Genomic DNA, 60,948 nt, shown 5'->3' with positions numbered 1-60,948 from the left:
CCCATTTAATGAATGCATCCCACAACAGGGCCATAAAATCAGTCATTGACTTCTCGGGCTGTGGGCGGATATTCTGGAATTTTTTCCGGAAATAGTCCAGTCCTAACTTGAACCTTGCAGCCACGGCCTGTTTAAAGGCATCATAGTCATCAGCTGCATCCGAGGGCAGGCTGTTCAGGACCACCGCCATGTCGCCGTCTACCAGAAGAGCCATGTGCATCATGAACTTTTCCTCGGGCACCTTCCGCTGTCAGGCTTGCCTTTCGAAGATGCTGAGGAACACGTCAGGATCGTCTCCGACTCGGTAGCGAGAGAAGGCTGGGGAGTCCGGTTTGGGCTGCAGACGGAGTACCTCTAGTTCGTGCTCGCGCTTGAGCCTTGCCTCTTGGGCCTCCGCCTCGCGCTGTGCTGTCTTCTCCGCCAGCTCCATCCTTTTCACCTCCAGCTCCATCCTTTTCAACTCCAGCTCATACTTGTGCTTGCTCTCTCGCTCCCGCTCTTCAGCTTCTAGCCGCATCTGGTACCTCCAGTGCTCCTCCGTAGGGGGTGATCCCTCGGTGGGCTGTGGAGGTGGCGTCCGGCGCTGTGAGTCTGGGGGGGACTCAGGAGTTGGCGTGCGTGAAGGCTGCTCTGTGGCTCTAGGAATTTAATCAGCTCTTCCTTCTTTAGCCCTTTCTTCACATGAAGGCCTTTCTCTTTCGCCCGTTCTTTTAGTTCGGGCACGGTCATTTGTTCGTACTGCTCTGCCATCCTGGCTATCTACACTATCCAGTTGACCCGATGCCAAATTAGAAATTGTTTGCTCAAGGAATTTCAGTGACTCTATTACTCTTCCCAAATTATGCCTGTAAAACAGCAGGGTAACCGGATCCCACCGCTACCACCACGTGTGGCAGGCCAGTAGGGGGCGCTCCTGCGTTGAGCCGCCCACCTCCCTGCGCCCGACCCCCTGCCAGGCTCCGAATGCCTCCCTGGGGCGCCTTATGCTCGGCCGACCCCTCTCCCAGAGCACACTCACTAGTCTGGGGGTAACGTGCCGCCACCACCCCGAGAAGGGACTGTCTCGGCCCTGTGTCCTCGGGGAAACACAGGCCTAATGTCCGACGGGTACTCGACCCGGTACAGGCACTTGGGGCACTTCCCCAAGTCCGGGGGCAAAAAAGAAAGTCTCCCTTAGTGCGCAGACCTAAGGGGTCTCTTAGGCATAATTTAGACCCACCCCTCAATAAGTCTCCCATGCGAGTCAAAAAGGAGAACTTTATTGGTTACAGGGGTAGGGGAAACTAGGGTACAAGATTGAGCAATATCTTAGAAATCCTAGAGAGCAGTGTGGCGGAGGTAGCCTTCTGATCACGCATCTGTGTTACTGCCAGCTAGATATCTAATCCGATTGAGTAGCTCACTCACACGCATCTTCCAGAGGCCGGTGCAATTCCCCTCTGAAAGCAGGCGGTTTCTAGCTCATGAGTTTGGGGGAGAAAGCCAATTTTAGATGGTCGTGCTCCTCTGTGTCCCCCGCATGGCTGCTGCTTCACCTCATGCCCTAAGAGAGAGCCCGCCTCCTTCCCCCCCTAACTTACATAGCCCCCGTGACCTCACTCACCCGGTCCAGTGGCGGTCAGCCCCAGTTGGCTGTCAGCCAACCAATCTGAAATACATCACCTGTTACGGGGCAGATCCCAGCCCCCCAGGTAGATGCCCCCCACCCGGGTCATTGATGCCAGTCCCGCGGGCAGAGGGAGCAGGTCCCCCCCACCAGGACTGCAGCCAACTCAGGTTCCCTACGGAGACAGCCCGAGGGTGGGGTCCCCTGTGTGCAAGGCCCACCCTCATCAAATGGTTGCAGCCCAGGGATTTTAGTCACAGTGTCACAGGGCAGAGATTTCTGGGGAGAAACCAAGGTGGCATTTTGCCACACAGCTCATGCCCTGAAATGAAAGGGTTTCTATCCTTTCCAGCATTTCTTTTGACTTCAGTTCTTGGGGCTGCTATTCTGCATGGTCTCATTTCCCATTGAGACATCCAATCCCTCTTTTGGGAGCCTGGCTTGGTTCTTGCTCTCGGCGGTATCCAAGGACAATCAGGTCCATGGCTCATTTGCACATGGTGTGGAAAAACGGGAGGCAGGGCCAGGTGGTACCTTTAAGACTAACCCATTCAGAGAGCCGTGGGCTTCCCTCTGCCACAAACTACTCCCTCCAATGCTAGGAATGGGCTGGTGGAAAGAAATGTAGAAGGGAAAGGGACAGAGGTAGGGGAGAGAGCAAAGAGAGCTCATACATGGCTGGATGAGAGGAACAAGGCAGCTCACCTTGGACACCGTTGGGAAGGACGCCAAACTAAACCGCTAGCCCAGGGGATGTAATAAGAGTCCACGGCCCCTGCTGAGACCAAGGTTAACACCATCCTGTCTGTGGATGGTTTTTTCTTCTGCAATTTCATAAGCCCTTTGGTTGCTAAAATTTGTCCTTCACTCTTGAGGCCAGTGATGAAAAGCCCAGGGAGGCTGGACAGGCTTTTATTTCTGGGATTGATGTTGAATTGGTGTCCATTCATTCTTTTATGCAGCTGCTGCCTTGTCAGGCAAAGATTTTCCTTTGCTCCAGGGGCTGGAGGAGTGGAGGTGGCTCCTGCGACCCACTTGCCAGCTCCTCTCCCTTCCCCAGCCAGTTCTGGAGCAAGCTCTGCTAGTCTGCGGGCAGCTCCAAACAGAAAGTTTGCCTCCCAGGCTGGTTGAGGCTTCAGCCTGGCACTTGCTCCTAGTCTCCATCCAGCCTGAGAGTCACCCCCGTTGTCAGCCCTGAGTCTGGTGCACGGCAGCAGACATGGGTGGCTGGCGTGTGCTCAGCCCCTTCCTCCCCAGGACCAGCACAGCAGCCTCCCGCATCCCAAAGGAGTAGATGGGTCACCGGTGACTCTCCCCTTTAGCTTCATTACCAGTGAATAAAATCCGCTGCCCATTGCCTACGGCCTTCGTTCCCCTTCTCTCTTCACCAGCCCTTAGAGCAGTGCATGACACTACTGCGGTTCAGTACGCTGCTGTGACTTTGCCCTCTTCCCAGGAAATGGGTTTCCAAGCAAGCACATGCTGTGTGTAGTTTCAGGTTTACACAATCTGGGCCCTCTGAGCTGTATTTTATCCAGGAAACAATTTCCCCCAGCAGATGAAATCGTAGGGCAGTGCCTTCTTTATTATCCAGCTCCCTAGGCAGTCCTCTATCTGGGAATTAATAGTGATGGTGCAATTTAGACCGGGGAGCTAGCCTGCCCACCTGATACAGATGGATTAACTGAGTTATCAGTCCAGCCGCATACTAGCAGCGTGGCTTTAATTGAATTTAGTGCTGGTGGATGGGAAAGTTTGCAAGCTGAGTGCCTCCTCCTCCATCCAGCCAGCACTTAGCATTAGCTGTGCTGCAGGGTCACACAAGACCTCCAAGGACCAACCTCTGATTCCCCATGAGCATCCTCTCCCACTCTGAAAGGCCCCAAGGTGGGTTTTCCCATCTGCTGACAAATGGCCCTGCACAGATGACCACAAGAGCACAAGCAGGGAAGGTCCCAGCCCAGCGCAGAGGCAGGAGACACGCCAAGGAGTGAACAGCATTAGCCATAGCTCCCTGCCTTGACCCGCTGCGCTCACGGGAAATTTGTGAGTACGTTCCCATGCATCGTTTCAAGCTTCATTGGAATAAGTGTTCCCTATAATAGGCTTTTACGGCTCCATTTCGGTGCGTTGTAAATGAACGCGGCTAAGTAAAATGCTCCAGAGTTTTGCGTAAATAACTAATTACCACCAGAGAAAGAATAGTAAATCCAAAGATGCTTACGCTCCGCTCAGGCGGGGCAGAGGAGCTCGCTGCTGTCGGGGGGCCTCTGGTGGCATTAGCCCGCACAGAATCAGACCTGATGTGGGGAAAATGGAGTCCATCAGGCACAGCCCCAAAACCTATGGAGCCTCCCCAGTTTTACTGACTCTAGCCCAAATCAGTGTATTTGACATGGGGCTTTTTCTGAGCAGAACACAACATAGACCTTGTATAGGATCCTTTAAAAGGGTGAGGTTGGTACATGTGAATGTGCATGTGTGAGACGGGGTGCATGTACCGAAGCTTTCCATCAGCTTAATAGATGCATTTACTTTGTCCCCCGCCAGGCTCTAGGGATTCCCCGATATGATGCTGTCCTTGAGAAACAGCTTGGCTAATGGTTAATATGGGAGCACCTGGGTTTTCTGCACTGGTCTCTGCCCTCGAGCGTCTGTGACCTCAAGCAAGTCGCAGAGTTCCCCAGTATGTAAAATGTCCATATTTGTCCTTCTGGGGGACCCTTCTGGTTAATAAAGTGTGGAGCATTCTTACTGTTTGCTTCCCATGGATGCAGAGGACTGTGGGATATAGGAGGCTATAACACCTTGCTTTCTCTAGCTGTCTAGGCCAGGCTCGGCGGGGCCTGAGTGCGAGTTTATAGGGCCTGGAAGCCTGATGGTGTGTAGAAATGCCAGCACTGACATGGTATCCATGTGGCAGAGGGGGCTTAGTCTGGCAATACTCCGGGCATATTTGATGAGACTGAATCGAAGAAGGGTGAGGCGTTGTGGGGTGCTTTATGAAGGGCAGGGTGGATCTAAGGGCAATAGGAAGAAGACCAGGCTGCACATCGAGGTGGCTTTCGTGAGATGAACTCGAACAGCTCTTCTGCATGCACGGCAGCTCCCTGCCTCTGCCGGAGACGAGCCACAAGTTCATGCAGGAGTTTATCGCGTTGCACCAATTTCACATGTAGACACTCCTAGCGTAATATATAGCTTCACACTTGGAGAGCTCGTCCTAACATCCAACCTCACTCTTCCTTGCTGCGCTTCCAGCCCATCCCTTTGTTCTGTCCCCACCGGGAAGAATTGATTGCCATCCGCTTCATCATCATCACAATTTTTGCCTTTGCAAGCTGCTATCGAATCACCCCTCGGGTTTCTCTTCCTCCTGCTAACTAATCCCTGTTCTTGCAACTTTTCTGGCGTGGCAGGGCTCCCGCCCGAGTTAAGGACAGCTCCGGGTGAAGAGCAGCAGGATGCAGGGCTGTTCCCCTCGGGGCGCCCATGCACCGCTCTGTCCTCTGCCAGCCCTTTTGTCCTGCTGTCCCAAGAGCGGTGGGACTTCTCCTGTACGCGGTGCATGTCTGGGCTGATAAGATGATATATTTCAGCCCCGGTCACTAAATGATTCTGCCTAGGAAACAGACTTGAAAATGTGTTTCAGGGTGTGCCAGATAGTCTCGTGCTAATTTCTCCATCCAAACCTCCCATGCGGTGTGCAATACGATATCACTAACCCAAAAGCCAGGGGGAAAAAAATGAAGCCCCTATCTGTTTTCAAGCAATTTAGTCTCCTTTTGTCTTTTTTACATCCAGCAGCTAAGTAAATTACAGGGATTAAAATATAAAAGACCTTTCATTTCCTTTTTTTACTGTAATTTCTCAGCTCTGTGCAACACAGTTAAGAAGAAGGGAAATCAGAAGAAAAAGGATTAAAATACAAATACAGCTTGAAGGATGTTAAGAGAGCAAGGAGATGTAAATAGGCATGGGTGGCTTTTGGCATCAAACCATGTTAACTAGCAGATGCAATTTTACTTTAAAAAAACAAAGCCTGAAGGGGAATGTTTTCACTGCTGATTAATTGACTGTAGTTATGGCGCACTGGTCAGTCTGTGCGATCACGTTGGCTTTCTTTATTTCCATTTCCTTCACTCTTCATTGGTGGTAGCGCCAGTAGGAGCCAAATCCTACACCCTGGCACAGTCTGACACAGAGTCTCAAGACAGAGGGAGAGAGTGAGAAAGGTGGGGAGAGGCGGCACAGGAGGCACAGAGAGGTCCAGGGACTTGATTGATTGTGGTTACACGGGCAGCCAGTGGCAGAGCTGAGGATTAAACCAGGATGCTTGGGTCCTGGTCCCCACTTAGCAATAAGTCTTAATTCCTGGTATCGTTGAGGTCTTAACCTGGACCCTTCCAGCTCCTGCAGGGCTCCGTACCTGGCCAGGCCAGTCCTATTCATCCTGTTACGGTGCATGAGAAGATATAATTTAGGTCTGCCTTATGCATGAGCAAAATTCAAGTGCAGGCTTTGCTTCCACCTCCTTTGTTAGCCTTTTCACCACCCTGTCACAACCCAGTGCACACACGCAACCGCAGTCTTAGAGGCCCACAGAGCAGAGCTAATACCCAGCTCACAAGCCCAGGCCAGGCGGGGCTGCTGGACAGGTTGTGCTGTAAGCGCTGCTCCCCTTATGAATTATTCAGTCTCTTGCTCAGCCCCATCAGAGCATATTTAGCACCTCGGTCATTCCAGCTTCTCTGCGCCAAGGTGCATATTTTCCATATTGAAAATGAGCCTTTTGGACAATTCACGAGTCTCTCACAACAGTGCTTTGGAAGTACTACAAGGTTATATTTCCTATTAGGGGCCCATTAAAGGGTCTCCTTCTTGACAGAACAAGGAGCAATGGGCTCCAGCTGCAGCAAGGGAAGTTGAGGCTGGATATTAGGAAAAACTTTCTCACGAGGAGGGTGGTGAAGCACTGGGACAGGCTCCCCAGAGAGGGGGTGCAGTCTCCATCCTTGGAGGTGTTGAAGACCCGGGTAGACAAAGTCTTGGCTGGGATGACATAGTTGGGGCTGGTCCAGCTTGGAGCAGGGGGTTGGACTGGATGTGACTTCCTGAGGTCCCCTCCGACCCTCATTGTCTATGAGTCTTTGATTAAAGAAGCCGGCATTCAGCTAGATCTATGTTTGCTGAAAGCTGATGTCCGCTGGACTGAAGCACAATGTATAAAGAAACCCAAACAAACCAAAGGAGAGGTCCACAGTACAAATGACTGACCTTAATGGATTGCTTGGCTTGACCTCTGAATCCTGCACGGTCAGCTCACTTCATCCCTGCTTTCTGCCAGTGTTTAACCCACTGATGTGGGGCACCAAACAGAGAGGCTGCATGGAGGCCACTGAGAAGCATGAGCTGCCTGGGTAGGATTTAAGTCCTATTCGGTCCTACAGACCCTTTCAAGGAGGTGACGATGCTCCTTCATGTTGGTTTCTCCATCTGCTTTGCAAGCCCCTCAGTGGGGGATGTGCTGGCATCTCTGACCTGCAGTCCCTTCCCCTCTCACAACAGTGCCTGCACCCCTAGCAGAGCTCTGACTGGACTCTGCCTAGTCTAGCAATGGTGCAGGGAGATCAGATAAGATGGGCATGACCAACCTTTTCAGTGCAGCTTTTCAGGTGTTCAGATCTGTCCAGAGGGGCCAAGAAGATCCCCTTTGACTTTGGAGCTAGACTCTTGCAGCTTTGCAACATGAGGGTGTTATGGTCAAGCAGACATCACCCTCCATTGAAAGCAAGCCCCTGCTTTGCCTGGCCAGCCGATAGCTCTGTCCAAAGTGTAGAGGAGCTGACCGGATTGATGTCAGGTCAGGTCCACCCTAGAAGCTCTTTACCTAGATAGCTACCCCTGCACACTGCTGGGCAAGCATGCTGATGGTGGATGGGCATGTCTACATGTGCATTTAAGTGTACCTGAATTTAATGCACATTATCTTAATGTGCCTTAAGCAGGTTTAAAAGTTAGTCCCAAGTCAGTTGATATACACAGCGTTAATGTGTGTCTACATGTTCATTAATGTGCTAACTAGTCATGCCTAAATTCACCATTTTAACGTGCATTAAGGGTGTGTATGTGTAGATGCATGCCTTTAATGTGCATTAACTTAGGCTAATGTGCATTAAAGCATCATGTGTAGATGCGCCCAATGTGTCTTTTACAGGGAGGCTGTGTTATCAGGAGCAGAGCTCATCCCAGTCAAACAGTCCACACAAGCCACATTGTCAGGAAAAGTATGTTTATACAAGGGGTTTTGATCAGCCCACTAAGTCCAAGATTACATCTCATTGCACTCCTCCCTGGTATAGCTAAAGGTCTGTGGCATAGCCCTAGCCTGAACTGCAGCGGCCATCAGACCCTGAACTGAGGGGCTACCAAACAGCAAAGGCAGGAGAGAAAGTGGTGGCTGGTAAGTGCAAACACATCCCAGTGCTGAGATGTGACACACACACTTTCTCCTGGCATGAGGCTGACAGCAGCCTACAACAGGCAGAGGCCAAGAAATGAGAAACCACAAAGCACCCAGGGAAACTGCGGCAGAACAAAAGCAGTCATGGAAATGCATGAAAATACACGGGTTAAATCAAAGCGAGAGCCTCGTAGTCATCTTTCGACCCCTCTGCCAGAAGGGCTGGGATAAATGGGAGCCAGGCTGCAGCTCTTCTCAAGCAGGCAAGGAATTAACAGGATGAAACTGGATTCATGTATTATTCAAGCAAACTCATAGCAGTGCAACAGCTCCGCTATCTCCTCCGCCTGCCTCGTGCTCTTTCAGCTCCCAGGCCTCTCTCGTGGTCTTGAATATGCATTGCCTGTGCTCATGCATGTTCTCTCCAGTTGGCAAGACCTACCACACATTATGAGTGGAACAAGGGAGAAGAAGAAACCTGGTTAGCCATCTGCAACATGGGTGGACAGATAAATGATGGGGACATCTGGAAGGAAGAATCGACATGTAACTAAGACATGTCTCTGGAGGTTATTGCAGGACAGATCCCTGCTGCTCATCAGCTGCTTGGATTTGAAGGTGTTCAGAGCAGAATGGAAACTCCCAAGGCCGCCTTATGTAGTGTTAGTTTGAGGACAGGCCAGAATTAACCTGACTGGTTTTCTGTGCTCTCCCTTAATTAGATATAACAGGTTTACAAAGTGAGGTGAGCACTTTGAATAACCGAACCACGGAAAAGTAGGGCTCAGAGTGACCTTTGGAGGTCATTTAGTCTATCCCCTTGCTCAAGGTAGGCTCATCCCTCTGCAAGCCATCCTATACAAGTCCTTGTTTTAACTTATTCCTAAAATGACACAGTCAACCCTGTGGTAGTTATGTGTACTAAGACCACAATGTGAGGCTATGAGAAACATCCATGGGAGTGAGGGAGAAAGGGGTAGGAAATAACACCACAATGTCTAGCATGAAATAAAGGACAGAACAAGCTTCTGCTTAATATCAGCTAAATGGCAGAGAGAATAAATGTCTCCCTTATTTACATGCATTAAATATGTTGGTATGGATGGAAAAACACCCATTCCCCCCACCAAGCAGCTGCACGCAGCTGCACACTCCAGCTGTGACCCTGTCCAGATGTTGATTCTTCAACTCTCCCATGAAATACGAACTTTCATTTCTACCCAGGAGAACTATTACAATCTTTTCTCCAATGCCTGATGAAGGGTGTCAGTGCCCCAAATCTTGCAATTAAAGAATTTTTTGTTGTTGTTGCTTTAGAGGCCCCTTGTCTGCCTGCGAGTCTTGCTTCTACCTGGCTTGAGTTCACGTGCGGTCCCTCAAAAGTCACCCTTCCGCATGTCCTCAGGTCACAGCTCTTCCTCCCCTCATAAAGACCACACAATTTCAGCCAGGGGATAATGGACGGTCCCAAATTGCCGCATGTTTCTGTTGTCCCTTTTGCCAGGTAAGTGGTCCATTTGTCACTTAGCAACGGCATATGGTGACTGGGAAATAACAGGTTGTTAGTATGATGGAAGTGAGCAAATGCTGAGCAGAAAGTCTTGCTCAAACAGCAAACTGCTGTGCCTCCAAGGCGGCTTCCAGCATTAAAGTGAAGACATGGACACCATTAATTAAGGAGGAAGGAGAAACAAAACTTGTTCTTCAGCAAAAGCGTGAGGACTGGAAGGCTGGTTTGACACAAGTTCTTCTGCAGGGAATGAGAAGAGTCCATAGCAATGGTCAGGATGGAGAAAACACTTAGAGACCCAAGAGATTAGATGCCCGCTCCGGCAGAATACCAGGGCCAAGGGCCCTGGGCCTAAAGCACGGCACACGGGAGTCGTGGAGGATGGGGCATGTGGCTGGAAATCTCACCGTGTGATTTCCAGTTCCATGTTTCAGGACTCCCCAAACGTGACGATGGTCCGTGAGCCATCATTTGAGAGCTGCGTCTCTGGCCAGGAAATTTGGGGTGGGATTCACATTCTTCTAGGGTCTGGCCAGAAGTTTCATAAACCAGTTTGACCCAAATCCGTGAAGTCTGATACTCCATTCAACCAGGTTTATCTTTCAGCCGTTTTGAAACTGGTTCATGTGCACTGAACTTCTGTTTGGTTACAAGTTTAAACCAGTTTCTGATTACTTGCACCAGTTTATGTGCAACTTCTATCCCCAGCCCTAGAGAAAGGAGCATGAATGATCCATCAGTACTGGGTCAGCTGCCTATGATTGCAGGGTGGTAAGAGTGGGTCCAGTCCAGCTCCTCCTGTCTCCTTCCTGAGAGGGTAAAAGAAGCCCCTTTCTCTCTTACTTTTCAACAAGCAAGCTCACTTCACCCATGAAACATTGCATGGATGATGCATTGGCCAACTCTTAATTGAAGCAATTTGGTGTGTTCTGCACTGGAGTTCTTGATAGAAGTATCTTACTGAAGCGCAGGGAGGACATTTCAGGGGAAATAATTGCAAAAGGAAGAAATCTGAAATTAGTTCTGTGAAGGATGATCCCTTTGAAGGCTGAAATGGTAGAAGTAACGAGGTTTTCCTGTCAATGTTGCAGACACATTTTTATGCGGTTAGATTTTTATTTTTTTTAAAGAAAAAGCTGAGGAATGGGCCTGACAATTCACGATGTCCCCGAGGTTCAGCAGAAGGATTTGAATAACGTCGTTAGCTTATTTCTCTGTGTTTAGGAGAGGATGTTGTTCAAAGCACTTCTCTACATGGGTCTCAGAGCAGCCGTGTATGCGTAGCATACCTACCCCAAACGGCCCCATTCTGATGTGCTGTGGGGGCAGAGCTAAACCTCTAATTAGATAGGCCTCAAATCATCTCCAGAAACAAGCCCTGAGCTTTGAAAAAGTCATAGACTCATAGAAAATTAGGGTTGGAAGGGACCTCAGGAAATCATGTAGTCCACTGGAAGCTTTAATAGTGCCCACAACTGCATTGGTTACATACACTAACACTGTCTACACTGCGCAGCTCTTTGAGATGAAATCAAATCAGAGAAGTTCACTTTGGTTATCCCTCCGCTTTGTCAGTCATTGGCACAAGCCTGGGCAGCTCAGCCTAATGTTTAACTTGAAATTACAGGGCAACTTATTCACAACAACACCCTTCGTGTTAGAGCTGGAAGAACCAAAATTAATGGTGCATTTCAGCCCCAGGTTGTAAGCCTCGGTGACAATCTAGTAATGGATGTAGAACAAACCAGTATCGGCTGTTTTGATGCAAACAAAGCAAATGTGCAAAGAATTTTCCATCCGTGCTTTAGCTCTCCCAATTATATGCATCTGCCCTAGGTGCCTAAGCTACATTTATCAAAGCCATGTGAACCTTTGGTTCCCAGGCTTCTTCTGCTCAATTTTGTTTGAGCAAAAGCCATGCTTGTGCCATTTGAGCACAGATATTCTTTACCCATTTAGCACGAACACCTGAGACTGCAAATAGCAGAAGGGGAGTCTCAAACTCAGGGCGCTTACTGTCCCATCATGCTCTCATGGCTGGACCTTGTGTTTCATCAGGGTTTACATGCTAATGTGGGCAGACCAGCAGCCCCATCAAGGCAGGGGCTAGATCCTGTTGTACCAAAAGGGATAGCACCTGGGAGAGTCTGGATCCCCTTAGGCAGATAATGGCACTGAGCCTGGGTCTCCTACTGTGATCTAAGCTGGAGGTTATTGTGTAAAAGAAGGGTAGTGCCAGCACCAACCCAATAGCATTGGACAAGCAAGCAGTGAGCCCACCCCGATTTTTAAACCTCAGTGGGAGGTCCTCACCTTCGGGAGTGTATTTGGGGCCAAGAACCCAGAGATGTTTTCCCACCGCCCTGAGTCACAGAGCCAAGCTCTTGAGAGAGGACAGCTAGACCAACACATCTGTTGCATATCGGGTCCGGCCAGCTCCCTGCTTACTGCAGGGGCTTGCTCTTTTGAGATGCTCTCCCCATGCATGGTACAGGGAGCCTATTTGCCTAGCTCAGCACCTAAATTGTAGCGGCCTAATTCTCTCTCTCCCGAAAGCACTAATGACAGGATCCCAAACCCTTCCAATCCATTGGGTGTTTTTCCGTCGGCAGTAGCAATCTCCAGATCTGGCCTTGATGGATGCTTCCCATCTTCCTCTAGCTGTTGTAATGCAGCAGATATCATCCAGGCGGTAAACTCATAGTCCTGCTGAGCTCACAGGCAGTAACTTAACCTGTATATTTAAAGCTTGCAATTGAAAAATTTTTGTTTGCAAAAATCTAGTCAGTCTAATAAAAGATATTGCCTCTACCACAAGGCCTGATTGCTTTTTCCTCTAGACCAGTATGGTGACAACCTGCATAAATAACACATGAAAGATACTGAATTTTAGCTGATTTTTAAAAATGAAGTCTTCATAATTTTACAAGCAACTTTGAGCACCCGACACCTGAGATCCTGCTCCTGCCTTTGTTCAAAGTAATTTGCATCTTCGCAACAGAGACACCTCACCAGATAAGAAATTCCTGCCCAGAGGAGCATCCCACCTATTTACTCCTCTGTGAAATATGAACCACCATCACCAGAAGGAAATATGAAGACATCCTGCTCACCAACAAACAACTTGGAGGTAAACAGACTATTCCAACTTTTCTCTGAGCCGAGTCTGCGTATCAAATGAACTTTTCCAAACAGGTGATGTTACCACCTTCAACTCTCCCATGAAATATGAACTTTCATTTCTACCCAGGAGAACTGTTACAATCCTTTCTCTGATGCCTGATGAAGGGTGTCAGTGCCTGAACGCTTGCAATTAAAGCACTTTTTTTGTTTCGCAAAAATCTAGTCGGTCTAATAAAAGATATCACCTCTACCACGAGTCCATGTAAAGATCAAGCATTCGAGGCCCGTCATCAACAAAGGACGAATGTGAAGTCAGTAGCAAACCCCTGGGAGTTTGTAGGAGGGCTTCTGAGGACATGGTCTTCTCCAGCCTGCGGACGCCTAATTGCGGTAGGTGCCGGCAAATGGACGGCACTGGGACTCGCCGAAGGAGCCTTTGAACGGCTCTCAGAGCATCTGAACACTTGTACAGTGCTGTCCTTACACTAATCAGCATTTAGCTCCTGGCAGCAGAGTGTGTTCGAGCAAACCGGCGTTCATTCCCCAACCGTTGTTCTGCGTCACGAGGAGCCCCTGGATAATATATGCCGCAGCCTGGGGGCTCGTTTCTAGAGAAGTTTAAAAGGTCCAATCCACCCACCAGGGAATAAAACAGGGCTGCAAACAAGCCCCTACACGAGCCCCAAGCAACGACAATGTGGGAACCCAGAGCTTCGCGTTTCACCTTGCTAATCTCAGAAATCGGCGGCCTGTGCTGGACGGTGTTCCAGGTAACCAGCCCTTGTCTTGAGCTCAGACTTGGTTTTGATGGTTCTGTCGGGAAGGGGACTTCTTCGATAAGCAGAGTCCTTTAAAATGTTTACCTTTTTTAGAAGCTCACCAAGTTGTTGGGATTTTATATGTTTAGCTCTGCCTAATACATGAGTAATGTTTCTTCTTGTACACTAGCCTATATTGCTGTTGAGGTTTGCTGAAAGGTTTTCTCTGGCTGAACTGGGTAGATAGACAGATAGATATTGATACTGATATATCGATAGACATTGATACAGAGGGACATTGGTATAGATAGATAAATATTGATATAGGTAGATATTGATATATCGATAGACATTGATACAGATGGTCATTGATATAGATAGATATTGATATAGATGGACATTAATATAGATAGACATTGATATAGATATTGATATATAGTGATATAGATAGATATTAATATAGATAGGTATTGATATTGGTACAGATAGATAGCTAGACAGACAGATAGATCGATAGATAGATAGTTTTTACATACAGACATTACTAACTAGCTAGCTAGGTAATTCATTCAGAAGGCACCGATCACCGTGTTATCCAGGCAAGGACTGGCATCACTAGAGTATTGCTAACAAAGTGTGATAGCAGTAAACACTTAAGGAATGTGAAATATAGGCTAATGGCCTCCATTCATCCATTAAAAAAAAATACTCAGAGCCACGTTTAATCCTGGCAATAAACTGCCTGTTGTTTGACCTGCTATCCTAGCAATCAGCAGAAGTGAGGAAAACAATGAAAATATTCTGCACCCGGGTGTATGTGAGGCATAGCAAACGAGTGCTGTTTACACAAGAATAAGTCTGGAAAAAGTTCATTGTGAAGTCCGACCTCTCCCTCTGTTCCAAGCTTCTTTTTAAACCATCCGTGAAATTTCATAGATAATGCTTTATCCGTGGGATTCATTCTACCTAAGGACTTGTGTGAGCGCTGGAGATGGAGCCTACCCCTATTGAAATAAATGACAAAGCAATCAGGATTGGGCCCAGGATAGAGATTTTCAGGATGATTTTTTGCTGCTTAAAGTGCTGCTGGCATTGTACAACAAAGCCCTTAAAAATGATCCCTGTTAATTAGAAATACAACACTGGTTCTGTCCACACAAATATTTGTTTCTTATACAAAAGGGATTTTAATTTGCCTTGGAGGAGGACAGAAATCTATAGGTATGTCAGATGCATACAAAATGAACTATAAAGTGCATTAATTATTTGCAAATTGTAAGATAATAGTTTTATCTGAGAAACACATTTCTTCCACGTTTTATTTGCCCTCTGCCATTACGTTATTGCATTTCTCTATCGGGTTTAATGTTTTCTGTAGCGGAGCTGGGGAAGCGTCAAAACATTTCCATTGAGATTCACTTGAGAGTTTAAATGGATGTGATTCAGTTTGTGCTTGTGAGACACTTTGCTCATTTTCCACAATTAAGCTTGGAAATGGAGATAGCAGGCAAAATGTGTGCTGGAACAATTTTTTTTTTAAAGCAAATAATGGAAAATATTCTATAAACACGTTCCAGATTCATCACTGCAAATATTCATGCTGGCACCTGACTCGAAGAGTAAACACTGCTGGGGTCATGCAAAAAACTTTGTGTGCCATCTCCAGGTGTAGCAAAAACACCTCAAATTATGAATAGCAAACAGTCACAATTAGCTGCTTGTTCGGTGGGCTGCAGACCAAGAATTATTCCCAGAAATTATTCAGCAACCATTTATTTAATAACAAAATAATTCTGCTCTCCTAAACACGTCCATTAGACTCGTTTGTGTCTGGGATTTCAACCTATCACTCGTTACCGAGCCTCTTCACAGTAATTCCTACTCCAGATATTCACTGGAAACCAAAGGACCTCATAAAACACCCTGGGAAATTCGCCACTGACTTGTATCAGTTGGATCGAGCCATAACAGAATAAAATCACGGGCTCTGTCCTACATCCTCTACAGGTGCAATTAGCGTTCGGTCAAGAACGTGATTTCAATGGGAAAGTCTACAGTCCCAGGATTGGACCCTCTCCGTGTTCATACATGCCTCTCTCCCTTCAAATAGAAAAAAGGCTTATATTGCTATGATGCTTGCCCTGATTGGGACCGTGTGTGTGTGTGTTTCAGCTGGCAGACTCCGACCCTATATGTGAACTCGATGAAACGTAAGTAGCTGCTCTCTTCCACGCTTTAGGGGTGTAGGTTGTACCGTGTTGGTCCAAGGACACAGGCAGACAAGGTTCTTTGGGTAAATCCAATATCTTTCATTAGACCAAGAAAACAGGTGGAAAAATAGTTCTTTGCAAGGGTGCACGCCCAAAAGTTTGCAAAGAACTATTTTGCCAACTATTTAGTTAGTCTAATAAAAAGATATCACATCTACCCAAAGGACCGTGTCTGCCCAGGAGCTGCTCTCCACCGTCTTCCCGAGTTGTGCACTAGGAAGCCCTAGCTGCTTTAACTAAGCAAACCATAGATATGAATGCAAAGAGGGTAGTAAGGGGTAGCAAAGGCTCTTTGGTTTTTTCATGCCATAGATATTAATGCAAAGAAGGTGGTAAGGAGTAGCAAAGGCTCTTTGAATTTCTCTTTAACAGGAGACAGAGGGAAGCACAGAGGAGGCCTGCTGTCAGGTTCATTTATAATTTTGCTGTTTCACACATGTTGCAAGAATAACTTTGAGTTTCACAGAGTGGGCAATGGTCGTGGTGTATGCGTAAGGTGTCTAGTTAGATGCCTGATGGACCTGTCCGTGGCTGACGAGGCCCATTTGAGAACGGCGCGGCTTGGAACAAGTGTCACAGATCCTGGGGGGTTGAGTTGGCGTCCAACTTTCTAGCACTCCACTTTCTTCTCTCTCGCTTTGCTTCCATCCTCTGGTTCAAAGCCATGTCGTGCCGACCTGCACCCAGCGCCAGATGTTCCCTCCAGACCGGACAGGATTTAATTTCTGCACCCTCCTCCCAGCTTTCTACATTTCATAGTTTCATAGTTTCTAGGGTCGGAAGGGACCTGAGTAGATCATCTAGTCCGACACCTGCCATGGCAGGAAAGAGTACCGGGGTCAAACATTGAAGTTGAACAACTTCCTATCATAAAATCATAGAATCAAAGGACCGGCAGGGACCTGTAAGATCACCAAGTCCTGTTCCCTGCCATGGGCAGGAGGTCAAACGAGCTCAACGAGGCGCTTGCCCAGCCTCCTCTTGAATGCTGCTAGGGATGTTGTCTGCACCACCTCTGATGGGACCACGTTCCAGATTCGAGTTACCCATATGGAAAAGAAGTTTTTCCTTACGTCCAGCCGAAACTTTTCCTCGACTAACTTGTGCCCATTGTACCTCGTCCTTCCACGGCATGCTTTTCCGAAAAGTTGCATTTATCTTCACCTGTTTGGGACTGAATTTTGTGGGGTCCTAGATCCCGGTGTTCTCTCTTGACATATTTGTAGGCGGCCATCAAGTCGCCCCTCCGCCTTCCCTCCTCACAGGGCCTGCCCCCAGGCCCTTGATCATGCAGGCGGCCCTTCTCTGCACCATGTTGAACTTGTCCACATCCTTCTTGAAGTGTACTGCCCAGACCTAGACATAGTACTCCAGCTCTGGGGGAGCAGAAGGGTTTGGGGAAGACCTTGTTTCCCCTCGCACCCCCCCCCCGCATAACAAGAAATAACGACCACAAGTTGTTGGAGAGGAGGTTTAGATTAGACATCCGCAAGAACGACTTCACGGTCAGGGCGGCTAGGATCTGGACCCAACTTCCAAGGGAAGTGGTGCTGGCTTCAACCCTGGGGGGCTTTAAGAGGAGGCTGGATGCCTACCTAGGTGGGATCATCTGAGCCCAGTTTTTCTCCCGCCCAGGCGGGGGGTCGGGCTTGCAGATCTACAAGGTCCCTTCGACCCCACTTCTGTGATTCTGTGACTCCTGAGATCCACGACTCGGAACAGCCTTGCCAGGGGCCCCGCTACCAGCTCAGCCAGCTCTTTCAGCACTCTTGGATGCAGGTCGTCTGGCCCAGCTGACTTGTAAACGTTCATATGATCTAAGAGTATCTACACCTGTGTGAGACTGATTTTTATGGGGTCGGCTGTCATTGCCGTACTCTCAGCGCCTCTGGACAGGTGATGCGTTCTCACCTGGCTTCGGGAATGCTGATGTGAAGCGAGCATTAAGGAGCGCTGCCTTTTCACGGGGTCAGCTGTGGGCTTCAATAGGGGTGCCACTGTGGCGCTTGATTTCTTTCTTGCTCCCTATGTACCTGTAGAAATATTTTTTGTTGTCTTTCATTTCAGTCAGCGGCTTGATTTTCATGCATGCCTTGGCTTCCCTTGTCTCAAATCTGCAGACCCTGGCTGCAGGAGTGTACTCTTCTCTGGATGCTGAACTGTTTTTCCTTTGCATGTACACTTCTTTTTGAGAAGTTCCCTAATGTCCCTGTTGAGCCAGGCGGGTCTCTTGGCTCCTTTCCCTCATTTTGAGCACATGGGGATGGCTGCTTTTTGAGCCTCCCCATCATGAGCTCCCGAATCGTCCATCGCTGGTTGCAAAGGGCCTTTCCAACCAGACTCCTGAGTTTTCCAAAGTCTGCCTGTCTGAAGCGGATGGCGAATCTATTCAAATTGTAATCACTGTCACCCAGAGCACCTCCAATCTTCAAAAGCACTGGCTGGAAAACCACATCCCATAAAAACCCTGCTCCAGGTGAGGCTTGAACTCACAACCTCAGCATGGCTCACCCAAGTACTGCTGTATAAGTACTGTGCGCTAACCGATTGCGCCACTGGAGCAAGAGAGAGGGCTTTTCCTTGACTGGGAGTCGAACCCAGCTCCAGCAGCAAGCGTGCTGAATCCCAACCACTAGACTACCGGGGACCTGCGAACTTTTTTTGCACGCATTGGGGTACCCCCATAGAGGCCGACCCCTCTTTCTAGAGCCATCTCGAATCTCCCCCTACAAAATACTCTCAGGGATATGGTCTCCTCCCTTTCTCTTAGCCTGTCCCATCCATCCCAACCTCCCTTTCTTGATGGTTGTTTCAAAGTGTGTCAGTCCTGTGGTCTCCAGCACCTCCATTCGGTATCCTGTCTTCCCACTTTATGTTCAGGATCTTACCCAGACGTGTCATATGGTAGCTGATCGGTCTCCTGATGCCTACCTAGCATATGCAGTCCACATTTCTGAGCCATAGAGCAGGGATGGCAAGCACACAAGTCTCATAGGTGACATATCTATGTATAATTAAAGGGAAACAGCGCTGTACCACTTGCATCTAGTCACAAGAAAAGTTAGGTTACTAATTTAACACCTTCAAGAGCAAATTGCTTGCTTACCTTGCTGGGATCCTGTAACCCCAGCTGACTTCCTGCCCCTGGGCAGGGGGCTGGACTCGACGATCTCCCGAGGTCCCTTCCAGCCCTGATGTCTATGAAATCTATGAAATAGCAATTGCTTAATGGGATGACTCCATCCGCCACTGAAGTTAGGACCACGCTTCCGTTGCCTTCACACATCATAGGACTGGACTCCATAAAATCCCCTCATGTTGACTCTTTAATATTTTTTCTTAACACTCAGGTGTGTGGGTCACCACGAGGAAAACCTCAGCACCTGGTATGTGTGGTAAGTACAGACTCCTCTCTGAAGAAAGAGCTGGCAAAACAGCTTATGCTGAGACAGCGCAAGAGACAGGAATGAATGGAGAGAGAGCATTTCTCTTAGTATTTCCCCCCAATTTTCCCCGCTTGGAGCCCATGATTTTGTGTTCTGTCCTTAACGACAAATGGGAATCATTTCTTTTCCCCCCTCACTAGTTGCAGACAGTCAAGCTGATAGATGAACACTTTTCAGGGCAAAAAACTAATGTCAAACTTTTCAGGATTTCTTCCCCTCCACCTCCACAAGACCCAGAGCCTGGCCCCTGGCAGGCTGTTGTTTTCAGAGGGCTGAGATCTCCCCATGCAACCTAAAATGCAGAAAAATGGGAAAAAAGAAAGTTCTTGGAAAAAACGGAGCAGCCCTGGTCTTCCCAGAGCTAGCGGGGGCCAGGACCCAGTTAATGCAAAAGGCGGGTGAGTCTGACTCTTCCTTGGTGCTGCTTTGTGTCTCCAGCTTAAGGGGCAGATGACGGAGTTGTTATAGCAGTCAGGGCAGGATACAAATCACACACCCTACATCCACTTAGCCTCTCAGGAGGCAGAATAGAGACATCCCCCGCTCCTCCATATCTTCTGCACCAGGTTCCTGCTGCTGTGTGTCCTGGCCCTGATCCTGTCCTGCGGGATCCTCCTCTGCCTGCAGTGCTGGCTCGAGCAGCGGAGCCAGCCGCCTTCCCAGCGCACCCTGGCTGTGTTTGCCCTCAGTGATGCCGACACTTTTTGTGGTTGGTTTCCATCTCTGTCATTTCGGTGCCCCTTATTGTGAATACTTTATGACCCACTTGGCCCTTGGTGGGATCAAAGCCATCGCTGGGGCGCTGTCATGGGGTCAGTAGATCAAGCGATGCTATGTTCAAATCCCTTTGTGTCTCATCTGCCCCCAAGAAGCATCCAAACCCATGCAGGGTTGGGGGATGAGGATGTGATATGGCCCCTGGAGAATCTCTCCTTTAACCTCAGTGGGTCACATCGACGGCTGGCTGGGAGCTCCTCAAAGGACAAGGCTGTGGGCAGATTTCTCTTTGATGAGATATCTTTAGTGACCAGGGGGAACTGCACTTGCTTGCAAGGGAACAGGACTGCTGTGAGCGATGCACGCTCTCTGGTGCCTTGAAAGCATTCAGATCCCATCGTCTTGGCTGCCTGAGGTCAGGCTTGCCCCAGTTTTGGGGGCCTTATGTGCCGGCGCTGAGCTGCAGCAGTTGTGTGAACACATTTGCTATTTCAGTATCATAAATCAGTGCCGATTACACGTCCACTCCCTCACAGACACGCGTGCACGCACACAGGGGCACACACTTGCACATTCCCACATGCACGCAGACAGCACCCCTCCACATCCACACGCACACCCCTCTCTTCTTCCCAGGTCAGGAGGGTATAATGTTACCAAGACCGGCTGTCTCTTCTCTTCCCCAGCCAGCACAACGTCTCGGTGCCCCTGGTCTGAAGCTCGCGCCCACCCTCCACATCCAGAGCCGTACTCTGCTCCCCTGCCACCTTTCCACACCACGGGACCTGGGTCCCCTCCTTCCTACGAGGATACCATGAAGACACGTGAGCACTGAGGCCCAGCTCTGGTGCCTCGAGGAAGCTCCTGGCTTCCATGCAGGTGTTTCAAACCCAGCCTCTTCCCCGACTCTGCCATGAGAACGGCAAGGAGGAAACACCGAACTGCAAACTATAACGGGCCACAACACACAAATGGCCCTGGCCTTTCATACTTGCCCGGAGCAGATTTTCCTGTGCAATGCAAACTTGCTCCAGGCTTCCTGCTTCCAATTTTAAGGACATCCTACTTTGAGTCAATCTGGAGCTGTCCACTGGGGGGGGGAGGGGTCTCATTTTGGCTCAGCTGCAAAATTTGGCCTCTTCTAGCTGCTTGCTCCTATATTGCACCTCTGTGATGTGAAGGCTGATGAATGACTCAGTAGCTTCAAGCTGGCATGGCTTCCTTTGCCTGGCATGGAGGCAGCAGGGCACTGCTGGGAAGAGCCCCAGGGTTGTAATGTGCAGGGCAATGCCAAGGTGCTGCACGTGGAGGAGGGACCGTCTGTCTCCTCTGAAGCACTTAGCACGGTTTAGGCAGTCAGTCTTGCCGGGTTTGCAACAAAGGCCAAACTGGGGGGTGGTTTGGGGTCTTTTGCTCTGTGCAGATGCTCTGAATTTCAGTGTCAGCCCCGTGGACCCCAAAGGAGTGGTGACTTGTGTTGACAGCCTGTGAGCTGGGCCAGCTCCACCGTCCACCCAAGGGACCCACAGGCAACCTAACAGCTCACTTCTCCAGGGCTATGTAATTGCAGGTAGCACCTCTCCCCTGGCTAGATCAGGCTGCAGGGGCTCGGAGGCCTTTCCCCAGCACCACAGACACCCACTCATCTCCTATGGCTCCATCCAGCTGTGCTCCCTCAGCTCTCCCTGCAAGCTAGCTAGTTGGCCTGGCCACTTCCACAGCTGGAGCTCCAGGATTTGGGGGTGGACTGAGTAATAAGAATGGTTCATTGTTTCTCTAATACTGGATGTGGGATCCAGAACGGATCAGAAGAACATAAGAACATGAGTTGCCATTGCCTGGGTCACACCCTAGGTCCTTCTTTCCCAGCCTCCTGTGTCATACAGGGTGTGTCTACATGTGCATTTATGCCGGCTTAAATTTACTGTGCAGTAAATTACTGCACAGTAAGTGGAATAGGCAGGCCTCTACACATGCAAGCATTAAAACGCATTAACACTGCGTGTGGACTGACTTGGAACTAAAGTTAGTCCCAGGTCAGTCCACACACACAGTGTTACTGCACGGCAAGGCGTCTCCACATGCATTACTGTGCAGTAAATAATTGGATATAAATTTGATACCTGCACGATGCGGGTATCAACTTTACACTCAAGTCAGCATAAGTCGCCATATTTATTGTGCAGTAGGGGCATGCACATGTAGACATGTGCCTGTACTGCGCAACGATTTTGGTTACTGCGCAGTAAATGCACACGTGTAGCTGCACCCCCGGGGTCAGAGAGCGGCTCTGATCAGGGTTTTCCTCGCTGTTCCTCTCCGAGTTGCACCCTCCCACATTTAAGGTCCAGAAGGATGGCTAGGACGCCGGAGCAGGAACCAAAACACCTGGCTTCTGCTGCTTGTTAAATCAGTGACTTCCTTTGCTCCTTCCAAAGCCCAGTCATACAACCAGCTCTCTGCCCCAGGCCCCACCTGCATGAGAGAGAAGCACCGCCCCACCCCGCAGAGCCGGGGGAGTGTAAACCCATTAGGGATTTTGCAGAAACAGCGGCAGGATAATGGCACAGTCCGAGAGAAGAAATCTCTGTTCAGGCAAATGGTCCCCATAAAACCTTCTGTTAGCAGCTGTTCAAATGCTTGACTCGTGTACAGGAGGTCATAAACACAGCTGTAGCAAAACCGGCGCCTGTGCCTGGGGTAAGAGTACAAGCAGCAAGAAGAAGTCATGTGCACGGGACCCAGGAAGGCAGCACTAGTGGTGTTCACAGGGTCAGTCACAGCTTCAGGGGCCCTGAGCTCTTCTCACCCTCCACCCGCTCACCCCCGGGCCTCTCTGCTCTATCACCGTGTCGCTCCTGAGCGGCCTCTTGCCCTCAACAGGAGCTGGAGGTGGCCCCGTTCTCTCAGGATCAGGCCCAGTGTGTCACCTCCTCCGCGCCACCCCTCCGGTTTATGCCCTGAAGTTCGATCCTAAATGACATTTGTCATCAGAGCTTGCATTGCCTCGGAGCAGGCATTAAATTCACACATCGTTTTCTGTAAGCCAGCCAGCACATTTGCCGCAATGACCCCTGGCAGTGAGGAGCTCCACAGGTTGTCTGCATTACATGCTGCATAAAACATGATTGTCTGCTGCTTATTAATTGCTTGGTTCAAAATAAGTCCCTGCCTTTTTAATTTCACCAAAAGTCACCTTCTGATTATATTGTTGGAGCGGCTAACGAGCCCCAAGCTTTCATACCCTTCATCAGTCGGAGTCCCTGCGCCCCAAGGTTCAGGGACAGGAGCCTTCTAAATTTTGCCAGAAAGGCTTCAAAATGCCCAGCCAGCGGGCCAGTAATATAATGAGTAATCAGAGAGGAAGTCGTGTGCCCGTCAACATTAAGGGCATGCTTCAGAGGGAAGGGTTCACAAAACAGGGAAGAGTCAATAGGGATTTATTATAGACTTTCTCACCAGACCAGGAACAAGGGGTCACAGCATGAAACTACCAGGTGGAAAGTTTAAAACGGACTCAAGGCAGGTCTGTTCACCCACCGTAGGCAAGGGCAGTGACACAGGAGACTGAGCAAGATGGACCCAGGGTCTGACCCAGTCCATGTCCATGTTTTTATGTAGCATTGATGGCAGCTGAGGATCATTTTGCTGTGCTCCTAGTGGGGTTTCAGTCTGAGCTGTGTCAGGCTGGTGTGCTTTAAATAACATGATTTAAAGCAAGCCTTAGCCCAGTGAATCTGCAGGGGCGATGGGGGGAACAGACAGCAAGGCATAAGACATCCCAGAGAGAAGCTTCTAACTGTATTCACATGCATGTGGCAACATATAGGAATCAAAACTCATGGCAGAAGTGATATGCTTTATTAGGCCAACCAGACATTTGCAAAACAAATTGCAAGCTTCGGGCACAGGCACCCTTCATCAGGCACAGATTGTAGAAGCTCTCCTACATGCAACCTACACGAGCACTGTCCTTTCGCAGCTCCGCAAAAGTGCAAGCTCCAGCCGAGAGCAAATGGGAAAGGGCCGGGCACCCAAAGGGCTCACGTGGGGGTGCTTTTGTCTCCCATCCCCTGGAGGAAAAGGGGCCCATAAAAGGTGACCAAAGGCTTTAAGGACTAAGGAGTCTGGGGCCAAGCTGCCCTTCTTGAATGACGTGGCCCAGGTGGCTGGGCTGGGTCAGATGGTGCCTGCTGAGGTGAGCGAGCCCAGCTGCAGGAGAGCTGCAATGGGGTTAGAGGGGTTGTAGGCATGAGCTGCCCCAGCCTGGCTTGGCCACCAAGCTGAGGTTGTAGGGACCCGGCTGTCTGTCTGTCCTTCGCCGGCTGACCTCAGAGGCAAGGTGCCTCGTCTGGGCTCAGGGCCTGAAAACCAGGTCAGCCCTGAAACCTGTGAAGAGTGCTGGGCTCGGCTTCTCTGGGCACTGTGAGGATGGTGGGGGTGTGTGGAAGCAGATGAGAAACCCTGCACGGCTGCTGCTGGGCACTGAGCAACTCCGTGCAAACACCAAGCCAAGTCAGGATCCTCTCCTGTATTTTGGGAGCGCTGGGGGGGCTGGTGTGAGTATTAGCCATTCGGTGCCGGTGCACGGAGCTCCCCGAGAGCAGGCGAGCCTGGTGCGCAGTCAGGCAGGGCTCGGTGTGTGCTGAGGGTCGAACAGCATGAGAGTCCTCCCAGCACCACCCCGGCCAGCTGGATATAGGTGACCTGCTCAATGCAAAGCTGTGAGCTCCTCATCTAGGGAGGCAGCAACCTCCGATCTAGTGCTGGCTTCGCCACTGATCCAATGGGTGTCCTTGGTTGTGCTGCCTCCCTGTGCCTCAGCTTCCCCATCTGCGAAATGGGGCTATTTCCTCACAAGAGTATTTAGCCCTGCAGAAGCTGATCTGCAGGAGCCTTTCTACACCCATCCTGGACCCTTCCCACCACTCCCCAAGCAACAGGAGTCCCTTCGGTTCCCCAGGGACTCTTCCTACCCCTGCAAGAGCTGTAGCTTTGCTTTGTGCTGACGGTAACCCCACGTGGCACTCTGATCCTAATGAATGGCAGGGTCTAATAGTCTGCTGTGCGTTTCCAGAAGTGACCAGGGAAGAGGAGCCATTTGTTTTTATGCATCGGCGTAGAAGTCCGTCCCTTTCGGCCGTAATGGTGCTGAGAGCACTCTGTTATGCCCTCCAACCAACACTCGCCCCATAATTTACACTGTGCATTAACTGGAAGCAGAGATGGCAAATCACATTAGAAAACAAATCCACTGCCAACAAGTCTTGATAGTGGGTAAATAATGAGCTGGGCTAATTGCCTTGGTGTCTATCAGGAGTGAAAGTACGGACCAACGGGAGAGCGGCATTGTTCGGCCTTCGCTGCCTCCCTGCCTTCGAGAAGTGAATAATAGAGTCATGCGCTGCGTGGGAAAGCCACAGCTGCCCTCTGGGTCTGAAGCAAAAGGGAGCAATATCCTACCCGGGCTGGGCATCTCAGGGGGAGGTTTCCAGCGTGGGAAATCAGTCGTGGATGATGAGCAGATTGCAAGGGGGAGAAAACTCCAGAGAGGAGATGCTCTCGTTCCTCCGGTCTCCCTCCATCTGAAAGGCCTGGGGTCCGGTCTCGAGGGTTTGTTTGAGGAAACCTGCTACGTGCCCATGAGGCCTGGAGCTCCACTTTGCCAGGCAGGTCTAGGCAGCTGCTTCCTCAAGCCCCGAAGGGCAGGATGTCTTGCAACGAAGCCCTTTGCAGAGTGGGCCCTGTCCTGCATCTATGCTTTAACTGCATGAATCCCAGCCCCCCCGGGAGCTTTCTTGAGCCCGAGCCTGACCCCGAGCCGCAGAGGATGTAAGACATATTTTCATTGCTGTTTTTCGGTCCAAGCCAAGATGCGAATTGAGCAGCGAGCTCCCGTTTCCAGATCGTGTGCTCCTGCACAGCTCCGGGGCCTGCCTGGTGCAGCAGGCTTTGAAAAGGGATGAGGTTGCTGGTGTGAGCATTGGACTGGGACCCAGGAGCCCCTCTAGCCTATCCCCAGCTCTGACACTGATGCTTTCTATGGCCTTGGGCAAGACACTTGTGTTTCTGCTTCAGTTTCCTGCTCTATAAGAGCTGCCGTGGACTGGGTGAGACCAGGCCCAGCTTGCCCAATCTCCTGTCACACAGGGGTGGAGAGCGGAGGCTGGAAAGCAGAATGAACTAGGTTTGACCAGGGTTTTCCCCTGCTTCTCTCTCTCTTGCAGCCTCCAGCTGTGATGCAGAGGCCGTGCCCCTCAGCCCCAGGCTCAATAGTGACTGATGCCCCTTTCCTCCAAGCACATCCCTTGGTGAATCTGGCTGAACTCAATAAAATGGGCTAAGCTGTAAAATGGGCATAACAGGTCCTGCCTGCCAGGAGAGCCTGCATTCACAGCCTTGCAAAGAAGCACCCTGAAGGGTTGTCATGATTCATTATTATTGTGCGTTTGCCCATTATTTCAAAATGCTACAGGAGGAGCTCAGGCCTCTGGGGCCCCAGGCACAGAGGAAGCCTGTAGTTTTCCCCTTTAAAGAAGTAAGGTGCTAAGAGTCTGGCCCTTACTCGTTCTATTAATGGCCATGACCTCATCTTTGCTTATGAATCTGCAAGGCTTGGGTCTCAGCCTGAATAGTTGCTCCCTTCCCTGCCCATCCCATCCCTTGAAAGCCTTAAGGAAAGGCTTAAAATTCAAGTACATCTAAAGCACATGGCAACATCTCCTGGGCCTTGCAGAAGAGAGGCAGGGGGTCTGGCACTAGTCATCAGCAGAGCACTGCTTTCCTACCTCTAGGATCAAATCTCTTCCAAGAGCTTGTTCCTATTTGCGCGGCTGCCATCTCCTCCTTGCTGCCAGGAGGGACATTACCTCCAGTACGGCAGGTCCCCTGCTAACCGAGCAAAACTTTAAGTGTCCTCTCCCTCTGGGAAAAGCCTGCAGGAGGGACTAGAAATGATGCAGAGTTCAGAGAGTGGGCTTCGTTCCTCCCCTTTCTAAAACATTAAGTGCACTTACTGCTACAGGTGACACGTTGGGTTTATTTTTATTTTATTTTTGTATTCTTTTAAGCCTCCCCCCGAGGCATCGGCTGCTGGCTGGAGCCCAGGCTGGGGATGGGGACTGGGCTGTGCCAATGCTAGGATTTAAAGCCTGCGATTTCTAGCTGGAGGGTCTTGTTCCTCTGCTCGGAGTCAGGCCATTGCCACATTTGGGGTCAGGAAGGAATTTTCCACCATAAAATGGCCCCATAAAATAAGAACGGTGCAGTCTTGGTGGGGGTTGTCTCCCCTGCTTTACCGGGGGCAGATAGGTGTGATGTCTTGCGTTTGCGGTAGGGCTGATGGTAGTCTTATGTAGAGTTTAGATGATGGATGTGGACGGGGCTGATCCTGCCTCAGGCAGGGGTTGGACTGGACATGACCAGCTCCCTGCCAGCCCCATGACTCTAGGATTTCTCTGATTAAGAAAAATCCTACTTTCTGGATCCACCTCCTAGTCAAGGCCCCCCCAGCCAACTACAAACATTGCATGAACATGGGTGGGGGTGAGAGGAAGGGATCTGTATATTATAAAATAAGCCATCCAAATCGGTGAATTGTTTCTTCCTAAAGTATCAGAGCAAAGGACATTATTTCTGTGGCTAATTGAAGCTGATGAAGATGGTGGGGAGGCTGAAATATGGCAGGAAGAAAATGGGCCATGCAGGTGTCAGCATTTTATTAGAAAACTATGACCTGGTGTGCATTGCAATGGGAAATCAATATCTGTTTGGAAAGAGTGGAGAAAAACTAATCAGGGAGGTGATTTGCCAGCTATCAATATTTGCATCCGCTGACCGGTCTTTACCTACCAAAAGGACCTACATCAGGTCACTTCCCGTCCTAAGGTACGTGTGACGGGTTTGATCCATCATCCTGTCTCTCGGGGGCTGTCACAGCACCTTGGCCCAATAGGACACCGGCTCCTGATCCTCCCAAGGACCTGATAATTTCAGTTTTCTCCCCATCCCATGGGATCTTCTTGCCAAGCTATTGTTAAGGAGCCTGTTGGAGGGGCTTCCCCTCCCCCCCCAACCCCTGCCTGGAGTTTTACCCCAGTTGCTGCTAGGCAGGGCTGGGGGAAGAGCTGCTCTGCTCATTAAGCCCATCTTGACCATTCCCAAGTATCACACAATCCTAGAAAACGAGGGTCGAAGGGACCTCAGGAGGTCACATCTAGTCCAGCCCCTGCTTCAAGGGGGACCAGCCCCAATTGCATTGTCCCAGCCAAGGCTTGGTCTACCCGGGTCTTCAAAACCTCCAAGGATGGAAACTCCTCTGCCTCCCTGGGTAACCTGTCCCAGTGCTTCACCACCTTCCCAGTTAAAGAGTTAATATCCAACCTCAACTTCCCTTGCTGCAGCTTGAGCCCATTGCTCCTTGTCCTGTCATCTACCCCTACCGAGACCAGTCCAGCTCCAGCCTCTGTGCAGCCCCCCGGCAGGGAGGTGACGGCTGCTATTCAATCCCCCTCGGTCTTCTCTTCTGCAGACTCAGTCAGCCCATTTCCCTCAGCCTCTCCTCACCAGTCCTGTCCCCAGCCCCACAACCATTTCCATTGCCCTCCACTGGACTCTCTCCAACGTGTCCACATCCTTTCTGCAGTGGGGGCCCACAGCTGGACACAGGACTCCAGATGTGGCCTCCCCAGCGCTGATCAGAGGGGAAAGTAGGGTCTACACACAGCAGACTGTTTTGGGGGGTCCCTTATCCAGTCCAGCTCCTCCAAGAAGTTTGTGGCTGAGCGCCGGGCTCCTGCTGCTCACCCCTTTCCTGCCTTGAGCGTTGCAAATGGGCTCAGCCCCTGAGATCAATCCGGGGAGCTGAGCACAGAGACCCGTGGTCCCCAGCACGCTGCTGACCACCCTCCTAGGAGCTATTATTTCTTCTTATTCCAGGCAGATGTTTCGGGGCTTAGTTACCTGCATGGGATGAAAGCCTGGTATGAAAATGGCTAAGGGCAAAAACCATCAAATGATTGATCCAGTTGATTGGGAGGACTGAGACCTTGAGCTCGAAAGGGAGAGAAAGGGCATTCCCATAGAAGAGGATCCTGATGTCTTAGGAGACAGCTTGGCTGCTTGATTAGCCCAGCAGTGTTCAGGGGAAATAGGTGACCAGGCACCTGCATTTTAAGGAGTGACTATGACACAAGCAGACCAAAAAATCTTAAATCCCAGGAACAGCCAAACCCTAGTCCAACCTGGCAGTGCCCTGGAAATGGAAATAGATTCGACCAGTGGTTTTCATCCTGTGGCCTCTGGGGGTCTTTAGACTATGTCTACGGGGTCCCCGAAAGATGGCTAGGCTCAATCAAAAAGTATGTGAATAATACCCACACTTACCATTCAAAGGGTCTGCACCTCCATTTGAAAATTTGTAGGGGTCCGCAAATGAAAAAAGGTTAAACGCCACTGGATTAGATGGAGCCCAAACAAAATATAAGACTCTTCAAAAGGTCCCTAAGCAGCAGAGGGGGCTGAGCATGCCCTACCAATGCTGAAGAATGACTTGCCACCCCTGAGCGGACAAATTAATGGCTCTATCAGACAGAAAGGCTGTTTTTTGATAAGGGTCTGTTGTCCCATCAGCAAGAGAGATCAGCCTTCTTGCGGGCGGTATATCCCACGAAGACACGCGTCATCTTTCTACACATTCGTGTTAACCTCAGGACAGGCATAATGCTCCTGAGACATGACACCCCCCCGCAAAAAAAAAATAGGTGTGAAGGGCATGGGTTTGAATTTGGAAGGTGAGCAAAAGAAGCCTACACCTCTATGACCTTATCCAGTGACCTTTTGACATCCTAGCTTCAGTGTTGTTTTGAAAGTAAAAAAAACACCAAAAAACTTTTATTGTGTTTTTTGTTTAATGAATTGCACTGAAAATTAACGCGGGCAAATTAAAACCAATTCCAATCCCAACTAACCAACTGGAAGTTCAGGAAAGCTCAGAAAAATCCAGCACTGCCATCACCAAATCAACGTTACCGTTAGGATCAAATCCATCAGCAGACTCACAGTAGCACAGACTGAAGCCAACGAGTGATCAAATAACCAGGCGAACCAAGCAAGGTTCAGATTGGGAAGGAATGTGGCATAGGACCAATTTTTATAGACCGCTAACCTCAGCCATGCAACTTGTCCCCCAGCACCTCGAGGCAATGGTGAGGTCCCTTGAAGATGCCTTGGACTGAACTTTGCACAGTTAAACTTTATTCCACTCTCATCCCAAATGGCCTAGATCCCGCCGGTCCCTGTTTCTTACAGATTGGTTTTGCATCCACACACTTTTACAACCCCGGATGATGCAGTGTGAGTTAAGGCAGCATTTGCTACACACTGGATGCACACCCACTGCCCCTTTAGCATATACAACCATTTATTCACACTTAAAAATGTTATAGAAAAATCCATAGTGAGGAGGCAACTGTCCCCAGCCTAACAAAATACAACAGGAAAAATAAAAGGGGCTTGGAGAAAAAGCATTTTTTTAAGCTTGTTTGGTCTTTGGAGCATCAGGATGAGGATGGTGGTTGGGAGGACAAACATTACAACAACATCATCTATCAGTGTCTGGGCTTTCAATTGGGTTAGGCTAGCACAGCCTGCGTTGCCTTGGTCTTTCCCTGCCCTTGGATGAGTCTCGGGACAGCGAACAGATCTGCATTTGTTGGAGAGGCGATAGCACCAGAGGAACACACCTTCTCCAGTGTTTACCTGTGTGGCAGCTAACCCAGCTCCCCCGCCAGCGTGGGGGCATCTCCATGGCAGAAAGCCACCTTGGTTTCTCCCCAGAAATCTCTGCCCTGTGACACTGTGACTAAAATCTCTGGGCTGCATCCATTTGATGAGGGTGGGCCTTGCACACAGGGGACCCCACCCTCGCCTGTCTCTGTAGGGAACCTGAGCTGGCTGCAGTCCTGGGGGGGGAAACCTGCCCCCTCTGCCCACAGGACTGGCATCAATGACCTGGGTGGGGGGCATCTACCTGGGGAGCTGGGATCTGCCGGGTGACAGGTGATGTATTTCAAATGGGTTGGCTGACAGCCAACCGGGGCTGACCTCCACTGGCCCAGGTGAATGAGGTCACGGGGGCTATATAGGTTGGGGGGGAAGTGAGGCGGGCTCTCTCTTCGGCCATGAGGTGAAGCAGCAGCCATGCAGGGGACACAGAGGAGCACGACCATCTAAAATTGGCTTTCTCCCCCAAACTCACTAGCTAGAAACCGCCAGCTTACAGAGGGGAATTGCATCGGCCTCTGGAAGATGCTTGTGAGTGAGCTACTCAATCGGATTAGATATCTAGCTGGCAGTAACACAGATGCGTGATCAAAAGGCTACCTCACCCACACTGTTTGCTCTTTAGGATTTCTAAGATATTGCTCAATCCTGTACCCTAGTTTCCCCTACCCCTTGTAATCAATAAAGTTCTCCTTTCTGACTGGTGTGGGAGGCTTATTGAGGGGTGGGTCTAAATTATGCCTAAGAGACCCCTTAGGTCTGCGGCTAAGGGAGACTTTGCTTTTTGCCCCCTGACTTGGGGAAGTGCCCCAAGTGCCTGTACTGGGTCGAGTACCCATCGGACATTAGGCCTGTGTTTTCCCGAGGACACAGGGCCGAGACAGTCCCTTCTCGGGGTGGTGGCAGCACGTTACCTCCAGACTAGCGAGTGTGCTCCGGGAGAGGGGGCGGCCAGACGTGAGGCGTCCCCAGGGAGGCATTCGGAGCCTGGCAGGTGGTCGGGCGCAGGGAGGTGGGCGGCTCAACACAGGAGCGCCCCCTACTGGCCCACCACAGGAAGTTTCCAAGCAGAGGCTGGGCAGGCGTGGGTCTGGGATGTGGGGAACAGCACTTCCTGCATCTGAGCAGGGGGCTGAACTTGGTGGTCCCTAAGGTCCCCTCTAGCCCGATGGTCCTAAGTCCTAGGATCAGGGGATCGTGGGTCTTGTAGCCCAGTGAAATGGCCCAGTCTGGCCTGAGCTGTGAAAACGTGCTTGGTGTAGCCCCAAGTCCCTCCCTTTTGTGGCAGTTATTAAACCTCTTTTGCAACCAGGTGGTCTCCAGCGGTTTGAACCACAGGAGCAAAAAGGATGATTTTGGATGCAGTATTGCCTTCTCTCCCTGTTGTGTACACTCACAGGTGCACACCTTCACGGAGAAACAGCTGGAGGGTGACTTGCATTGCTTTCTCTTCCATACCTTCGCATCTGCTCTCGGCAGGCTCAGCGACTGAATCACACCTGCTTTATTCCTCCTGCGCTCATCTTTTCCTTCTCTCGGCATTTCTTAAAGCATTTTTGAGCTGCAAAGCATCAGGGCATGAAGAGTGCCTTTGTTTTCCCAGGTCAGATAAAGCTCCTCTCCTGGTTTCAGCCCATCTTGAAGACCAAGCTTATTGCAGGGGACGGTTTAAAGCTTGCAAAATGCAGAAGGACGAGGCTGGCAAGTCACAGGGCTGATTGCATCTTCTTTAGTAGCGTGCTCCCCGCTAGGATATCCACAGGCTCCAGACTCTGACAGCGGTGGTGGAGTTTCATACAACCCCTTTTATTCTGCCTGAACACACTGCTGCTCTCATGAAGGGGATGCACTCAGGGACCAGCTCCCCAGGTTTCAGATACTAGCTCCTTCTCCTAGCGAAAGCCCTTCTCCCTGGGCTGGCAGCATGTTATCAGGCACACACCAGCTCTGTCTTACTGTCTGAGGGTTTTTATACAGAATATCAGGGCCTGATCCTGTAAGAAGCTGATTTAATTTGCATCAAACCTTGTGAGCCACAGTCTGACAGACTGAGTTAGCTCAGCAGGTGCTTGGCACCTCTCCGTATTCAACCCAGTGGGAGTCCTTAATTCTCTGAGGTTGCATCCTTGCTGTTGATTATTTTTCTTTCTGCCACATCTCTTTGAGTGGGAACTGAGCATCTGTCTTGCAATCACTAGAGTCCCGGGCTCTGACGGTACAGAGAAAGCTGAGAGCAGAGTACTTTATCTCACCCTCTTCTGCTCCTCACACTCTGGTGTCCACATTTGGGCAGTGGCTGTCTGAGAAGATGGACAGTACACGTTTGCCACAGTGGTGCCAGTTCAGGAGAACATCTTCCTCAGGGAGCGAGAAGAGTGAAACCTCCCAGAGCCAAGGATAGAAAGAGGAGTCATAGAGGAATGGGGCTGGAAGGGAGCCCCCTTATCCAACCCCCTCCCTGATGCAGGATCAGCCCCATGCAAACCATCCCAGGCAAATCCATCATCTAAATCTATGTAAGACTACCCACAACACAGACCAAACACCCAAACCCGCCACAAGTAAAGCACGATTAAAGAATTTTTTTTTTTTTTTTTTGCAAAAATCTTGTTGGTCTAATAAAAGACATCATCTCTACGGCGAATCCTGATTGCAGGGGAACCACAGCAGCCAACCTCCTGCCTCTATAAAATGTTGTCAATACATACTCAAGAGGTCCTGGGTAGAGGCCATGACCCATGCTACAGAGAAAGGTAAAACCCTCCCAGTCCATGCCAATCTGACCAGGGGGTAAAATTCTTTCCTGACCCCAAATGTGGCATCGATTTGACCCTGAGCAGAGGGGCAAGACCCTCCAGCCAGGACCCTCCGGCTTTAAGTCCCAGCAAGAGCATTGGTGTGACCTAGTCATTGGTTTTGGGAAGACTTAAAAAGACCCTGACACAGTAGCAGAAAAGGGTGGGGGTAACACTCTCTGTAATGTATCTCCAGGAAAATCCCCATCGTACAATACAGGCATAGTTACACCTAGATCACCCCCAACCTGTGACTCTCCACCGTCTTTTTGAACACCTCCCATGATGGAGAGTCTAAAGCTCCCCTAAGTGTCTATTCTGCTGCCTCATTTCCATTTGCAACTTGCCCACCAGACACAGGACCGGGACGCTTCCAATTAACGAGGCATTGTAGGCCATCGTTGCTCCTCAGCTTCCAGCTGGGGACTGCAAAGCACTTCGCAAAGATAGGTCAGGCATTAATAAACACAGTGCCCATTGCACAGCTGAAGACACTGAGTTGTGTTTCACCATCTCAGATGATGATGATGGAGAGAAGAGGTCTGTTTTTTATAGGCTGCAGCAGTAGTGACCCAGAACTAGTCGTGCCTGCTAGCTCTTCAGTGAATGAACCTCCTCGGTCCTGTTCGAAGCTGATCGGCAACCCTGACAGCCTCAGCAGAGATGGCAAGCATCTAGTGGTCACAAAGACCAAACTCACTCCAGACATGGCCCTAAAGAAAATCCCACTGCTTTGGGCACCTGCAAATGCTCCAGAGAGACCATTCTTCCTATCTTCCTTGCTTTTAAGTATTGCCCTGGGTTCTTACCTCTGAAGAGATACACGCAGCAGGTGAGCACGGCCCCAGACAGGAAGCATCCCAGCGACCCAGCCATTCCAAGCCAGCAGGACCAGCCGAATTTATACTGGATACCAAGAAACACATTGTGCAAGGCCAGAGAGGAGCGCTCCACATACACACCAATAGCGTACCGCACCGAGCCAAGGAGGCCTGGGATGCCTGCAGGACAGGAGAGAAGGTCCCCAGAGAGAACGGTTAAATACGTCAAGTTTCCATGAGTTGCCCTCTACTGTCTCCTGATTCAGTCAAAGACAAGGGGGGTTGGACAGGACCCCAGGAGGTCCCATCTAATCCAACTCCCTGCTCCAAGCAGGACCAGCCCCAGCTACATCATCCCAGACAAGACTTAGTCTAGTCGGGCCTTCAACACCTCCAAGGATGAGGATTGCACCGCCTCTCTGGGGAGCCTGGTCCAGTGCTTCACCAGCCTCCCAGCAAGAAGGTTTTTCCTAATATCCAACCTCAACTTCCCTTGCTGCAGCTTGAGACCAATGCATCCTTTGGTGTCCACTGGCTTCATCTGGAGGGTGCCCCCACATTATTCAAGGGCAAAATTCATATGTGAGGGCTTTGCTTTCTCAACTATGCTATACACACATCGACTGGTGGGAATTTTTAAAATTTCAGTGTAAAAAGAGGGAATACACACACACACACACACACACACACACACATATGTATACCTGCACACATACATACACACACGACACATATACACACATTACGTATATATACACACATATACATATAACATATATAGACCCATATACACACACATATATAACACACATACACACATCACACATATATGTACATATATGCACACATACATATATATACACACACACATACACACTCAGTATGTCCTTACGTATTGATAAAGAGGGAACAGTTGCACACTTGGCAGTTCCATCTCCCTGCCCCTCTGCTTGGCAGCATTGCTCGCACACTGCTCAGAGCTGCATTGCCTTCAATACGCTGGCAACGTTTCTCAAGTGAATGCTGAATTTTGCCAGAAAAAAGGGGAAACTTTCAACAGAAAGTTCTCAAAATGCACCGAGCTTAATTCTAACAGCCGCTCGGCTGCCCAAAACTGGATCTCCAAACATGTTACATATTCATAAACCTCTTAACTTTTGGGCTGGGACTCAAGTGTGGACAGGCTGAAATAAAGGGAGATTTTGCTATCGGTAGAAGTCACGTAAAGAAAGCGGAGGGGCTAGACATGGTATCTCTCTTCTGTAGTTCTGTGGGTTGCCCTGCACTCAGCCCCTCACTCTCTCTGATGTCTTTCTCAGCTGGGAGGGAGGGAAGCGCTGCTATTCCAACGCTAGAGGTAAGGCAATGACATGCGAGGAGGCTGAGGGACACGTCTAGGATCACATGTGGCACAGCCGGGCACTACACCTGCGTCTCCTGTAAAGAGCGCTGGAGCACCCTTCCCACCGTGCTCCCCGCGCACCTGCTCTCTTGCGAATCCCAGGGAAGGCCTGCATGCACCTCCGCTGTCCTTAACGCCGTCCGTGGCTGCACGGCTGCCTTGGGCACACGCCTGCCGTGAGCAGCGTAACCCCCGACACCAGCTTGATGTTGGGCTCGTCGGTGAGGAACTTGACCCAGCAGCAGGAAGGTGAATCCGAATCCTGCCAAGATGTCGGCTGTGATCATCATGGCTCGGGTCAGCACCAGCTTCACTGCAGCGCAGGAGCAGGACGGGACGGCGCAAGGAAAAGACAGCAAGAAATCGGAGGCGATGGAGCACCAGGTTTCACCAGCAGCCCTTTCCTGGAGTGAAAACCTGGCTCCTTGAAAATAAGGGAGCAGGGTATGACGGGGTACAGTCAGTCCTTGATGTATACGGTATTTTTTGCACAGTTTCAGTCAATTCATTGTAACCCTTTCTTTTTTGTACATGGTGCGGATTCACTTTTACACAGCGGGGATGGAGTGCAGTACAGTCAGGCCTCAATTTACACAGTATTTTTTTTGGCATGATTTCAGTTATGCACGGCCAACTAACTGTGTATCTTTTTAGGCGATTTCTGTTTGCGCGGTGTTTTTTCGAAAACGTAACCGCCATGTAAATTGAGGCCGGCCTGTACTGAATGAAATCCTATCCCAGGGGATCTCTGCCACTTGGCAGCAATATTCAGACAGAGGAGAGAGGTTTTTGGAGAGCTCAGCTGAGAGCACCTTAAGGTGAAATACTTAAATTCCTTATGCCAAAATCAGCCTATTTTTCTAAACAGCCACATTATTCTCTTAGATTTCACCCATACGCTGCTATGTGCACCTTGGAGGATGGCAACTGCATAGGCAGGCTTATAGTTATCCTTCAGCTCTTTTATATATCCAATATTCAGGTTGTAGCTGTACTGGTCTAGAGGAAAAGGCAATCGGGACTCGTCGTAGAGATAATATTTTGTTAGACCAACAAGATTTTTGCAAAAAAATCAGTAATCACTTTCTGACCCTTAGATGAAAATACTGAACTTCTGACCTTTAAACAATGATAAAAATAGCAGACATGCCGCTTACATTGTTAAGAATAGGAAACTGCATGGCTAAACCGCAATGACGAAAAAACAACCGCAAATTATGTCAGTTTTGACATTTTAACCCTGCAAAAACCAGCAAAACATATAGATGAATAATGTATTTAGGTTATAGAAAATTAGCATAAGAAATATAAAGGTCATTAAGAATTAACATAAGAAGCGTAATGATTATAATACAAAGCGTATCACCTGATATTATAATATAGATAAGTTAACTAAATAACCAATAGAAGTAAGAATTAGAAAATGCATATGTATAAGTGTTATCATATATAACTAATAGTAAAGTTATGTTAGATGCCTCACTTCCACCATGGGGACAGTTTTGTATCTTTTGCCTAAAAAAAGATAAGGGACTCCTTTTAAATGAGCTGTTGACCAGTTCTGAGACTACTGAATCAGGCAGCCGCACCTAGCCTCCGGGTTAGAGAGCAAGGGCTCGATTTGGGAACCTCGTGAACCAACAGACCTCCTTTAGTTTATGACTTTGTGAAACAATAAAAGGTTTAAATTGAACAGGTCTGAGCCTGTGCTTAATTCAGTCCTATATAATTCGGCATCGAGCTCACACACAAGTTATACCTCTACTCTTTACCAAGCTACAGTACAGACCTTGCCTGGGGAGGGGAAAGAAACAGGCTAGAAAAGACGGGTGAGTAGACACGTGTTGTCCATGCAGCGTTCATGAGCAGATGATTGGGGCCATAGCAATAAGCAACGGCCATCTATGGTCACGGGTGGGCAAGTGGATCCAATTAACCAAACATCAAAAAGCAGGTTTTCAAAGTGCTTTTGGTTCCAGGGTTTGATTTGGGTCCCTCTGAAATTTTTAAGGGAACATCCTGAAGGTGATTCCCAGACCGTGGGCACTCCCAGCACTGGTATTTAGACTGGGGTAGGGTGGGGTAGCACCAGGAGGGTTCGTGCATCTCACCCTAACTCTTGAGGAATGAGTTTACATCTCCTCCTGCTGCCCCCAGTCAACCCCAAGGGATACCTGATCAGTCAGGGTAGTCTAAGGTGGCGGTGCCCTCCCTGCCTTGTGTGATGTGGGCTATGGAAGCTAACATGCCTTAGCCATGCCAGCCCCATGCACCTGTCAGACACAGGCAGACCTGGAGACGCTCGTAGTGCTGCAGCAACCTCTTGGCAAAAGAGAAACTCAAACAGGGAAGAAGGCTGCATATTCCCTAGAGCTCAGACATAAATGTCAAAAGGAGTGGATTTGTGTCTTTCAAGCTCTGTTGCAAAAACATGATCCTTTTGTTCACCTAAACGCTTCCAAATATTTGGTTAGGCTTCAGTGGGTGAATTCACATTTTCTCGCACTATCTGAGCCACCGGCTCTCATTTTTGCCCAGGAACGGGGGCTCTCCCCAGTGAAACAAAACAAAGTACTGGGGAAAATGTCACATTTTTTTGTTGCAAAGCAGAAGAAAGCAAGCCAAAAGCTGGACTCTTCCCACTGCCGGGGGCCCAGTGCCTTTCAGATTTAAATGCAATTGTGGCAGATCAAAGACTTGAGGCTTCTGCGACTCTGAAGCCCACTACTTCTTTCAATACCAGAACGGAAAGATGAGCTGCAGTCAGGGCTGGATGGGGAAGCTGAGCCTTAGCTGGGCTCTTCTGACTTGCACAGGGGGAAATCAAAGCCACATGAATTCTGTTAAAGGCCCAAACCAATCTTTTTTTGGGGTGGAAGCTGAAGGGTGTTAATTTTCTTTTATCACCACCATGCACGCTGCATTGCTCGAGCAATGCAATGTGGTCACTGGAAATTTGCTGCATCAAATGACCTTGTTACAGCGGAAGAGCTCTGGGTGTTTTTGACTCTGCATGCTGCTTTGGAGGCCCCAAGCGGCTTTCTGTCATGCCCGTCATCATGACTGAGCCATTTTCTTTTACATTTATAGGCTCTTTTGGGTCCTTCTCAAGAAAGAGAAATCGGAGCATGATGCTGAAGCTAAGGCTGAAGGCCAAAGCTGCTGTAGGACCTGATCAAAGCCCATGGATTTGGCTGAAACCTCGCTGTTTAAATAGCACCACAATAGCACCATGTCTAAACTGCCCAGGGAGGGAGGGGATGAGGATGAGGATACAAAATGCTCTGTAGCTTATGAAGGAAACCTGAAGGCTATGTACCGGGGTGCTCGGCCAGCATAGAGCCATATTCATCGCAGGTTTGAATCCCATCAAAGACGCTTGTGATGCATTCCCACCACAGGCCCTGGCACTTTGTACCCACCTGAAGAAAGACAGCATGAGTGCGTGCAGGCAGCACACCAGGATGGTCATTGCGGGCCACGTGGGCAAGCACCATCCAGCCACGTGGGCTGACCCGGGCTGGGGTTGCTGCCCCCTGGTCGAAGACATGCAAACCTACTAATCCAGTTGAATATTGTCTGGAACGGCTCCAAAATCCACCTGGAAAATCAAGTACTTTTGAGCCGGTTCCCTGTGAACCAGATAACTGTTATTGGTGGACTCCAAGTGCTCTGTGACATGAGTCTGCGAGAAGAGAAAGTAGGGGTGATGGTCATAACGCCAAAGCCGGCTGCACCAGGGACTTTTTCTGCTCCTGAGAGAGCAGCTTCTAGTGCACGGTTTGCATAATCCTATTTACCCAAGTGCACCCAGCCCCTCCGGCGCTGCTCTGCACACCCGCCTGGGAGCGTAGTGATGCTCACACTAGCACACACTAGCCAGGCAGAGTAAAAGCCACGAGAGTCTCTCAGACACTACAGGTCTTTCCCCTACAAACCAAAAGGCGAGGGATTCTTCCTCCTCTGCACCCACCAGCACTGCCACTTCCAGCTCACCCAGCCATTGGTCATCTACCCGTGTGCCCGTATTCGGCAAGGCAATGGGCTCATTAGTGGCATTAGGGAGCTCATCCCATCAGGTATTAACACCAAGGGCACCTGATGAGCTCATCTGATAGTCACGCTCAGGGCAGGTCTGTGAGACGAGGGCCGGGTGTCAACCGAAACCCCGTGTTAACGGAGCACTCAGAGGAGCCCCGGACGGAGGTGCCTTTGTGCTGGGAACACAAGGTTAAACCACCTCTGTTAATGCACTGGATTACTCATCATCGCTGTGTTGCTTGGAAAGAGCCAGCGGTTCCCTCCTTAACTCGTACTAAAAAGCAAGGCCCGGAAAGTACGTTGGAACTGTAGCCCAAGAGATTGAGGAGCTTTGTCTCAATACTTCGTGGGCTGCTCCACTGCCCCCTGCATTTCCTTTGCTGGGTCAAGGACACAGCACACTCGGCAGAAATGGGAAGGACAAAAGCTGGTGAGGACTTTTGATTTCTCCTGTTCAAGGCCAGATCCTGAGTGGGCATCGGTGGATAAAGTCTACTGACACTTAGACTCATAAAAAAGGAGGGTGTGAAGGGACCCCAGGAGGTCACATCCAGTCCGACCCCCTGCTCCAAGCAGGACCAGCCCCAACTACATTATCCCAGCTGAGGCTTTGTCTACCTGGGTCTTCAAAACCTCCAAGATCCCTTGTGGGGACTGCTCCTTAAATCTATATAAGCTTAACACTCAGGCATGCTGAGCAAAACAATCAACCATCCTTTGGTTTCGTCTCGTTACCTGGCGTATCAACGATAACATGTAATATCGGTGGATATATAACTATGCATTTCAGTTGCCATAGTACCAGATGTGAGCACAGGGATTGTTCAGATTTATCTCATTGTTAGGGGAAAACATCTTTTCCCTGCCATTTGGTCTTGTTTTGTTTCACCCTCCTGCTGTCAGCTGGGAACGTAAAGCCTTTAAGACGTGTAATACATGCAGGCTCAGGTCTGATCCAGCCAGTGCATCTGGATCTCTCTTTGTTTAGGCCCTTGCCTTGTGCTCCTCAATGAAACGCCAGATTCTCACCTCTGAAGCTGCCGCATCAATCCAGGGAAACCCTTTTGATTTCATTTCATTTTTTATTTCATTGATTAATGAGCAAGCAAAGATTTCAGCTGGAAAGATGGGAGCACTTTCATCCTGCTTATGCAAAGCAGGGGCTTTTGCAAAGAGCACAATGTTGGAAATGCCCCAGCTCCTTTAGCCCTAGCTGTCGCTGCCGGGCTTTCGGAGGCACTTCATATTTGCAAATGCACTGACATCTTCCAGGGTATATCGGCTCTGAGAGCCCCAGGCATCCTAGGAGCAAGTTTGGACTCTTTGTCCTACAGAATCGACAGGACAAAACTACTCCGCTTCTGCATACTGGGAAACCATGGGGAAATGGGACTCCAGGGTCAATCCGGAGTAGCGCTATCAAAGCCTGGAGGGTTTTCCAAGGGCAGATCCCGTGCAGTAAAGTTTATCACAGTCAGCAGTTCCCTAAACCAGATGCCGCTCTCCAGGCTGTCTGTCCCCCCAAGACAAGAGGGGGAAATGCTCCAACCAGCAAAGCAATGATACCAGGGGGAGTTTTTAGGCACCTCATACCCCACCCCACCTCCCCCAGAAGCACTTGGTTGGGAGCACTGTTGGTCCTCATCCCGGCCTTACCTCCAGCAAGTCATCGATGTTCACCATCCAGCAGTCTGTCCAGGCCGCCGTGATCAGAAACCCAGCGGAGAAGAAGGCAAAGAAGCAGGCGACATATTGAAGGAAAAACCGCATCCCCGTCGCTGCTCAGTGCCGCTTTGGCGGGGGGGGGGGCAAAAGTTGACACTTCCCAGCCCTGGCCCCCAAAGCTGGGGAGGCCTCATTTCATGGCCAGTGCCTCTCTGCTGGCATGAAGTCCCCTTGGACAAAGACCAGAGAGTTACAGTACATACATTGGTTTTTCTGCAAGGAGGAGGGCCTGAGAGGCCACGTTAAGCAACCAAGCTGCTGTAGCCAATCAGCCTTAGGCAATTAATGCCCTTGTTCTTGCCCGGAGAAAGGAGCCTGGGTCGTGCTGAAAGCACATGCAGGTGGCTGAAGTCCTTGGGGGGTTTTAACAGCCCTCCAAGGGCTAGGACAGGGATTATGTTTCATCCCTTCTGGGAGACTAGGGGGTTCTTGGTGTTTTGGGGCAAAGGGCCTCTTCACTGTGTGACAGGGTGAGAGTGTGTAGTTTTAGGAAGGGGATAGACAAATACTTGTCTAGGATGCTTTAGACAGGCATGATCCTGCCTTCAACAGGGAGGTGGACTAGGTGGGACATCCAGAGGGCCCCGCCAGCCCTACCTGATGTGAGTATTGGTGCTTGCATGAAAACTTAAGCTTTGCAGCAAATATTTTATAAATTGCCAATGGAGCAGGAAGGCATCCTCCTCAGATCTGCATACAAAGGGGCAGAAACACATGCATGCATGCACACACACATGCTCCATCCATGCCATAGCACTGGGCAGCCGATGAGGTGCATAGGGTGGGCCAATGAGGTGCATAGGATGGGCTGATGAGGTGCATTGGATGGGCTAGGAGCAGAAGATGAGCTATGAGGTGCATAGGGTGGGCTCAGTGCATAAGATGTGCTGATGAGGTGCACAGGGTGGGCTAGGTGTACAGGATGTGCCGATGAGGTGCATAGAGCGAGCTAAGTGCATAGGATGTGCCGATGAGGTGCGTAGGGTGGGCTACGTGCATAGGGTGGGCCAATGAGGTGTGTAGGATGGGCCGATGGGGTGCATTGGGTGGGCTAGGTGCATAGGGTGGACTAGGAGTATAGGGTGGGCTGATGAGGTGCATAGGACGGGCTAGGTTTTGCTTTTATCTTCATCCTCAGCTTCCCTGTTTGGACTCTGAAAAATGCCTCACGATATGCAGTTGTGATTGGGGATGGCATGAAGTGATCATGTTACAAAAAAAGGAAGGAAAAAATCAGGAGAAATTGGCCCTTTTTTGCCTCGGGCATCAGTGGCAGACTGCTATTTTTACAGTCCCCCCGAAAAGCACCCAGGCCTGGTGCCCAGTTCATCTCCCTTAGTTACACTACTGATTTCTAGGGGAATGGGGCTAAAAGCTGAACTCAGAGCTGGAGCTGAACTTTGCAAATGAGCCTCCCTGGAAGGCTAGAACAAAGTGCTCTGAACTCTGGGTTGTGGCAGCTGAAAAGTACGTCTGTGTGATAAAAGTGTTTGCTGAAGGCTCTCTGAAGATTTGATGAAGTGTTTTTTTCTGTATTTGTTTAGATATTAAGCTATAAGTTGTTGCTAAAAGCCTAATTAAAGTTTAAGATGTAATGAGGCCTTGTATAAAGTAAGGCCTAGTAAATTTAGCAAAGCCTAGAAGTAGTAAGGCCCTGCGGCACAGTTAAAATTACCTTATCAAAGGAATGCAAGGCTTGTATTGCTATTGGTCAGTCTATGGACAGTTGAAAAAACGAATCGAAGCGGTCTTACATTATCAGTGTCCTTCAGAAGCTATAAATTAGCTGAAATATCTAGAAACATTTTAGAAGGAAGATGCAGCTCTGTGAAAAGGATTAGTTAGCTGTTGCCTGGATCAGTGGGCTCATGGACCTCGAGGAGCCCAAGAACTGCATTCCAGGGTCCTTCCCGGCACCCCTCAAACAGCATTGCTCGGGGACGCCTGACTTTGCTGAACTTTGTGGAAAGAGAAGCTTGCTGTGTATCAGGCATCAGAGGGACTGCCGATAAGTTGCCGACACGAATTGCTTTTGTCTGCCATCATTTGTCTTGTTATTACGCATAGTTGTGTTTTTCTTAAGTTAATAAATCTTTCTTACCTTTCTACCCCTGACCACACTCTCAGTCTAAACCCTCCGCAGGCAGCTGGGACGTGGGTTGGTCACAGCCAGAGTCCAGGGTGGAACGAGAGACGAGCCGTTGCCAAAGGGCGGTGGTGGCGGTGTTTTGTCTGCTTGTTTTTGACTCTTATTTTCATTTACATGAAGAATTCCAGTTTTGTTGACTCTGGCTTTCCGAAGGAGGCAGCGAGTGAGAGGAGACGAGATGAGAACTGGCAGAGGCAGGGCCTGAGGGACGGCTTGGATATAAACCTGATTCTGTCGGGAAGGACAGGAAGGCTGTTTAAAACATTGCTTTTTATCCATAAAAACTCAAATGCATGAATAAACAGTTGGAAAAAGAGCTTTACTGCTGACAGGTTTATCACTCTGGGAGGAAACCACCTTCATTTCTGCCCTTTATATTTCTGGGCGGGGGGCTGGAAGCATAAAAGAGAGAGAGAAAATCCTTGACCCTTCAGAGATTTGACCCTCAGTAGGGGTCTGGAGCTGAGATTTGCAAAAGAGCTGGATGAAAAGGCTGGAGCAACCTGAGTGCAGCTCTGGGTAATTAGATTCAATGATGGACTGGGATCTAGGAACTCCTTAACTCCAGTTCCACCTCTGCTACCGACACCCTATGTAACCCTGGCAAAGACACCTATCTTAGTGCTTTAGTTTCCCCACACACTAGATGGTGAAGTGATGCCTCTGTTGAACCCACACATCTCACAGAGCTGTTTGTAATGAGTAGACAGCATTGCTGAAGCTCTCAGGTTATTGCATCTTCACCTTATGATGCAATTCATGTCACACAATAGTGCTTACAAAGCCGATGTCCAGATGCCTGCACGGATGATGACCAGGGCATGACTATTTTGTCTCCGTAGGTTTTTTTGGAGCTCTTATCACCCTGGTTCCCAAAACCAGTAGCTAGGTACAAAAACTAAAGCCAGTTTTCACCCACCAGGCCCACAGGTGCCAAGTGTAGGCATTATTACAAACAACAGCATGGGTGCAGGATGTGGGACTGGGCTTAAGGTATCAGTGTCGCTGTTCCCTGTCCGCATGCTATGATTTCCAGCAGAAGGCAAGACTGTGGATGTGCACACACAAAATCGGGGCCAGGATGGGCTATGGAGAGCTCTGGGGCTATGTGACAACAGTAAAGCTTCACGCTTATGTCACATCTGAGCCTGCAGAGATAATCAGCCAGGCCGACCGAAACTCATGAGCCTGGCTTGCAAACCCATGAGGTGAAAAGGGGAGAAAAGTGGGTTTCTTTATATTTTACTTGCCTTGTGATGCTGGAAGGTCGAGGGCCTGTTTGTTTCTCTAAACCGGTGGTTTTCAACTTTTGTAGACTCAAGGCGCCCCTTGGAAAAGGCAAGCTCTAAGCTTTCAATCATTTTTTGAGTACAGGACAATACTAAAGCAATTGTTGGAGAGATGGAAGGCAGTGATTCCTCCCCTCTATTCAGCACTGGGGAGGCCACATCTGGAGTCCGGTGTCCAGCTGTGGGCCCCCACTGCAGAAAGGATGTGGTCACATGGGAGAGAGTCCAGTGGAGGGCAATGAAAATGGTTGTGGGGCTGGGGGACAGGCCTGGTGAGAAGAGGCTGAGGGAAATGGGCTGATTGAGTCTGCAGAAGAGAAGACCGAGGGGGATTGAATAGCAGCCGTCACCTCCCTGCAGGGGGGCTGCAAAGAGGATGAAGCTGGGCTGGTCTCAGTGGGGGCAGATGGCAGGACAAGGAGCAATGGGCTCACATTGCAGCAACGAAAGTTGAGGTTGGATATTAGGAAAAATTTTCTCACAAGCAGGGTAGTGAAGTACTGGCACAGGCTCCCCAGAGAGGTGGGGAGTCTCCATCCTTGGAGGTTTTGAAGACCCGGGTAGACAAAGCCGTGGCTGGGATGATGCAGTTGGGGCTGGTCCCGCTTGGAGCAGCGGGTTGGACTGGATGTGACCTCCCAAGGTCCCTCCCAACCCTCATTGTCTATAATGGTTTGATTCAAAATCTTGTGTTGCAAAGACCTCCACCAGCTCACACAGGGCAGGATGTCTGTGACACCCTGGATTCCTATTTGAATCCCTAGGTTGATCTTGTGCAACACGTGCAGGTGTTTGCACACTTAACCACGCTAAAACACGCCCAGCAGCACCCTTAAAAAGATCTCATAACATCCCGGGGGGGCACCGCAGTATGACTGGCCTGGACGAAAGCTAAGCCAGCTCCGGGTATAAACCGACTGTGTCGGTTTAGGCTTTGAAAAAACATGCCACAAGCTGACACTGCTGGGTCTGCACCTGTGAATCGGAGCTTGTGAGGCTGCCGGCAGACACCCCCACCCCAGCACCATGACCCTGGCACTGCCACCGCAGTCCATGCCTCGGCGGGCAGGTTCAGAGAGGCAGAGCCAGTGTGTAGGTTACATGCACAGGTAGGTTAAATGCAGCCTCTCCTTCCCCCCCCCCGGCTGCACAAGACTTTTCTCAAGGGACGGCCTGGAGACGGAGCCTGATGCCTGCTATGCTCAGGTCGTCCCTGCTGCCGTGCGGATGCTGATCGGCAGATGGCAGCAGCCCTGTGCTTTTGGGAGAGACGCTGGCAGCCTGCCACGAAAGCCTGCCTTTTCTTCCCTCTCCCTATCATTACCGTGTTGTCGCTGAGTGTAGAAACTGCTCCGTGATCATACAGAAAAGACATCTGAGGGCACTTTGCTACAAACACTTGTACTTCTATTTCCTGTCTCTTTTGCTAGGCCGACCCCCTTTATAGGTGGAATTGGGTTTGGACCCTCTGCGGGGTCTCCTTTGAATCCAGATAAAGCATGTGGTGGGGGGGCCGGGGTGGGGTTTGGTTGCCTATGTCTGTGCTGTTCCTCAGCATATCTAATGCTCAGGGCAGTGTCAAGGGGCAATGTTATCTTTCCCATTTGGGTTCAGGGTGGACACCCCCTCCCCTGCATCTGCCCAGGAGCGTGGCCTTTCTGGGAGGCGGACATCAGTGCTTCCCCTGTCATGAGTCACGCAGGAAGTTTCTAGTTTCTAGTTTCTAGTTTGTGTCAGACGCTGGATATTTCCACGCTTCCCCGGGGCTCTGGAGCAGTCTGCATGGGGCAGTGCAATGGCACGGGCGGTCCCGGAGCTGGTGGGCGAGCGCAGCCTGCAAGAGGTGTCTCTCCAGGCCCCTGTGCTTCAGGACAGGATCAGACCGCTGTTCTGGCTGGTCCAGTGACCCACGTCTTGTGACACTGAGCAGCTGTGTCGAGCCTAGGCAGAGAGGCCAAGAGGGGGCATGGTTTATCTCTAGCTACACACCAGGAGGGTAAAAACCAAGGGCGGAGAGGATCTATGGAGCTAAAGGATCCAGCTAGACAAAGCCTGGAAGGGGGGCTGCAAAGAGGATGGAGCTGGACTGGTCTCAGTAGTACAGATGGCAGAACAAAAAGCAATGGGCTCAAGGTGCCGCTTAGGTGGGATATTAGGAAAAACTTTCTAATGAGGAGGGTGGTGAAGCCACCCAGGGAGGTGGTGCAGTCTCCATCCTTGGAGGTTTTGAAGCCCCGGGTAGACAAAGCCTTGTCTGGGATGATGTAGTTGGGGCTGGGCCTGCTTGGGGCAGGGGGTTGGACTAGATGTGACCTCCTGAGCTGCCTTCCATTTTCGAGGATACTATGACAATGTAAGCACCGGAGCGAAGGATGAAGAATTGGCTGTTGGTTACAGAGGCTGGGAATTTGGGAGAGGTTTTGGGAGCAGCGAGGGCAAGAAACCAAAGCAGCTTTCCAAAATGGTCCAGTACACTGCGGAAGAGATGGCCTGGGTCAAGGAGGGGTTGGACTCGATCCTTCAGGAGGCCCCATGCATCCCTGCAACCTATGGCAGGAAGAGAAATTATTTGTAAGGTTTGAATCGGCCCCCACTGCTGGAAGGAGGAGAGGATCGGAGACCCCTTCGCGCCCCCCAGGGAGTTCATTGCAAAGGAGGATGGGTGTAGCGGTGCACGCTACGGAGGGGCTGCACCTTCAATGCCACCAAGGCCTCAGATCCCGGGCAGACTCCTTTCCTGGCAGTGCCACATACTCCTGGGGTCCCCCAGGACAGGACCTCCTGCCCCACAAACTCCTGGCTGCTGCAACCCTATGCTGGGGTTTCGGGCCTGTCTGGCACATTAACTCCTAGGCCGCATCTTCTGGGGACGCTGGGTTTATTGCTGCATGCCTGCACTTCGGTGCTCATAGGATCTGGCCTGTCCCCTTCTGCTTTTTCTGCTCAACTCCCAATGAACTGCTTCCTCCACCCACCCCCAATAAGTGCCATCGCCCTTTTCCATCCTCCTGCTGAGGCCTGTCTGACTCAGCTCATGAGCTCAGTGGGGCAGAGATGGTCTTTGTCCCGCACTGGAGCAGTGCTGAGCGGGGTCCTAAACCAGGATTAGGATTCCCAAGTCAGCATGCTGGGGCCCGTGACTTCTGGGGAAAGGCTGAGGGGCTTGCTGAGCACGGAGAAGAGCCTCCATTTTCCTGAGCAGGGACTGGATCGGCCCCCCCAGGCCCCAGGGGAGGCGCACCCAGGCCCCGGGTCAGGGCAGATCGAGTCTGGGAGCGTCTGGCGGGACTGGACGTGTTCAAATCAGCGGGTCCGGGTGATCTCCCCCCCCGAGTGCTGCGGGAATTGGCTGCGGTCTGTGCAGGACCCCGGCACGGCTGTACGAGCACTCGTGGGGCTCTGGTGTGGGGCCGGAGGACGGGAAGAGGCCAGCGTGGTCCCCATCTTCAAAAGGGGGAGGAAGGAGGACCCGGGAACTACAGGCCAGTCAGTCTTACCTCGATCCTGGGCAAGCTTTCTGAGAGAGTTATCCTGGCGCATGTCCCCGAGGGGCCGGGGGGAGATCATGCTCAGGGGCAACCAACACGGGTTCATCAGCGGCAGGTCCTGTCAGACCAACCTGGCGGCCTCTACGACCAGGTCACCACATCCTTAGACGCAGGGGCAGCAGTGGGCATCGTCTTCCTGGACTTTTGGGAGGCCTCGACACTGTCTCTCACCCCGTTCTCATTAAGAAACTGGGGGCTGTGGTGTCGACCCCCGCACAGTCAGACGTGTCGCCAACGGGCAGGAGGGCCGCACCCAGAGAGCGGTGGTGGCGGGGCATGTTCGACCCGGAGGGACGTGGGCAGTGGGGTCCCGCAGGGCTCGGTCCTCGGGCCCGCACTGCTCAACATCTTCATCAGCGACTTGGACGAGGGGGTAAAAGGCACCCTGTTCAAATCTGCTGATGACACTAAGATGTGGGGGGATGTGGGCACACTAGGAGGGAGGAACAGGCTGCATTCAGACCTAGACAGGTTACAGGGGCGGGCAGATGAGAACGGGATGGGTTTCAACACCGACAAGTGCAAGGTGCTGCACCTGGGGAGGAAGATCCAGCACCATACCTACAGGCTGGGGACTCCCTTCTCGGCAGGGCAGAGGCAGAAGAGGATCTTGGAGGCATCATTGATGCCAAGATGAACATGGGCCGGCAGTGTGGGGACGCGGTCAGGAAGGCCGACCGCACCTTGTCCTGCATCCACAGATGCACCTCGAGCAGGTCCGGGGGGATGATCCTCCCCCTCTATGCGGCACTGGTCAGGCCGCAGCTGGAGGACTGTGTCCAGGTCTGGGCGCCGTGCTTCAGGAGGGATGTGGGCAGCACGGAGAGGGTCCAGAGGAGGCCACTCGCATGGTCGGGGGCAGGAGGGCAGGCCCTACGAGGAGAGGCGACGGGACCCGAACCTGTTCAGCCTCCACAAGAGAAGGCTGAGGGGGATCCTGTGGCCTGTTATAACTAGTCAGGGGGGATCAGCAGGCACTGGGGGAGTCCCTGTTCCCCCGAGCACGGCCAGGAGTGACCAGGAATAACGGTCACAAGCTGGCAGAGGGTCAGTTTAGGTTAGATATCAGGAGGCGCGACTTCACGGTCAGGGCGGCTAGGGTCTGGGACCAACTGCCAAGAAAAGTGGTGCTGGCTCCTACCCTGGGGGGCTTTAAGAGGAGGCTGGATGCACACCTTGCCGGGGTCGTTTGACCCCAGTGCTCTTTCCTGCCACAGCAGGGGGTCGGACTCGATGATCTGCTCAAATCCCTTCTAACCCAACCAACTATGAAACTATGAAGACTGAGGGGGATTGAATAGCAGCCTTCACCTCCCTGCAGGGGGGCTGCAAAGAGGCTGGAGCTGGGCTGGTCTCAGTGGGGGCAGACAACAGAAGGAGCAATGGGTTCAAGCTGCAGCAAGGGAAGTTGAGGTTGGATATTTGGAAAAAACTTTCTGACCAGAAGGGAAGTGAAGCACTGGAATGGGATACCCAAGGAGGTGGTGGGATCTCCATCCTTGGAGGTCTTGAAGACCAGCTAGACAAAGTGTTGGCTGGGAAGATGTAGTTGGGGCTGGTCCTACTTGGAGCTAGATGTGACCCCCTGAGAGCCCTTCCAACCCTCATCTTCTATGCTAATGCCTCTCAAATCTCCCCTCTTCTCTGCCCCTTGACCAGCCAGCAGGCAAAGAGCAAGAAGGGAGAAGTCCAGGGTTTGGGAGCCTTGCAACACGCTCTAACCATGCCTAGAGTCAGGCTTGGAGTGAGGAGCGGACATGGGCCCGGGTGGAGAAAACCCTGCCCTGGAGACAGACTGCAGATGAGCGCGGTGGGCCCGAGAGGGGCAGGCCCACGTGTGGGGTTTGGCCCATGGGGGATTTGCAGAGTCCACGAGAGCGGTGGGCAGTGCATGCAGAGACCAGCGCACACAATACAAACCTGCCACCTGTGTCTAGAAACCAACCCCGTGCACAAAGCAGACCCCAAAGAGCCCGTCACAGCTGTCTAAGCCCTGGGTAACAACCCCTGGGGAACAAAGGGGCCGGTGGTTGGAGGACTCTGGACCACACACAGCTTTGGTGCCAACTTCACTGCGGTGATGATGAGGTAGGCGATTCCACCCCCGATCTGGCATTGCTCCAGCCACATTTAGGCTAGCACCTTTTGCCTCTGCCAGGTTTTTTCCAAGCCTCAAGGAGAAGGAAAGCTCCAAAGAGACCAAAGAAGGACCCGAAGCTCTCGGCTGCCGGCAAAGTGGCCTATGCATCACATATGAGATGTTCCTGCTTTCCCAGCCCCCTTGCTGCCATTTCCATGACTCCTGAGCTGGGAGCGGTAAGACCCAGGCCATACAGGGAAACGGCAGAAAGCCCCCAGTGCTGTCTGTGTGTGCCTCATCTGAACCGCCCGGGCCCGGGGTAAGTCACACCCAGCTGTGGCATCTCGTCCATGCCGATGGAGCCTCTCCGTGTGCGAGGCACTAGCAAGTCCCAGCACAACAGTGCCTGCCCTTGTGTGTCCTTTGCCTCCTTGCTGTGCACGCTGCTGGAAGGAGGGGAAATGGGAAAGCAGGCCAAGAGGTGAACGCAGCACAAGCAAAGAGGGGGCTGGGTCGCCCCGTGGGTCATGGAGAGGTCCAGGCGGGGACAGCAGGGTGCGGCCAGAGAGAGCAGATGGTAAAAGCAACTTGCAGCGTGTCTGTGCTCCCTGGATAACTCCAACCACTTTTGCTGAAGCCGGTGTGTGCATTTCACCCCCTGAGACTGCCCCTGCTCAAGTCTAGCCTTCCCCATAACAAGGGGAGCCCTTTTAGACTCAAGTATCCGTCACTGCTCCCCCAAAGTCCTCTGATGAAATCTCTCACAGGGGCGAGAAATGATTCACAGCTCAGCAATGCGCAGTTTGGTAACAGGATGTCGCCTGGGTTGGGGAGAGGACGACCATGGTGGGCTCATCCTGGCAACTGTCTCAGGGCCAGCGGGCAAGCGACCTGGACTTCAGGCCACGGTGATTCATACCGGGGAGCTCTAGATGCTGCAATAAGTGTCACAAAAGCCCAACCCAGCCCCAGGTTGGAGGCCAAGTCCAAATGTTTTGAAGGCATGGAGATGGTCTCACTTGTGCTTCAGCTAACACGGGGTTAATCTCAACTTGGTTTGGCTCCTCCCCTCCCACTTTGCATTGGTCACTGTTCCCATTTCACAGGTGGAGAAATACTAGCACAGGCTGGGGCAGGGTGGAACGGCAAGGCAGGGAGGGACCCCGGGCGTCCGGGTGCTCAGCGCCCTTCCAGAGCCCCTGGCTCCAGCCACCTCCACGCCTGATTGCACCCCGTTAGACGGAGCAGAGCAGCCCTCTCCCGAAAGGGACGAATCGTTCCCGTCTGCAGTGGAAAGGCGGAGGCAGCTGCCATTGGATCTGGGAGGGCTTTCCCCCAGGGTGCATCTGGTGGCATCATCGCCGAGGCTGCTGCTCCTCTCTCCGCTTGATATCCAGCAGTCCAGGCTTCGGGAAGTAATACGAATAGGTACCGGGGCTTCTGTGCAGACAAAATAGTGCCTTTTATCTTACATGATATCCTGTTATTACCACCAGACAGGAGCATTCGACACCGCCTGGCTGCCATGGAGGAGTAAAGTGCGCTGTAGCAAAACACTCCTGTTTTCTCCCCAAAACCACCCCTAATCCCAGCCGCGCTTTGAGCAATCTGTTAATCATTGCTGTCCCACGAGGTCCTCGGATTTCGGCTCTACCCTGGAATTACAGCTGTGTTGTGTCTGAGTCAGAACACCTTGTACCTTCCTCCGGTTTCACCCACCCACGCCCTGCACCGCTGCTTTGTTGTGTGGGGAGAGGGGAAAGGTATTTGGCCTCCCAGGCGAGCGAGCAAGTTGTAACACGGCCCCCCGAGGCACAAATCCCCCACCCCCGATGCTGCAAACAGCTCCGTGCCTGACTCAGACCTTTTTCGAGAGAGCAAAAACATGTTCAGAGGGAGCAGACTGCGCTGGGGGAAGAAGCTGGGACAAAAGGGGCCTCCACCGCAGCTTGCTACGGGGCCGCGGGGTAGAGACAGCACAAGCCTCCCGTGGTCTCACCTGTGTGCAGGGGAGAGACGAAGTCCAGACCCCATCCCTTGTGCTAGGCATACACCATCTGCTCACCCAAGAAACTTTGACTACTTTGGGGGAAGGTATTTAATGCTTCGGTGTGCTCTTCTGGTTCATATATCAGCCCTGGTGCCGTTGTAACACTTTGTTATATTTGTTTTTCATTTTAATAAGATCGATAGGCTGGGATCTTCAAGCGTGGGGCCTCCAACTGGGTCATCCGGTGCAGGCAGGGGTCCCTCTTGCATGTGCTCGCTATCTGAGTCTTGCCCAAGCCCCTGGTGCAGCCCCAGAAATATAAGGTGCTTGCTAGCTGCAGTTTTAACACCAGTCCTGCTTAGTGCTGGCCTGGCCTCTTGGGTTATGCTACCCAGAATCATCTACTGCCAGTTGGAGGAGTTGTTTGCAGGGGTGATGTGTGGCTGTGGGTAACAAAAAATGTGGTCCCCCTCTGCCATTGGAAAGCACAGTGCGGGCTGCATGCAGTACCCCCCACACGCAGCATCTCTGTACATCTATTTATTACTGACATCAGCACCTTTGGTGTCGACAGCTCGGGGCGCGGCTATTCCCCCATCACTTGAAGCCCAAAGTCCCACATGCACAACAGGGGTGGGAAGGGCTGCCAGGGAGGAGAGGAGTGAAAAGCAGATGTGAGAGCAACACCTACAGGCTCTGGGCCTGTGGCCAGACAGCACACATTGTCAGCAGCTGGGCCTTTAAGCAGGCCTTCGGGCAATGAAATATGACAGCGGGTTGCCAATGCACTGTCCTCACCCCAGTGAGGATGGATGTCTGCAAGCGATGGGGGGAACATGTCTCTTGGCAGGGCACACACTTGCACACATGCACACACACACACCCATCTGCACCAGCTCTTCCTGCTGGGCTTTGAAAAGCCCTCAGCTCCCATTCAAACACCAGCTTTTCCGCAAAAAAACCCTCAGCCCTGAGCTCAGTGGCAGATCTGGCCATTGGGACATGAAAGCTTGAGAGCCTCTGAGTACTGCTGAAAATCCTGGCTTGTACTCAGGGCTAACGGGACCCTGAGCTCTTTGGGAGCTTTGATGCTGAAGGGGGCTGACATGGTCCTCAGGCCACACGGCCCTGACCGCTCCACTTGCCCGGGTGAGCAAAGAGGTGTCCTAGATGAAGTGAGCAATGAAGTGAGCCCCATGCGGTGTTTCTCTTGGTCCCAATGTCTGTCTCACCAAAGCTAATAGACAGACAAGGCTCTTTGGGCAAATGTTATGTCTTTTTTTAGACCTACATAAAAGAAGCCAACAGACAACTCAGTGACATCACACACTACGAAAAACTCAAGGAAGATCCAATTCCCCCTTTTCACCTTAAAACTCCAAACCACCATCACATCGTTTCCATCTGGACAACAGGAGAAACTACATAACCTGATCCCGCCGCTACCCAATCCAGGGATTGACATGCTCCCTAAAATCCACAAACAAGGGAACCCAGGCAGACCTATAATACCCAACCAGGGAACCTTGAATGAGGAAATACCAGGTTTCATTGAATACGTCCTAAAATCTCCTGTCACCCCAAAACCAAGTTTTTTCTAAGACACAACAGACTTTCTATGAAAACTTAAAACCATAGACCACCTTTCCAGCAACATCCTCCTGGCCACCATGGATGTTACCAACGTATATACCAACATCCCACACCGGGATGGCCTCCAAGCCTGCCTTACTTACACACATCACCAAGGCTAAGGTTTAATAGGCAAGTCCTTTGCTAGCTCATTAAGCCTTGATAAGTCTTCAGCTTTTCACTGTTCCCTGCCAGCTTGCTGATTTCTTCCTCCCCTCTGGTCCCTCCCATATCAGCCTGATTTATAATGGAAACCCTTGATCCATGAGAAGGGTTGGCCCCGATCCTCATGTAGACATGCTCTGGGAGCCTGTTTCACAACTGAGCCGTGTTGGCCATGATGAGATCTTCGGTTTTTGGCATTCCCTTGTCCCGGGGAGGTGACTTGGGGAGTCCCCCTCAACGGAGGTGTGAGCTCCACTGCCGTTGATCCTGAATCATCAGTAGGACTAAGGCGTCAAACTGGGGACAGAAGCGAAGCAAGAGCCAGCAAAGGCTGGGTGGACCCCAAAGATTTAGGGTTTCTGGCAGCCATTGGAGAGGATTTGGGAATGGCCATGTGTCTTGCCGTGTGCGTACTCTGCGTCGTTTGCTTCTGCAAAGCGCCTTGATGCACCACATAGACAGGTCATGGCAGACGCGACGCAGCTTCGCACATGCCGCAGGCCTCTTGTTTATGCCCAAAGATGAGCTCAGCGATGCGGGACTCTTCTTATCACAGCCGCCACATAGCAATTTGTGGTCTGCTGATTCAAGAGAGCAGGGAAAACAAGGGCAGCAGGTGAGGGCTGGGAAAGCAAGGCGAGGGAAGCAGTCACCTCTACAGCATTCAAAGCAGAGCGGTGAACGCCAGCAGCTACACCTCACACAGGCTTTTTAGACTCTCTCCACTTGGAAGAACATCTGTGTTAAAACTATGGCAGGGTGATCCTTTCTGTGCAAGTGATTTGTCAAAAAAAATACTGTTTCACATCAGCCAAAACTCTCCAGGAGCATCTACACGTGCACCATTACTGCACAGGAACTTAGGTTACCGCTCAGTAACAGAAAATTACTGTGCACTACGGGCACCTGTTTACATGTGCATGCCCATACTGTGCACTAACTATGGTGACTTACGCTGACTTGGGAGTAAATTTGCTCCTGAGTAGTTACTGTGCAGTACAGCACATGTCAATGGCTAATTGCACAGTAACCCTGTTTGTATGGATTGATTTGGGAGTAACTTTACTCCCAACTCAGTGCACACAGTGTTACTGTGCTCTAACACCTACGCATGTAAACACTGGTGTAAAAACTGCTTACTGTGCAGTAAGTTACTGTGCAGTAAAGGCACATGTAGACACACTCTCTGAGGATTTGAGCTTGGGAATTGGCATCCTTTATTTTTTGTTTCAAGACATTTTGTTTCAAGATGGAGCTAACATGAATTTAAAAAAGCAGGGGGGGGTCTGTTCAAATAAAGCAGACATGGTTCTTTGGGTAAATGTGATATCTTTTATTAGACCAACTAAAATAGTTGGAATAATTCTTCTTTGCAAGCTTTTGGGTAGAAACACCCTTCTTCAGGCAGATGAAGCTTGTCAAGAAGAATTTTTCCAGATATTTTAGTTGGTCTAAAAAAAGATATTGGATTTACCCAAAGGACCTTGTCTGCCTGTGTCCTTAAACCAACACAGCTACAATCAACACAAATAAAACAGCTTTTCTTTCAGTCAACCCACAATCATTTTTTGTTCTTTTTTCTTGCAACAACAAAAAATAATTTCTTTCTGGTCTTCAAGTTGGGCCACTGAGCTCAGCAGTCCAGCATGTGTGTCGCATGCTGGCCTGCATTATATTAAGCAACGTTAAATAAAAGCCTAGGGAAATCCAAGCAGATGTAGTGTTTAGTAGAGCTGGGTACGAGAGTTTTCCAGACTCATAAATAGTTTTTAGATACTAGGGGAAAACAACATTTTACCCTGAATGAGGATGGAAAGAGAGAATCCTAACAGCTTTTGTTAAATGAACGTATCAAAAAAGATGTGTAATCAGTTTGGTTCAATCCATAAAACTTGGAGCTACCACGCTTTTGAAGAGACCCCTGGTCCTTCATTCCCCAGGACCAAACATAGTGTATGCATTTGGTATTAGCCCTTTCTCACGCTTACTAAAATACAAAATGGATGTATTTTCAGACCAACCCTTCCTTACCCAGACAGGCTTTGCCCTAACTCCTACCCCCAACCCAGCTCAGAACAGCTGGCCAGGGCCCAACAGCTGGATTACCTGAAGAATAACCCCCTGGTTTTCTGGCCCTGACAAAAGTGAGCAAATATTTGGGGAGGGTCTCTGCGAAGTGGCAGCAGAAAGAGAGAAAAGGCAGCCTGTGGGGAGGCAGCAGTGTTATTCAATCTAGGCATTTCCTAAACATTGTGAACAACAATGTTGCTCATCCCCCCCCCCGTGGAAGTGGGGAGCTATCCCCAAAGCGGCGTATACCTCCTCTGCTCCGGCCTGCAGGGGGGCTGTCAGGAAAGCTAAGGCGGACATAGAGCTAGGACTAGCGTCCAAGATCAAAGATAATAAAAAGTCCTTTTTCAAATACATAGGGAGGATGAAGAAGGCACAGGGAAACGTGGGGCCCCTGCAAAGTATGCTGGGCAATCTGGTGGTTGTGCCAGAGGAGAAAGCAGACCTCGTTAACCAATTCTTCACCTCCGTTTTCTTGTGCAGGGACTGGGACTTCCCCGCTGGGATGCCAGACGGACTCAAGGGGAACGCCTCCAGACCCCAGGTTGGGGAGGACCGGGTCAGAGAGCTTCTGCAGGGGCTGGACGTGTTCAAGTCAGCGGGTCCAGATGCTCTCCACCCCAGGGTGTTGAGGGAGCTAGCAGGGGTTATCGCAGGGCCCTTGGCACGGCTTTATGAGTGCTCGTGGTGCTCGGGCCAGGTGCCGGATGCCTGGAAGATAGCTAACGTGGTCCCCATCTTCAAAAAAGGGAAGAGAAAGGACCCAGGAAACTATAGGCCCGTCAGTCTTACTTCTATCCTTGGGAAACTCTTTGAGAAGATCCTCAAGGAGCACATCTGTGATGGGCCGGCCTCAGGGATGATGCTCAAGGGCAACCAGCACGGCTTCATTAGGGGCAGGTCGTGTCAGACCAACCTGATTGCCTTTTATGATCAGGTCACAAAGGCAATGGATGCAGGTGTCGCCGTGGACGTAGTCTTTCTAGATTTCAGCAAGGTCTTTGACACCGTCTCCCACCCCATCCTCATTGAAAAACTAGGCGCCTGTGGCATTGATGCCTACACAGTCAGATGGATTGCAGATTGGCTCACGGGTCACACTCAGAGGGTGGTGGTGGACCAGTCACATTTGACCTGGGGGGAAGTGGGCAGCGGAGTCCCCCAGGGCTCGGTCCTTGGGCCCACGCTGTTCAGTCTCTTCATCAGTGATTTGGGTGATGGGGTGTAATGCAACCTGTTTAAATTCGCTGATGATACCAAAATTTGGGGTGAGGTGAGCATGCTAGTAGGGAGGGAAAGACTGCAGCAAGACCTGGACAGGGATGGGCTGACATAAACAGGATGCGTTTCAGTACTGACAAGTGCAGGGTGCTGCACATGGGCAGTAGAAACCAGCAGCACACTTATAAGATGGGAAACTCCCTTCTTGAGAGCACGGAGGCAGAAAGGGATCTGGGAGTCATTATTGTCTCCAAGATGAACATGGGCCGACAATGCGAGGTCACGGTTGGCAGGGCGAACCGCACCTTGTCGTGCATCCACAGATGCATCTCGAGCGGGTCCAGGGGGGTGATCCTCCCCCTCTGTGCGGCACTGGTCAGGCCGCAGCTGGAGGACTGCGTCCAGGTCTGGGCGCCGCACTTCAGGAGGGATGTGGTCAGCATGGAGAGGGTCCGGAGGAGGCCACTGGCATGATCGGGGGCAGCAGGGCAGGCCCTACATAGAATGACTGCAGGACCTGAACCTGTTCAGCCTTCACAAGAGGAGGCTGAGGGGCGACCTGGTGACTGTCTATAAACTCACTAGGGGGGACCAGAAGGGTTTGGGGGAGACACTGTTTCCCCTAGCACACCCCCCGGCATAACAAGGAATAATGGACACAAGTTATTAGAGAGGAGGTTTAGATCAGACATCCTCAAGAACGACTTCACGGTCAGGGCGGCTGGGAGCTGGGACCAACTTCCAAGGGAAGTGGTGCTGGCCCCTACCCTGGGGGGCTTTAAGAAGAGGCTGGATGCCTACCTGGCTGGACTCATTTGAGTCCGGTTTTTTTTTTTTCTCCTGCCCAGGCGGGGGGTCGGACTTGAAGATCGACAAGGTCCCTTTGACCCCACTTCTGTGATTCTGTGAACAAATTAATAATAATCAGCACTGGAGAGGGGCCTGAACTGGAAAACAGACTTGTGCCGACTGGCCCAGAGAAGTGTGGGGCTTGATTCCTCTTTCTGTTTAGACAGGTTTAACTCCATAGGACACTAGTTTACAGCTGATACACCCTGAAGAAGGGTGTTTGTGCCCAAAAGCTTGCAAAGAGCAATTTTTCCAACTATTTAGTTGGTCTAATGAAAGATATCACATTTACCCAAAGAAACTTGTCTGCAGCAGATCCAACAGCATGAATCAGACCAGAAGCTCCCCTCTAGATCCCTGCTGAGCCCCTTGAAAGGCTCTATAAGTGGAAGAAATCATGAACAAATATATTTTGGGGCTCCTGGCATGCTCCTTCTTATGCATCTTACCACAGCATTACCCGTTAGAAGATAGGTGTGCACGCTGGCATTGCTGTGAGTTTGACCTGAGCTTGAAAATGGGATGTGTACAGCGACCGACACACAGAAAATAGGAAGGAAAGGAGGGAGGGAGGAAATCAAGTGCCCTTCCATCTCTTGTCACCAAGGCTAGGGACAGGCATTACACATAAACTGGTTGAAGTGATCAGAAAGTGGTTTAAACCTGTAACAGAACAGACATTCAGTGCACATAAACCAGTTTCAAAATGACTGAAACTGGTTTGAGATAAACCTGGTTGAATGTAGTATCAGACTTAACTGATTTGGCTCAAACTGGTTTATGCAATGTCCGTCCCAGACCCAAGAACACAGACTGAGTCTAATAAGCCTGAAAGCCTGACATTGATCCCAAGCAAAATAATGGGAATTATTATATCAATAATGCATTATCATGAATATGATTCATCCTACTATTCAGAAAGGATGCGGGGAAATAAGTTGCATCCAGCTGACTTGCTATGTTTTGGATGAGGTGAGTTCATAGATGCTGTTCAGTCTGGTTGATGGGGTAATGTCCTACCAGGCATTTGACTTTGTGCGACATGTTGATTATGAACTCAGTGCTCGTTAGGTGGATTAAAAGGCAGTGAATGGGCAGGTCCCTGAATGTGACAGGAAATGGGGATCCATCATCAGATGGGTTTGTCCTGGGTTGTGGGGGATGAGCTTCTGTAGGGATCTGTTCTCAGCTCTGTGCTATTTAATGCTCTGTATCTGCAAAAAGGGGGCTTGTGCCCAAAAGCTTGCAAAGAACTTTTTTTCCAGATACTCAGTTGGTCTAATAAAAGATATCACATCTACCCAAAGAAGCTTGCCTGCCATAAGCATGTCAGTGCAGCCAAATGTTAAGCCATATATACACTGAGGAAGGAAGGACGTGGGTTGCACTCACTGGATGGGGGATTTTGTCTTGGGGAGCAGTGGATCTATATGTGGGTAGATGACAGGCTTTCATAAAACCATAGAAAACGAGGGTGGAAAGGAGCTCAGGGGGTCACATCTAGTCCAACCCCCTGCTCCAAGCAGGACCAGCCCCAGCTACACCATCCCAGCTAGGGCTTTGTCCACCTGGGTCTTCAAAACCTCCAAGTATGGAGACTGCACCGCCGCTCTGGGTAACCTGTTCTAGGCCTTTACCCTCCTAGTAAGAAAGTTTTTCCTAATATCCAACCTAAACCTCCCTTGTTGCAACTTCATGTCAAGGGCCAGACAAACAAAAGAAACCCCTGCCCTGTGCTAAACGCAGTGAATGGGGGGTAGAGTTGCCCCAGGGTAACACATTTTCCCTATAATAAAAGCAAGTCCACAGTAAAAATAAACCAACTGAAGTGACACTGGTGTCTATTTTGTCTGTCTGCTTCCAACTCATGGTAGCTGTTTGCTGGATGTAATGAAGCCATTACCTACTCCCCTGCCCCTTAGTGGTAAATTGCCATCATGGCACCTATTGCAAGCACCTGTCTTGGCGTAGCCACTCATTTGTCCATTATACATCCCCGTGCCATTTACAGTGGGCTACAAAGCCATGGTCAGCTATGCTGGTGTAAATGCTGGCTTTCTAAAGAAGACATGGGGGTCATGGTAGGTCATTAGTTTCCAGGACACAACTGCCTTCCAGTAGGGCTAATACAATGCTTGGGTATATAAAAATAGGAGTAAACTCAGCATTAGGCAATTGTGTAGCCTTTTCTGAAATGGTGCCTGCTTCAGGCAGTGATTGTCAGCTGTGGTGGCACAGCACCCTGGGGTGCTGCGAGATCCTTTTGCGGGGTGCCGCATACTATCGACATTGTTTGGTGTGCAGACGCCTCCCCATGATTCACCAGATAAACCCAGAGATGTCAAAGAGCATCACAAGCATCATGGTGCGGCTGAGTTTTTGGCAACAGAAGAATTGCTCTGTTCTTTTCCCTGTAGACAAAAAAGTGAAAGCAAAGAGCTGGCATTTTCTGAGCGGGGTGCCTCGAGTTTGAGGAAGACGGAGGTTGAGAACCAC

General features: G+C 50.6%; 1 protein-coding gene and 1 non-coding gene across 2 annotated transcripts; both read right to left on the bottom strand.

The window, feature by feature from the left end:
- Positions 1-250: 250 nt before the first annotated feature.
- Positions 251-41,504, bottom strand: CLDN16 (claudin 16). Its single transcript, XM_090054146.1, is given in 8 exon segments — positions 251-337; positions 440-562; positions 32,928-33,067; positions 34,274-34,471; positions 35,865-35,926; positions 35,928-36,006; positions 39,013-39,115; positions 41,391-41,504. Coding segments are annotated over 8 exon segments (906 nt in total).
- TRNAI-UAU (transfer RNA isoleucine (anticodon UAU)) lies at positions 18,199-18,292 on the bottom strand. Its single transcript has 2 exons — positions 18,255-18,292; positions 18,199-18,234 (listed from the first exon to the last, which is right to left on the bottom strand). It is a non-coding gene; the product is annotated as a tRNA-Ile (tRNA).
- Positions 41,505-60,948: the final 19,444 nt, after the last annotated feature.

Source organism: Crocodylus siamensis, chromosome 6 (genome assembly GCF_052110815.1).
Source record: "Crocodylus siamensis isolate JL-2025a chromosome 6, ASM5211081v1, whole genome shotgun sequence".
In the NCBI taxonomy this organism is placed as follows: Eukaryota; Metazoa; Chordata; order Crocodylia; family Crocodylidae; genus Crocodylus; species Crocodylus siamensis.
The sequence above is the reverse complement of the archived record's forward strand: the minus strand, read 5'-3'. Positions and strand labels throughout refer to the sequence as shown.